Here is a 72,089-nt window from a genome sequence, read left to right as displayed (position 1 = left end):
AGTCAAAGATCAAGGTGTTGGCAGGTTTGGTTTCTTCTGAGGTTTCTTTCCTTGGCCTGCAGGTGGTCATCTTCTCGCTGTGTCCTCACATGATCTTCCCTCTGAGTGTGCGCATCCCTGGTGTCTCTTAGCGTGTCCAAATTTCCTCTTCTTATAAGGATACTGGTCAGATTGGATTAGGGCTCATCCATTTGACCTCATTAAACCTTAATTACCTCTTTAAAGGCCCTATCTCCGAATATAGTCACATTTTCAGGTCTTGGAAGTTAGGGCTTCAACATATGAATTTTGTGGGGAACACAATTCAGCCCCAAACGTCCAACTTTCCCTTACTTACTGCTTAGCCCTCCTTATTCTATAAAAGAAAAGCTTTTTACTGTTTGATGTTGAGGCACTTACAGATTCCTGAGATGAGAGCGTCCTCCCTATTACAAGTCTTTTTGAATACAGTTTCTCCTTACCTAAGTCCAGATTTGTTTTTATTTGACACACTGTTGATGTCGACTTCAACCACCTGGCTGAGACAGTATGTGTCAGGTTTCTCCACTATAAAATTCCTCTCCCCGCCACCCCTTTCCATACTGTACTCTATGCCACAAAGTCACTAGGAGCATCCAACACCTAAGCAATGGAAAGTTATGCTCCCCCTCCTTGAGGGCTGAGTACTTACATAAATTATTTAGAATTCTTCTGTACAGGAGATTTGTCTATTCTCCCATTTATTTATTTTTTCAATAACTTATTTATATCAGAATGGAATCATGGATATTTATTTATACTTTGGGTTATAACCCCAAACGGCTTTATTTTATTGTTTTATCATTGATTTTTAAACCAACATTTGAAGCTAACATTCAGCTGATTCACGTACACACATGAATCTTAGCCAAAGGCTGTTACTGTATTCCTGATCTGCATATTCGATGAATCTGGGTAGGACCTGCAGCCCCAGCTGCTCGCTTCCATGCTTGTCTTGAAACCACAGTTACGGTGGGAAATCTATCGATAAGCAATTGGTTCCTAGTTCTTAACATGATGAGAGCTGAGAACTGTGGCTACTGTCATCTTGTCAAAACAGCATCGAGGGCTAAGAGGTAGTAATGTTTCATCTAGTTTTGTCAAGACAAGTACAGGTGCTAAGTAGTCATTTACTCAACCAGCCTACATAGCCTTCAAACATTCTCACAGTCAAAGAATTCTGAGAGTAATGATCAATAAGAGCAGGATTAGAATAAGCTTTCTCACCAAAAAAAAGAGGAAAGAAAGCCATATAGGCACAATCGAAGACTAACTAAATCTTGACAATCCCTGAAACATACAGGTAACTGCTGCACGCTAGGATTAAAAACAATTTAGCGCAAGAGCGTCTCATATTGCTCTAGGGTATTGATTTACTCTACATGTAGTTTCAGCAAATTTAAGAGAGTTAGATATTACTTTTAAACCATAACTCTTCCTTATGACCTTTTCTAATTCTTCCTCTTAATATTTTGAATTTTGCTAGATGTAGACAAACCTGAATTTTGCCAAATGAAGATATTTATGAGAGAATTTGAACTTCATTCTGAGCAAGCAAATTAGCAAATCTTAGTGTTTCTATGTGGAGATGTTTATCTGTTTCTCTACCTACCTATCTCTTCAAACTAAAAAAAAACCCACACAAATACACAAAACAAGTGTTTCTAGACTAAAGACTGGGGAAAAGTTATGGGAAATAAAAGCTAGTAAGGTTTAACCTCCACTATTTTAAGTAGTGAGCTATAAATTGTCAGATTTAAATCGGGACTACTTAGGCAAGTGTTTGGATACTCTCCCATAAAAAACATCATAAAGTTTTGCTGACTTACAATTGCGATGATTTACAATTACAATGCAGATGTACACTGTAGTTTTAATGTGTGAACTATCTGTAAATTCTGTATCATCTATCATTTTTTAAAATGACTTCATAAAATGAATTGGGATCACTCAGCTAATAATTTGTAATGATCAGCATCCTTGATTTCTAAAGGGATTCAGGTGGGAATATCTGAAGTGAAGATTGGTATTGACTAAGTTACTTTGACCCCTACTGAAGAAATGTAACAAATAAATTGTAACAAATAAATTCACATTGCACAGATGGTACCAGTTTCAAAATCTTATGAACGTTTGAGGGAACAGTAACTCTTTGGCCAATGAACCAGCCTGACTTAAAGGTAGCAAGCAGATCCATTGTTTTTGGCGAGAGGCAATAAGCCACAATAAGGAGAACCTTTTTGCATTTTTATGATAGGACAGAACATTGATGTTTTGACACGTCCATAATTTAGACAATTTGGTTGAAAATAACTACTTTATAAATTCTGGGAATGGAAAAGAAAATTACACTCAGTTCAGTTTCAGCATTTTTAGGAAGCATATATTGCAGATTTGTTAAAAAACAGACTAAAGGTGGGCCGGCCCTGTGGCTTAGCAGTTAAGTGCGTGCACTCCGCTACTGGCGGCCCGGGGTTCGGATCCCGGGCACGCACCGATGCACCGCTTCTCCGGCCATGCTGAGGCCGCGTCCCACATACAGCAACTAGCAGGATGTGCAACTACTACATACAACTATCTACTGGGGCTTTGGGGGGGAAAAAAAAAACAGACTAAAGGGGCCGGCCCCGTGGCACAAGCAGTTAAGTGCACACGATTCGCTTCGGCGGCCCGGGTTCGCAGGTTTGGATGCCGGGCGCTCACCGAGGCACCACTTATTAGGCCATGTTGTGGCAGCGTCCCATATAAAAAGTAAAGGAAGATGGGCACGGATGTTAGCCCAGGGCCAATCTTCCTCAAGAAAAAAGGGGAGGATTGGTATGGGATGTTAGCTTGAGGCTAGTCCTCCTCACAAAAAAAAATTAAAATAAAAACAAAAAAAAGACTGAAAAAGATAAAAAACAAATCAGGATAGTTGCTAGCAACAACTGATTACCAAAGTTGATTAACTAATTGTAAATTTTTAAAACTCTTTAAACTTCGTATTTTTATGATTGCTTCCTTTCTGTTTTTATACTAGCTATTGTGTATCTTAACTGCTACTAAATAGTATGCAGATTCCTAGACGAAAATAGGAAATATCAAATACTAGTGGTTATAGGTTTTGGGAGACACATAGAGCTCTCTTTCAATTCTGACTAAGTCCTTGAGCAAGATATTTAACCTAAACAAGTGTATTTGTCTTTTATTTTATTTTTTGGGGGGAGGAAGATTGGCCCTGAGCTAACAACTGTTGCAAATCCTCCTCTTTTTGCCTGAGGAAGATTTTCCCTGAGCTAACATCCATGCCCATCTTCCTCTACTTTGCATATGGGAGGCCGCCACAGCATGGCTTGACCAGTGGCATGTAGGTCCACACCCAGGATCTGCTAACCCCAGGCTGCTGAAGTGGAGCACAGGGACCAACCACAACGCCACTAGCCAGCCCCTATTTTGTCATTTTTAAACAGGGATAGTAATTTTGATTTCATACAATTTTTCTAATTGGATAATGCATACAAAGTGTCTAGAATGGCATATGGTAGAATAATCAGTATTAGTAGCAGCAGTAACAGAAGCAGTAGTAACAGTTATCAGTTATTATAGAAGTTCCCTTCGCTCAGGCAATATTTCTCTAATTACAACTTGACCAAAGGCCTATTCACTCTGATGGTTAGCAAGTGTGAGCAGTTTATTAAATTTGTTTGGCTTCTTCCTTCTCCTAGCCCTAGTCTATTAGAAATAAGGAAGACTATTTTGTATCTATTACACTAGCCACATGCTTCTAACCTTTGCGTGGAATTTTGCAGTATTCATTTTTCCCCATTTTTGTAAGACTTGCCTTCCATAATTTAGGTAGAGTAGGTCAAAGATTGACCTAAGATGGATTTAAATTAAGGGATTAATTAAATTGTAAGACTTTGCTTCTTATAACATGACCCTCATCCAGAGAGAGTCTATTTCCTTTCCCATACAGGTGGAAACTAATACCATGCACCAAGCATTGATAGTGGAGTTTTTCTTGGTAATTCCAACCTTACAGTTTTGGCTTGGTGACAGTGCTTTGACTAGAGGGAAAGTTATTGAGTGGTTTGGGAGATCTGATTACAACATGCATAATAAATTTTGAACTAAGAAAATGCTGAAGATGAGTTTTCTTATCCTTGTTCAGACTCTTAGAAATATGACTAAAAAGAGGATTGAAAGAAAAAGGGAAATATAAAGCAAGGAAATGCATAATTTTTAAAAACTCAATTATGGGGGAGTCCCAGGAGAGTCACCCTGTGGTTCATAAATCTGTCTGCTGTTTTCACTGTTGTTCCATCATGTACCACTTGCTTTTGTTTTACATGTCTGGATAAATTAGCCAGCAAAGCATCATAAATATCCTTAGCTAGCAAGTGCTAGCTTTCCTTAGGGAAAGAAGTTCTCTTTCTGATTTTCTTCTTGTTAGCTTGAGGTTCGATTAAACTGTTAGGAAATCAAAACAATTAAGTTATTATTCCTATAATCAACTTCTTTCTTTATGCCTTAATCACTATAAATTAGCTGAGGAATGAATCATTTTAAACTCTTTGAACCCTGGAATTTCCCAACTGGACCAATGATGCCATTGAAAATTTATTTAAAATAGGGTTACTGAGTCAATCACATCTCTCACTCAGATAATACTGTCATATTATCTATCCCTTTACATATATATTAACACTTTTGTAAGAATTTATTGACTCTATCAGATGTGCTACATTGATGAGGCAGAAATCACATTTTTCACTTAAGGAATTTACACAGCCAACTGTGGTCTCTTATCATTTGTATGCACTTCACAGCCTGTGTTCTAATTTTAAATTAGGGATCTGATGTGTATATTTATACACAGCCATACTTGAATCAACCTGTAACTGTAAGCCTTTGGGGAGTGATTGTGTTTGAACATCTGGACTTACCACATGTTTTCAGTGGAAATGAAACATCATTTAGAAGACCTAGGTGTTAAAAAAGGAAGATATGGTGATGACATTCTATAGGTGTTCGAGATGATGAGAAATGTATTCTGCAAAGATGATTTGAGATTTATTGTAGCAAACAAGGGTGTAAAATGATATTTTAAACTGAAGTAGTTTTAGTAAAATGCTTGTCATATGTCTTTCCTTCATTTCACACAATTAAATGTTCTGATTACTATTTGGACAAAATAATAACAAATTGAATTACATGACAATTAATCTATTTTTATAATATTTTCTGTGAAAAAAATCAATGATTATTTGCATTTAAAAAAAGTAAAAGAACCTTTGGAATAATATCAATTTTCAAGGACCCCAAGTCATATTTCATGTTCATTAAACACAGTTTAAACATTACATACTCTCTTTTGAAGTGCTAAAATACTCTTTTAATCACGACTAGAAGTTTGCCTTCATTAAATAATTGCCTAATGGTTAGTATGTTTTCCTAAAATACTTAAAAGAGAATATTGATCCCAGTTGTCTCTTGTAGAAATTGAATTAATCTATTGGAACCCAATGGTTTATATTTACAATGTATGTATCTATCAGCAGAAACTAATTGGCATCTGTAACCTTCTAAGAGCAACCTTAAAGCATTTAATATTTGCCTGTGCAGATTAAAGAAAACACTGGGAGGTAATTTGAACAGAACTTTCCTGAAATGTCAGAAACCCTTTAATCTGATAAAGAAAGTTCATGTAAGGAAAACTCTTTAATCTCCGACTTTCATACACTACAAAACTAACAACTTAACCTTTCTACATGTATGCAAGTTCATTTACCTTGTTATGTATACTGCTATTGTATAACATACAAACTATTGTATAAACTAAGACAGTTCTGTCATTTTGCATGTACATAGTTTTAGGAAAGTAAATAATGGCCACTTTGTTTTAAAATTAGGATCGTTTCCATTTATGAGTTCACATATATACACATGTAACTGTGGTTGCAAATTTACCTCACTTTGCCTGGTGGTTAGGTTTCTAAAAACGTGTGAACAAAACAATTTTTTAAGTAAAATTAATGGTCTTGAACGTATTTAAATAAGCTTGTTCTTTAAAAAGTATTTTAACTAGCTTATTGGAAAAATACTTTTAAAGCTAATAAAAAACTTCGTAATTTAGCATTTTATTGAATGACCAGGTTTTCCTGTACCAGCACTCTTTGAAGCAGAGCACACCTGTTACTATATTTTTAAAGATGGTTGTGTAACATGTGCATAGAAGTATTATTAATTATCTGGTAAAAAGAATACAGAGATCAGATTTTTTGACATAGGATGTTAACGACTATTTCAGACTTCTACAATATGACCTTTAAAATGTAGACTGCAACTGACTTCAAAACGGTCAATCGGTATTTTTACAATGATGATTATTCTTAACTTATTTGGACAGACTCTTATACTGTACATTTAGATAACTTAAATTACAACAATTATTTCAGTCCAAAAAATTCTTCTTAAAAGTCAGCATTAACTTGTGCCAGTGGGTAGCATGAGGAAGCTGCTACTTGCTGCTTCTACTATGTCAACAAGATCAGCAAGGAGCTTTGATTTCTAGGATCCATACCACAGTCTAAGAATATTTTTAAGTGAAGTAACTGAACCAGAAAACTAGCTGGAGGTCTCTCATTACTTATTCTTGCTTGTTATTTCAGAATTTTTTAGTTGTAGCTTTTTCTATTCATGCTTCAATACTAACTAAAGTCATCATGAAAAGGGCTTGGAATTTTGGTGGGTTGTAATTTCAGAGACACTGTCCACAATTCCAAATGAAAGACTCATGTGATACTCCAGAACTATTAAAACAAAATTCCTGTAGAAAATCAAGAAGGAACATTTCAGTAGACCAATGCCACATCAATGAAAACAGAATCTATTTCAACAAGTTATAAATAGCTGATGTAATATACATGCAGATAACAGTTTAAACTCCTCTCAGATAACAAGGAAATAAATTCTTTTGTTTTTGACTATTGTTGCTTCAGTCAAAGCCTCAAAACTAGAGTAACCAAGCTCCATCTTAGCTAATACGCTCTGTGCCACATTGAAACTCAACAAATGTCACAGAGAGTGTAATAATGACTATATCATCTAATCTCATATTATTAAAGATCCAGATAAAACCTCCAACTTGTGATCTAGCTCAGTATAAAATGATACTTGAAAGGAAACTTTTTCAAACTTTCTCAATTAGAAAGTTGAAACTATAAAGAAATTGCTAGCAGGTACATATTCCCGACAATATGTTTCAGGCAACTTTGGGATAATTATCTAAAAGTATTATTAATAGGATGAATATTCCCTATGATTAAAAAAAGTTTCTCTCTGAATAGTTTAAAATTCCAAGGCCCTGAAAATCATGTTACTTATGAATTTACTCTTATCAAACTTTTTTTTTTTATTGGTTTATAACATTGTAAAAATTTCAGGTGAAACTATGAAACTTCTAGAAGAAAACATAGGCAGTACGCTCTTCCACATTGGTCTTAGCAACATCTTTTCAAACACCACATCTGACCGGGCAAGAGAAACAATAGAAAAAATAAACAAATGGGACTACATCAAATTATCAAACATTTTTAAAGTTCTTACACAGTTGGAAAAACTAGAGAGTTTAGGGAAAGGAGGACAAAATGAGCAGGATACTGAATGTTTATAAATCACATAATGTGCATATTGCTCTGATGTATGTAAATATAAAGACGGTGCTTTTGTAGTATATCGAAGAAGAAAACCTAGAACGTCTCTTTCTAAAGGAAAAGAGACGACTGGACTATACAATTTTGGGTAATTTTAAAACTAATATTGAAAAGTTTCAAAACAAAAGCATATATACCATTTTGTTGAGTATATATATTCCTTAGAAAAAAAGGAAAACTCATGTGTCATGTGAATTTTAAAAAATATGAACATTAATAAACTCTTAAAAATCTAAATCGTTTGTAAGTAACTTTTCTAACTCTATAATTCCAAGAAATCTTTCAGGCAAGACACAACTTTGGTAATGGAATATTCAAATATCGTACCTAATTACAAAGAACAGTTATTTTTCAATCTGATATTTGTCCATTAGGATTTCATCCATACCTGAGAAATGGTATTCTTCATACCTCTTTTTTCCTGCCAGTCATTAAAGAAAGAATATAGAGTTTATGTATACTGAAAATATTCTGCCCTTGATAAGACTGTAAACCTCCTCTCTACTCTTTCATCATTCACTTTTTTCTTCTGAACAATTTTGCATATTAACATATATTTCACATCAACTTTTCTTGATTTTTCAGTGCACCCTAGGAGAACTCTAAAATGAATTCTTTACATTCATGCCAGTTACCAACTTCCCAACAGTCCTAAAAAAGTCACTGCAGCAATAATTCTTTCCTCCTTTAATTTTCTCATCCTCAGTCAACTGAATATTTTACATACAATCCCCCTGGATTTAAACCTTTTGTAAGTGAAATTGGAAAATGAAATAAGTCATGCACAGGAATCACAAGTCATCCAATGAATTATGTATTTTTGCATGCAAATGCTTCTGTTTTCACAATACTTTGTTAAACATGTGCTCCTCTAAGATTTGCTTTAATCTTATGCTACATATTTTATTGTATGGAAGAGCTAATAGCTTTAACTACCAAGTGTCACTCTAATGATTCCAGATTACTAGCATTTAAATACTTTATGTGAAGGAATCAGATTAGGGGCAACTCTTATATAAAATACGGTAAATAGAAAGAACATTATAGAAACAAAAGGATAGAAAACATATATATTAATTGGGATTAATTTAAGTTAAAATGTCAAATAAAAACTGGCTTTATTATTAAAATTATCTAGTGCTTTTAGCTCTGATCATATACAGCAATGTAATTAGACTTCCAAGTTACTGGGAACCTGAATATGACAGCAGAATGTAATCCAAGTTACAAGTGACTAACACCACAAGATGCTCTTGTCAAAACTCAGCAGATCAAAATTTTACAAACCTGTTGACAATATCACTCCTATATTCTCTATGGAATCATAACACATTCTTAGTATGTTTCTGTGATTACAGTTTTCTCAGCAACATCAGCAATATTGAGCAACCTCACCTAAGAGCTAATCTTATAAAAAAAAATAGTGACAGGTAAAGATGGAGCAGAGTTATAAAAACAAAGGTAAATTTTAATAAAAAAACAAACGAGACTCAATGATATCATACAGTATATGAATTATCAATGCCCTTGAATTTTCTTTTAATATCACAAACATTTCACGTCTGTGCTACCTGTTAATTATATACATATATGCTTATGATAATACTTCCACAGTAAACTGTCACAGCACATGTTTCTGAATGAGTAAATTATCCCACATTGTAATAATTCAATCAAACTCTGCAGGTTATATGCCTCATCACTGGTTCCCCCAAACTATAAAAGTTAAAAAAAAAAAAAAATTTACTACAAAGCATATATACACAGCACAACACTGTAGCCAAGGAAGGATTATGACTTATACAAATGATAGTGAATAATCTGGTACATTTAGAAATAATATCTATTATCATTGCATCTCAGATCACAGTTTGAGATTAAGTTCCCAACTATGAACTCAGAGCTCATGAAACGCAATCAAGTTGATACCTCTTAGGAAATATTTAGTAGTTGTTCCTTCATTTAATTGCAGTTTTTCTTATAAAATTATTTACTTGAAGGGAGACTAATAATTAAGAAAAAGAAAAAGCAGATCAACATAAACCAGGCATTATATTAAAAAGTAGCCATGATTACAATGTGCTAAACAATTATGTCACAAATAGATAAATCTTAACTGCGTCTTACCTGTAGTAGCGGAGTGTCTTGATAGTACAGAGTGTCGAAAAGATGCAAGTCTCTAAATTAGAAAAAAAGGGAGTGCTGGTACTCCCAGTTTTAGCAGAGCTAGAGCGTTCTATGCGTAAGTAATAAATTGCCTCATCAAAGTCGTCCTGTCCACGGTGTCCATGGGCAATAGTTACAATCACTGCCCGAGAGCTTGCCGATGCTGCTCCTGCAGCCTTCCGCCTTTGCACAGAGACCTAACATATGAGCGTGCCAGAGAGCATCCTTATTCCCCCTCTCTCTCGCCCTTCTTTTTGCGTGGTTTTTCTTCCTCTGAATCTCAGTGTGCCTCTCTCTGTCTCCCTCTCCCTCTCCCTCTCCCTCTCTCTCTATCTCTCTCTCACTCACTCAAGGAGAGTTACCATTCAGCTTATTCCGAGATAGTCAAAGAGGACAGGCTGGCAGGCAACTGTGCAGTCCCCCCTGCTGAGACACATGAATGTGTTGTGAATAAAGACAAAGCTCCGAACCAGCGCAGCGCATTACTCCCTAAAAAAGCGCTGCAATGATACTCTGCACTGCCACTCCGCAGGCAGCAAGGCAGCCAGGCCGAGCGGTGGACCGCATTCCCCTTGCCCTCCCTCCTAGGAATGTGCATCGTCAAGTTTGGCTCAGGACTTTGCTTCCCCTCTAGGGGACCTTGTTTTCTGTGGATAGAAGTTCTGTTATTAACTGTCTGAACATCTTGAACAAAAGTGTTTTTGATAGTTTTCTATTATGTTAAACTTGGAGAACCTAGCTAATCCCCGAGCTGTTGCCAAAGTAACTGATTTTTCTAACTTTCAAGATCAAGATAAAGATCAGCTATGTTAGGCCCCAAATAAATGTTTTCATGGTAGTGGAAGATGGATTTCTCAAGTCTGAGTATTCCCAGAGAGACTGAGTGGGAAGGGATCTGGGGGGGGAGGTGAGCAGACAAACAAACAAAAGCATCAGTATCTCACCGGTGCCAATAGAAACTGAGATAAACTAAAATGAAATTGATGAAGGACTGTGGAAGAACATAAGTGCAAAGGAATAAACAGAGTAAATAAATGAGACTCACTGATTTCCTATAGCTCTCACTCAGGTTTGATAACAGAAAGAGATCCTACTTACATAGTTCATGTTTTGTGGGTTTTGCAAGTATTAATATATAAATAAACGTAGTCTAACATATATCCTGCACTCAGGAAAGATTTAGTAGATAATAGCCTGCAGGTGTTTGCCTAAGGAAAGTTAGAGATTTTTTTTCATATTAAAAAAGCTACAGGAAGTTACTGAACTATGAATATAGAGCTTTGGGTTGTATACCTCCAAATGTTGGTTCTAATCAATTAATACTATTAAGATGAGTCTTCTAAAAGTACAATAATATAATCCAGGCATTAGTTTGGGGAATATTAATTAAGTATAAGTTAAGATTAGATTTATCTATAAATGCGTAAACACTTGAAATAAATAATGGCTGAAATAAAATATAAATTTATTTCTAGCCCTCATGAAAATGAAGTCTGGAGCTAAATAATCCAGGGCTGGATTCAAGCTGCTTGATCATCGGGGATGGCTCCTTGTTACTCAGCTATCCTCAACATGGTCCAGGTGGTTATTCAAGCTGTGGCCATCAGATTGATACCCAAACTTCAGGAAGAGGGAAGAATGAGGAGAATACCCTCCCTATTTAAGCACATATGCTGGAAGTTGCACATGACATTTCTTTGACCAGAAATTAACCATATGGACAGAGTCACCTGCACCTTAGCCTGCAAGATAGAGTATCTATGTGAAATTGCCATGTACATGGCTAAAGATCTGAGTATTCTCTTACTAAGAAAGAAGGTAACAGGGCCGCCCCAGTGGCGTAGTGGTTAAGTGCGTGCGCGCTGCTGCAGCAGCCCGGGATTCCCTGGTTCGGATCCCAGGCGCGCACTGACGCACTGCTTATCAAGCCATGCTATGGCAGCATCCCATATAAAGAAGAGGAAGATGGGCACGAATGTTAGCCCAGGGCCAATCTTCCTCAGCAAAAAGAGGAAGATTGGCATCGGATGTTAGCTCAGAGCTAATCTTCCTCACACACACACACATACAAAAAGGTAACAGCGGAATATGGGGGGAAATAGCAGTGTCTGCCATAGTAGGATACAGGATAATGGATATTGTAAATGATACACACAACATCTATTTCACCTTTATCCCATTATATAACCGAAATGTAATTTAGGGGATTGATTCCATCTCCAACAGGGGACCCTGTTTAGTCTAAGCCAATCATAGTAACAGCATTGTGCTTGCAAGAGATTGTTAAGGAACCCAGGCCTGAGCTATTCAAGACACTGTGTTCACTTGGTGGCAGTTATTAGCTCAATATTCTTTAACACTGACTTAATCAAACTGAAGGAAAGAATTGTTCAATGTGGAAGAAAGGATTTAGGATCCAGTTTTAAGATGAATATGACAATTAGGAGAAAGAGAAAGAAATTGGGTACCTGAAGAAATCAATGAACTTTTGGATTAATCAACCCTGAAGCCAACACTAACTCTAAACTTCTAGTTATATACACTAATATGCTGCATTTTTTAAAGCCACTTTGATATGCTTTTCTGTTAGTAACCAAGAGTATTCTCAATTCTATATGAATCAAGCACTGTTATTAAGCATTTGTTATATAATTCTTTGTCTTCAGTCTTAACATCATGTGTGAAACTCCATGGCTCAGTGATATCTCTTTTTTTAAATTAAGAAGAGGAAATATAAAGGACATATTAAATTTCTTACACCAGACTTTCAAATTTTCACTTTATTTGTTTGGAATGGTTTCTAACAATTTAATTTAATTCTTATAAAAATTTAATTTGGCATTCCATTGGGATTATTAGAAATTCAATTTGTTGATGAGTTGGTGACATGTCACAAGCTCAATAGATTTAAATAACTGTTGTTTTTTGTTACAATTATTACTTCTCAGGATTTAAGTAGAATAATAGACTATCTTATGTGCTTTTGATCTCACTTCAGTGCATAATAATAATTATTGTATTTTAATAGCTAACAGTTGTCCACAGGTATATTTACCCTATATTAGACCCTGCTTTAAGTATTTATAATATATGAACTCAGGTAATCCTCACAGTAGCTTCATGAGAGTAAACTATTATTATCCTCACTTTATGAATTAAGAAATGGAATCACGCACATAACCAAAACTGGCACAAGAAAAAATAGAAAACTCAGAATAGTCATATGTCAATTAAGGAAATTGATTTTACAATAAAAAACCTTCCCACAAATAAAACAAAACACTGTGGGCCCAGACGACTGTACCTGTCAACTCAACATTCAAAGAAAAAATGATGTCAATTGACGCCAAAACTTCACAAGCCCTTTCAGCAAATAAAGTAAGAGGAAACACTGCTTAACTAATTTTATAGAGCCAGAATTATCTTGTAACCAAAACCAGAAAAAGACATCATAAGAAAAGAAGAGGACAAACATCTCTCATGAACTAAGATATTTCTTAGCAGAATATTGCAAAGATTATCCAGCAATATATGAAAAGGATAATATATTATGACCAAGTGGGTTTTATCCCAGGAATTCAAGTTTGAGTTAATATATAAAAAACAAACAATAGAATTTACCATATTAACATAATTAAAGGGAAAAGTTATATTATCATCTTAATAAATATAGAAAAAAGTCTGAAAAATTCAACATCCTTTCATAATAATTAACATTGTCTACTCTTTCCTCTTTTATTCACCTTTGTATTGGATGTCCAGCCACTGCAATAAGATAAGAAAAAGAAATAAAAGGCAACCACATTGGAAAGAAAGAAGTAAATTGTCTTTATCATCAGTCAATATGGTTATTAATGTAGAATATCCTTAGAAGTTTCAAAAATAAAAAGATACCAGAACTAATAAGTGAATTTAGTAATACCAAAGAATACAAGTAAATATACTAAAGTAAACTGTATTTCTAAATACTACCAATGAAAAATTGTAAAACAAAGGTATATATACAAATACACATGTACATGCATATGTACACATACACCCATATATATATAATTTATATATTTTAAAATAGCATCAAAAACTTGAAATACTTAAGACTAAATTTAACAAAACGTGCTATATCTGTACACTGAAAACTAAAAAACATTGCTGAGAAAAAGCAAAGACTAAATTCACGTTCATTGCTTGGAAGACTCAATATCATTAAAATGCCAATTCTCCCTAAATTTACATATAGAGTGAACATAGTTCCTATTAGAACTGCAGCGGGATTTTTGAGAAATTAATAAGCTTATTTTATTTTATTTTATTTTATTATTTTTCATTTTTTTGCTGAGGAAGATTCACCCTGAGCTAACATCTGTGCCAATCCTCCTCTTTTTTTTTTTTGCTTGAGGAAGATTAGCCCTGAGCTAACATCTGTACCAATCTTCCTCTATTGTTTTGTATGTGGAAACACCACCACAGCCTCAGTGGTGAGTGGAGTAGGTCCATGCCTGGAATCTGAACCCGTGAACATGGGCCACCGAAGCAGAGTGTGTGGAACTTGAACCACTCGGCCACAGGGCTGGGCCTGACAAGCTTATTTTAAAATGTATATGAAATACAAAGGATCTAGAATAACCAAAATCATCTTGCAAAGGAAAAAAAGAGTTAAAAGACTTACACTACCTATTTTGGAGACTTATAATAAAGCTACATTAATCAAGCCAGTGTGGTATTGATGTAAGTATAGATATAAAGATTAATAGAACTGAATAGGGTTGAGAAATAGTCTCACACATACATGGTCAATTGATCTTAAAAACAGATTCCAAGATAATTCAATGGTGTAAGAGTAGTACCAATACAACTTAGGAGAAGATCTTCACAATCTTGGAGTTAGACAAGGAATTTTTATACAGCATCAAAGAGCAGAAACTATAAAGTAAAAATTTTATAAATTAGACAATCAAAGTTAAAAACTCTGCTATTAAAATGATACCATTAAGAAAATAAAAAAGCAAGTCAGTGTTTGAGAAAATACTTGTAATACTTATAACTATAAAGTCTTATATCCAGAATATATACAGATATTATACAACTCTACAATTACAAGAATAATAATTCAATTTAAAAATGGGCAGAGTTAAATAAATACTTCACAAAAGGAGACATACAAATGGCCAATATGCACTTGAAAAATGCTTAAAGTTGTTGTCAGGGAAATGCAAAATAAAAGCATAATGAGATGAGTAGATCTCGACTGGAATGGTTAAAATTAAACGGACTGATGCTTCTAAGTATTGGTGAGGATGTGGATAAACTGGAACTCTCATACATTGCCATTTTGGAGAATTGTTTAGTAGCTTCTTATAAGTTAAACATGCATGATTCAGGAATTCCATCCCTCAACATAACACCGAAGAGAAATGAAAAAAATATGTTCACAAAAAGACTTGTACACAAACGTTCATAGCAGCTTTTTATTAATAACCAAAAAATAAACAGGAAAAAAGGAAATTTCTAACACATGACTAAATAGACAAATTTGGTATGTCTATACAGTGGAATACCGCTCAGCAATAAAAAGGAACATACTACTGATACATACAACACGCATGAATTTGTAAGATTCTGTAAGACTGCACCTATGTATAATGCTGGAAAAAAGAAAATTAATGTAACTGACAGAAAAAAGATCAATGTTTGTCTGAGGCTAGGGTTTCTGTGTGCATGGGGGAGACAGAGGAGATAGTGGCTACAAAATGGAATGAGGATGCTTTCTTGGAGGAAGGAACTATTCTAAGTTTTGATTGTGGTGGTGGTTACAATGGAGATGTATATATATACATATACACACATTTCTTCAAACTCATCTAACTGTACACTTAAAATGAGTGTATTTTATTTTACATAAATTACAGCTCAATAAAGTTGACTTAAAAAGAAATGAGAGAAACCGAGCCACTGACAATTAAGTAACTTGCCTGAGATCACGTAGTTAGTAAATAGCAGAACTGCAATTTGAACCCCAATTTAATTTTTTCCCTCTTAACCACTTATTTATGCTGACTCTTGATAAGTTTAGAAATATTTTTGAGTTACAAGAATGAGGAATTTAAAGTAAACCATACAATAAGGAAAGAGGAAAAGAGAGAATAGTTGGCATTCACCTGAACTAGAACTAGAATGTTATTTGAATTTGAGATAATTCCAGGGATGAGCTCCCCAATCTATCTTTCTCCATGGTATCTTTCTGAATATTTCAACTCTCTCTACAGATGATTGATTATTTCTCTCTTATCTATAAACTTATTTTGAGTTTCTGCTTATTTGTCTTAGTCATTGTCTTAGTCAGCTCAGGCTGCTGTAACAGAATACCATAGATTGGGTGGCTTGAACATCAGACATTTATTTCTGACAGTTCTGGAGGCTGGGAAGTCCAAGATCAAGGTGCTGGCAGATCCAGATGTCTGGTGAGAGCCCACTTCCTGGTTTGCACACAGCAGTCTTGTCCTTACATCTTCACATGGCAGAGAGCAGAGGGAGAGAGCTCTTATATCCTTTTCTTTTTATAAGGGCATTAATCCCATCATGGAGGCTCCACCTCATGACCTGATCTAGCCTTAATTATATCCCAAAGACTGCCACCTCTTAATGCCATTTCATTGGGGGTTAGAGTTTCAACATTTGAATTGTGGGGGGACATAAATGTGCAGTCCACAACAGTCAATCTTTCTGCTTAATAATAACTTCATTTTGCCATAATCTGCCATGAAGTACCCCTTTACAGATCTCTTTCTGCTTAACTTTTTCCACTCTCTCTAGTTCTAATTTCCAAGAGAGGAAATCTGATTGGCCCAATAAATTTAGGCTAATTCACAATAGCCTTATCACAGGTCACAGGCAAGCTATAGATTGGCTTTCCTTGGGTGTGGTGCCTAATCTTAGATCCATGAGGTGTGGCATGTGAGAACAAGGTTTATGTGGTAAAAACATGGCTGCTTGGATGGGATTATAAGTGTGGTAAATGCCATTATTAGCATATCTAGTATGGTATATAAATTTCAGTTTCCTCCAAAATCATTTCCCATATTTGTGAAAGGAATATATATAGTAACATATTTATAAATTTATGTATGCAAACATATAGACACGTATACCTAAACATACACACATAAAGAAATATAGTCCCCTTGGAGAAGATAGACCCTGATGATTTTATAGTTCTAGTCCAGGTAAAGCCTCATATTCTGTCTTTCCCCTATTCCTCATCCTATTTATTTTTATTAAATTACTCTTTTTTTGCAACTTTCAAGAATATGTGTATATGTGTCTGTGTATGTGTGTGTTTATGTATGTGTACTCAGACATAAAGAGAAATAATTTATTCCTCTTAGATGTCACAGAAAAATAATGTAAAATGTTCTACCTATAGATTTTTAAAATATTGAGTAGGATTCTTGACATGCAAATAAACAAGATTGTTTTTAATTTTTAAGACACTTAAAGAATACTGAATTTGAATTTGCAAACCCATTCTAAGCCTCCTACACTCAAAACTCCTCCACAAGTCAAATTAGTGAATGATGACCCATAAATAGATAATTAGAACAGGAGAAGAGGCTAATAAGTAAACATTAGTCATGCCTACTGAATGGGGTGAGCATAGTTCATCCCACTCAAAATTCTGCTTAGCAAATTAATTTCTAACATCATAAGGAAAACTCATTATTTCATTTGCCTTCTTGAATTTTTGTTTGTTTTCTGAATAAATGAAGAAAAACAATACAACAATAAAATTGTGAAATAAAGAAAATTCAGCCACACTAAACCTAAGTCTGAATTAGCAATTTTCTTGTTATAGGGCATAAAATGTTAAAAGCTAGAACAATGTATAAAATTTTAGTGCAAAAATAATGTTTGTGAGAAAATATGTACTCCTGTAGTTGAAAGTAGCCTTATTACTGTCCTTACACGTAGCTAGGAGAGACAAAGCTGGGCAGGCAGGGTGGTCCAGTTCGTTTTCATGCTCTGCCATTTTGAATAGTAAAGGTGAGTTTGTTACTGCAACTTTGGCCTCATGCTTCTTGAAGTAAATACTTGAAGTATTACATTGAGTACTACTAATGACAGGAAATATATTGCCTATGAGAGATCTTATTTTCAACTGGTTGACATCACTGTACATTTCTGTAAAATTAGTTAATATAAAAATAAATTTCCCTATAAGTTCCAACCCTTGGTCTAAATTTTGCCTTCTAGAGACAGACTAATCTCCATTTTATATACGGGTTTATATAATATTTGAAATGCTATATCATGTTTGAAAACAACTCTCATTTACTGCCTCACCCTTTGCCCCACCCTTCTCTTGCTCAAGCAAAATATGACTAATTTTCACTAATTTCTCATACGACATGGTTTACAAATCTTTTGTAATTCTAGCCGTAGTTCGCTGAACTCGCATCAGTTTGTCAAATTCTTTAAAAAATTGTGTCCAGATGTAGTAGATAGCTTGATTTCTGCCTACCTAACATCCATTCTCCCTTTTCTGGTAACAACATCTAGAATTCCTTTTGGATACTACCCATCCCTGCTCTCCCTTAAGTCATTCTTGTGTTCAAATGACTGAGGTGGAGTTGAATTCAACCAATGGCCACAGCAATTAGTTCAGATGGACACATGGGCTCAATATGAGCCTTTCTGAGCTAACCTGAAACTGAAATTGGAACTATTGAGGAAAGAAATCTCTCTTCCTATCAGCATTGCTAAAACACAAATATAATGCTGGAGTAACAGGTGGCCATCTTGCTATTATATGCATTTTATTTGAGAAATAAAGTACTACAGCGGAAAGAAGAGGTGAGCAGTAGGGAGAAACAGATCCCTCACATCACCTAAATCCAGTTGAGAATGAAGCCTATCCTTGGACTTTTCAGCTATTACAGACAAATTCCCTTTCTTAAGCAATTTGAGTAAGATTTCTTTGAATTGTAACTGGAAAAGTCTAACACAAGAGATAATCCCAAAGTAGCCTGTCAAATGTAGACACTATGTTTTGATGGAGCTACCTGGGATTCAGCCATCTTGAATCACTGCCACCAAACAGCTTCCCTCTTCTATCACCTCTGGGAAAGTGGTTTATTGTACTTAAACTATACACCTATTTTAATTAAAATTTATCTCATCAGTTTCAGAAATTAGGTATCCTATGCGACTTTGTTTGACATCTAAAGCTTTAATAAACAAGCTTTTACTATCTTCACCCATAGTATTTATTTCAAATATTGAATGGGATAGCTACCCATCACAGGCCATCAGAGACTACCAGATGGAAATGGATCCACTAATTAGTGCTCTGTGTGTGGTGGTATAGTTACAGAACTACGTACTCTACCAGGATTTTAAATTGGAGATTTCAACTGAGACACAAAGACAGAGCAGATATAAAATTACACAGTCTAGCCTTTTCAAAGGCTTTAACTCTTAAAAATCTTTCAATCACACTGAGGTTACAAAAAGGGGCAAAAATGAAGACAGAAGAAGATTTCTGTGAGGATGATTTTTTTGGAAAATGGTGCTGTATATTCCACCCCCAAGGGAATTGAGGGGTATACGATGTGAAACAAATCAAAAGAAAGTTATTGTCATATTATGAGTTATAATAAGACATACATACTCGCTCTTCATCCTAGTTTTTGGCACAGAGCTTCTAAAACCCTTGGAATTTCCTAAGTGACGAGAGTGATAAAGTTGTATTTTGTTATGTTAATGAGGTGACTTTTGGGATGAATCTAAGGATAGGGGCTTAGGTTCCATGTGACTAGAGGGTTGGAACTTTCAGTTCCACCCGTGATCCGTGGGGAGTAGAGAGGAGATGGAGGCTGAATCCATTGCCAATGGCCAATGATTTAATCAATCATGACTGTAATAAAGCCTCCATAAAAACCCAAAAGAACAGGGTTTGAAGAGTTTCTGGGTTGGTGAACATATCCGGGTGCTGGGAGAGTGGTGTGCCTAGAAAGGGCATGGAAGCCCCACATCCTCTTCCCATGCTTTGCTCCATGCATCTCTTCCATCTGGCTGTTCCTGAGTTACAGCCGTTTATAATAAACCAGTAATCTAGTAAGCAAAATGTTTCTCTGAGTTCTATGAGCCACTCTAGCAAATTAATTGAACCCAAGGAGGGGGTCTTGGGAACCCCTGATTTATAGCCAGTTAGTTAGAAGTACGTACAGGTAATGACCTGGGCTTTCAAACGGCATCTGAAGTGGGGTGGGGCAGTCTTATAGGACTGAACCCTTAACCTGTGGAATATGATGCTATCTCCAGGTAAATAGTGTCAGGATTGAGCTGAATAGTAGCACACCCAACAGGTGTCCCAAGAATTGCTTGTTGGTGTGAGGACCCTCCCACACACTGGAATTGGTACTAGAACCTACTTGTTTATACAGGACTAAGCCTGATGGGAGCCACTGCAGTTAAGGGGTCTTCTCTCTGAGGAATCTAGAGGGTTGGAAATGGGCTGCCTAGCTGGTGGTAAAACAAAGGAGGAGTTTCTATTGCTCTGGAATTTGCCAATTTGCCTGCATCCCTATAGTTTATCACAGCAAAGAATGTGAATGTGTTTTCCATGCCCAAATGTGCAATAGGAAAGAGTGAGAGGGAGGGAGAGAGAGAGAGAGAGAGACAGAAAATGAATGCGATGGAGATGGAGTCAGGGGCAGAGGCAGATAGAAGGCCTGGAGCCATTTAAAAACATTTCTAGGAAGAATGCCTGAAGGGGCATTAATTCTCCAATAGTGAGATTCTGGGTAGAGTGCATTACCTAAAACAAACCAAGAAACCAGAGAGTGAGGGGGGATTGGCCTAACCAGAGCAACATGCATTATCTAGGAAATGCAGATTAAAGTCTACATTGTGGGCCTACAAAGAACCCACAAAAGCATTCATGAAAGTCCCATCTTTCAACACTTGCCAGGTTTGAAGAATGTGAAACCATCTTAAGACACATTAGACAAGTAAGAATTTCCCTGCCCTCTGATATATCATTTCTTTCTCTTCTTTGACTTCAACAGTGCCAAAAAAACTGCAGTAAGCAAGATGAGGTGGAAGAGAGAAGGATTGTATCCCCTTCCTCAACTTCCCACCTAGAATGTCCTGTTCAGATGAGGGAAGATTATTTTAACTACTTTGAATCAAATATAAAAGTTTTATTATTATGTGAACTTATATTTAATTTCTGAATTGAGTCTATATTTGCAGCTTAAAGTGGCTGCAAAATTATTTGGCCTAGAGGGTTCAGAAAAGTCAAGGAGCTGCCCAAGTTTTCATCTAGGAAAGAGGAAGTACCTTCTCTGAGTAAGTTTAAAGGACCAGTGAGAAAGAAAAATGAAGATGCTTTCTGATTATGTCACATAGGTCCTGTTCGTTCAGTGCACTAGTACCTTCTATGACTAAAGCCTCATTCCTCCATCTCATATACATGGATAGAGTGGAAAACATTGACAAGAACCTTACTGAAATCCAGATGTTCTCTATGCTTTCTCTTAATCACTCTCAAGTAGACAATTTAGGGAAAGAAACAAAGTCTATATTGACTAGTTTTAGTGGAACCACGTTGCTGCCAAAGAAGCATCACTTTCTTTTCTGAATATTTACAAATGTTTTGATTAATATTTCATTATAAAGTTATTAAAGTGAGTGATGTCCAGTTTATCAGCTGTAATTGCTGTGAGTCATCTTACTTTCAATATTAGGATAACTTGAATATGTTTCCTAAGTGATATTATCAGCATATAAAGGCTTCTGAATGACTGTCTCAAGGAACTCTGAAGTTAAAGATCAATGATTTAAGTTGATAAAATTTTCTGAAACCACAGAGATCAATTTAGACAACTTTTTGTATATTTTGCTGTTGTTGTATCATTTCATTGGTGAGAGTGATTAGGCTGGACAGTAAGTTTTCAAATATGATTAGCTCTCCTGATAATACTTTAAAATATTAATGATTTGCTTAATTACATTATACCTCAAGTCACCTAAATTGTAAATATTTTTGTTAAGCCAGAGAACAAAATGATTTGCTTTGATTCCTTTCTCTTTAGTTGCCTATGGCATTTCACAAATATTGTCTTAAGTGGCTGTACTGTCATAGAAGTACACTTTTTCAAAATCTGTATGGTAGTTTTGTTAAGAACATTGAGGATATTGACAGAGTAGAAGAATAAAACTGATCTGTACAAGGCTACTATTTTAATCCTTCTATTAATTCTAAATTTCTTAGATTGGCCATTTTACAATTAACCAGAATGCTAAATTAATTGGATTGATTTTTCTGTACTAAGCTTTTAAAAGGAAGTCCTACATGGAGAAAAAAATTAAAAACAATGCAAAAAACTTGCATGGTAGAATTCCTGAGACACAGTATACACTCAGTAATATATGTGGACCAATTCAATGAATTAATAGGAATTTAATAACAAAGTAATTTCAAAGCAATATCCTAAATATAGATCCTGTCTGGGTTCCTTCAAAAAATATATCTGAGTAAATAGAATGAAGTGTTTATAGGGATTGAACGTACGAAATTGCCAAAATTCCAACTTTTTTAACACCTTGGTTGAGGTATAATTGACATAAAATAAACCACTCCTGTTGAAGAGTTCAATTTGATAAGTTTTGATGGATGAAACCATGATCCGAATCTGGATTGTGAGCATATACATTTCCCCCAAAAGTTTCCTCCGTCACTTTGTAATGCCTCCCTCTGGCCCCAGCCTCTCTTGCATCCCCAGGCAACGATTGGTCTGCTTTCTGTCAACATAGATGAATATGTATTCTTGAGAGTTTTTTACAAATGGAATCACATAATATTTAGCTTTTTTATTTTCTCTGGCTTCTATCACTCAGCATAATTATTTTGATATTAAGACATGTTGCTGAGTGAATAGATAGTTTGTTCCTTTTTATTCTTGAGTAATAATCCACTATATAGATATACTACAATTTGTTTATCCATTTACCTATTGATGGACACTTGGTTGTTTCTAGTTTTTGGCTATTACAAAAAAAGATACCAAGGGGCTGGCCCGGTGGCATAGTGGTTCAAGTTCGTGTGCTCCGCTTCATCCGGTTTGCAGTTTTGGATCCCCTGTGTGGGCCTGCACACCACTTATCAAGCCATGCTGTGGCGGGCTTCCCACATATAAAGTGGAGGAAGAGGATGTTAGCCCAGGGCCAGTCTTCCTCAGCAAAAAGAGGAGGATTGGCAACAGTGCTAGCTCAGGGCTAATCTTCCTCACCAAAAAAAAAAAAAAGATACTAGAATTATTCTTGTCCAAGTGTTGATACGGACTATGCTTTCTTTTCTTGTGATAAATCCCTGGGATTGGAATGGCTAGATTATAGACTAGGTGTATGTTTAACTTTTTAAGAAACTGCCAAATTGTTTCCAAAGTAGTTGTATCATTTACATTCAGACCAGAAGTGTATGAAAATCCCACCTCTTCCACACAGTGCCAACACTTGGTATGTTCAGTGTTTTTAATTTTAGCTGTTCTAAAGGCATGTAATAGTCTGTCTTTGTGGTTTTAAATTGCATTTCTCTAATGACTAATGATGTCGAGCATTTTTTCATGTGCTTATTTGTCATTCATATATCATTTTTGGTTTAGTGTCTGCTCAAATAATTTACCCATTTTTTGTATTTGTATTATTTTCTTATTATTGAGTTTTGAGAGTTTGTAATATATTCTTGCTGCAAGTCTTTTAGCAGATATATGCTTTGCAAATATTTTCTACCAGTCTATGGTTTGTCTTTATTCTCCTATGAATGTCTTTTGAATACCAAGAAATCTTAAACAATCCAATTTATTTTTTTTAATGCATAGTGCCTCTGGTGTCATACATATCTAACATATCTTTGCCTAGGTCACATGGATTTTCACCTATGTTTTATTTTAGAAGTTTTATAGTTTTAGAACTAAAATTTAGGTCTATGATTCGTTTTCGATTAATTTTTATATATGATGTGCAGTATGGATCAAAGTCCATACTTTGTGGGTGTGTATGAATATCCAATTGTTCTGGCACCATTTGGTGAAAATACTGTCCTTTCTCTACTGAATTGCCTTTGTCCTTTATAAAAAATAAAAAAATCAGTTGTCCATACATGTTTAGGTCCATTTCTGGACTCTTTTCTGTTCCATTGACTTATATGCCTCTCTTTATGCCTGGGCTACATTGTCTCGACTATTATAGCTTTACAATAAGCCTTGAAATCAAGTAGTGTTAGCTTAATCCTCCAACTTTATTCTTTTTCAATGTCATTTGGCTACTCTAGATTCTTTGCATTTCCATATAAATTTTAGAACCAGCTTGTTGGTTTCTACCAAAAAAACTGCTGCTATTTTCACTGGGTTTTCATTGAATCCATAGGACCATTTGGGGACAAATGACATATTAACAATATTGAGTCTCTCAATTCATGAACAAGATATCTCTCTCTCTTCATTTGCCTTCTTTAATTCATCTCCCCAATGTTTTGTAGTTTTCACTGAATAAATCTTTCTTTGTCATATTCTTGTCATATTTAACCTGGAATATTTAATAATTTTGATGCTACCTTAGAGAGTATTGTTTTTCTAATTTTAATCTCCAGTTGCTCTTATATAGAAATACAGTTGCTTTTTGTGTATTGATATGTAGCCTGAAATCTTGCCAAACTCATTTCTTAGTTCTAGTAATTTTTTGTAGATACCTCAGATACCTTAGAATATTGTTCATAGATGATAATGTCATCTGTTTACAAAGACAGTATTATTACTTGCTTACCAAGCTGAAGTTCTTTTATTTCTTTTTCTTGTTTTATTGCTCTGGCTTAGCACCTCCAGTACATTCCAAAAATCCCTGTCTTGTTCTTGATCTTAGGGAGAAAACATACAGTCTTTCACCTAATATTAAGTATGATGTTAGCTGTAGGTTTTACATAGGTAGTCTTTATTAGGTTGAGGAAGTTTCTTTATATTTATAGTTTGCTGTGCATTTTCACGAGGGATGCATACTGGATTTCTTTTTCTTTTTCCTTTTTTTGTATGAATTGAGATGATCATAAGGCTTTTCTTTTTTTAATTTGCTAATTTGGTGAATTATATTGACATTTTCAAATGTTGAATGAACCTTGTGTCATGATGTGTTATGTTTTGTGTACTATTGGATTTGATTTGTTAAGCAATCTGTTTAAAAATCTTTGCATCTGAAACTGGTACAGCCTCTATGGAAAACAGTACGGAGATTCCTCAAAGAATTAAAAATAGAGATGCCCTATGATCCAGCTATCCCACTACTGGGAATCTATCCAACGAACCTGAAATCAATAATCCAAAGAGGATTATGCACCCCTATGTTCATTGCAGCATTATTCATTATAGCCAAGAAGTGGAAGCAACCTAAGTGTCCCTTGACTGATGATTGGATCAAGAAGATGTGGTATATATATATACAATGGAACACTATTCAGCCATAAAAAAAGACAAAATCATCCCATTTGCAACAACGTGGATGGGCCTAGAGGGTATTATGTTAAGTGAAGTAAGCCAGAAAGACAAAGACAAACACTGTATGATCTCACTCATATGTGGAATATAAACCAACACATGGACAGAGAAAACTGTATTGTGGTTACCAGGGGCAATGGGGGTGGGGGGTGGGCACAAGGGGTGAAGGGAGACATATATATGGTGATGGACAAACAAAAATGTACAACCCAAAATTTCACAATGTTATAAACTATTAAAACATCAATGAAAAAATAAATAAATAAATAAATAAAATAAATAAAAAATAAATCTTTGCATCTGGAGCCAGCCCTGGTTGTCTAGTGGTTAAAGTTCAGTATGCTCTGCTTTGGTGGCCCGGGTTTGGTTCTAGGTGTGGGACCACACCACTTGTTTGTCAGTAGCTATGCTGTGGCAGTGGCTCACAAACAGAACTAGAAGAACTTACAGCTATACACAATTACATAACTGGGGCTTTATGGTGGAAAAAGAAGAAAAAAAGGAGGAAGATAGGCAACAGATGTTAGCGTAGGGCGAATTTCCTTCTGCAAAAAAAAAAAAATCTTTGCTTTTGTATATATGAGGAATATTAGTCCATAGTTTTCTTTTTTGTAAGATAATTCACTCCTTGGGAAGAACTTGGGAAGTACTTCCTCCTCCTCAATATTCTGGAAAAGTTTGTGTTAAAAAGAGTTTGGTAGAATTTACCAGTGAAACCAATGGCCCTGGAGTGTTCCTTGTAGAAAGACTTTTAAGTACAAATCCAATTTCTTTAAAAGACATAAATCTATTCAGGTTTCTTCTTTTTTTTATTGAGGTATAATTGACACACAACATTATATTAGTTTCAGGTGTACAACATAATGATTCAATATTTGTGTATACAGTCATTTCTCAGTATCTGCAGGGAATTGGTTCCAGGACCCCCTGCAGTTACCAAATTCCATGGATGCTCAAGTCTCTTAGTCTGCTCTCTGTATCTGTTGGTTCTGCATCCACAGATTCAACCAACTGTGGATCATAAACACAGTACACGATCTGTGGTTTGTTGAATCCATGGATATGGAACCCGCAGATACTAAGGGCTGACTATATTTTGAAATGATCACCACCATAAGCCTAGTTAACATCTGTCACCATACATACAGAATTTTTTTTTCTTGTGATGAGAAAAACTTTTAAGATCTACTCTCAGCAACTTTCAATTTTTCAATACAGTATTATTAACTGTAGTCCCCATGCCATACATTACATCACCATGAGTTATTTATTTTCAGGTTTCTTCTTAAGCAGGCTTTTATAGTTTGTATCTTTCAAAGAATATGTCCATTTCATCTAAGTTGTCAATTTATAGGCATAAAATTATTCATAATATTTGCTTATTTGCCATTTAATATCTGTAGAATCTGTCATGATGTCACTTCTCTCATTCCTGAAATTGATAAGTATCTTCTCTCCTTTATCCTGATCACTCTCACTAGAAACCTCTCATTTTTGAGAAACCTCTTCAATGTTTTTGATCTAGAAGAAACAGCTTTGGTTTCATTGATTTTTCTATATTGTTTTTCTGTTTCTATTTTATTTTTCTTTTTTTTTGCTCTGATTTTTGTTATTTTCTTTCCTTTTTGGGTTTTATTTGTTCTTCTTTTTCTAGTTTCTTAATATAGAAAACAAGACCATTTGAGACTTTTCTTCTTTTCTAATATAGGTAGTTAGTCCTATAAACTGCCTTCTAAAAACTGTTTTAGTGGTACTCCACATATTTTAATAGGTTGTATTTTTATTTTCATTCAATTCAAATTATGCTCTAGTTTCCTTTTTGATTTCTTCTTTGATTCATGGATTATATATAAGTATGTTATTTAGCTTCCAAATGTTTGGGGATTTTTCCAAAGTTTTTTTATTATTAATTTCTAATTTATTCCATTGTGGTCATAGAACACACTTTGTACGACTTGGATCCTTTTAAATTTATTGAGACTTGTTTTATGGCTGGTAATCTTTGCTCACAAAGAAAATCATAAGAAATTGTGAATTTTACTTTGTTGGGTGCTGGGTATTTTTATATTCCTATATACACTTTTGAGCTTTGTTCGAGAATGCAATTAAATTACTTTGAAATAGTTTGATCCTTTTCATTCTTGCTTGTAAGATATGTTTAGTTTAATTAGTCTCTACTAGTGAGTCAGATCCTTCTATGTACTCTACCCAGCGCCCCCTGAATTATATTGTTCTCCAGTCTGGCTGGTAGGAACAGCCTCTATTCCCAGCCCTGGGTGAGCACCAGCCTCTGTTCTCACTAACCCTTTCTAATGGTTCTTTCTCCAGCATTGGGTAGTTTCCTCCCGTAACACTCAGCTGAATACTTGGAGGAAATCCTCTAGAGATCTCCAGAGTTCACTGTGTAACTCTCTCCACTTTGGTCCTCTGTCCTATGAACTTTAGCTACCTTGGTCTCTCTAGATTTTCATCTCCATTTTCTCAATTCAGAGAGTCCACGAGGCTTTGTGGGGTTTGTCCTCCCTGCACCACAGCCTAGAAACTCTCAAGGCTGTAAGAGGGGGTAAACACAGGGCTGATCTAACCGTTCACCAGCTCTCATGGATCACAGTCCTTGGTTATATGATGGTCAGTCTTGAAAAGTGCTATTTTAATATTTTTTTCTTTCTTTTCCATTTTTTTATTGATTCAAGTAGGAGAGTAAATTTGGTCCCTGTTATTCATCTTGACCAGAAGTGGAAGTGCTTTATTCCATTTTAAACTCACAAAATTTGTAGTTTAGTATTTCTCAATCTAATACATCTTATACTTAAAATAAAAATTGCTCCATCTCACATTACCTATATGATTCTAGAGACGTTCTAATAAATCAGAGATGTATATTCTATATTCTAAATATTGATTCCTTTTCCCCCATGCTCCTTGATTTACTGGAGACATTTTTGAACACTGGCAACATATATTTTATGTTAAAATTTAGCAGTTAGAGAGAGTAAAACCTAGAATGAACTTTTACCTTTATATTAAAAACATTTTAATAGTTACCAAAAGATGCTGCTGAAGCTGCTAAATGACAAAATTTGTGTGAAGAGCTTGATCCAGATGAAATCTTTTTATTTGAGATTGACATTACTACTACTAACATCCATGTACTGGGCTAAGATTGCTAACTTCTTTCACTGTATGTAATATCATGAATCCCTTCAGCATATCTGTAATTGTAAGTGAAACTTGTCAAATTACAAAAGCAGTGCTGTAAAACCATGGATACTATATATCATCAATTCCAATTTTAGAAAAGTCTTTTCTCTTTTCTTTGCCATAGTTACCAAATATGAGAACAAACTTAGCTAAAGTAAACTACAGGCATACCATGTTTTATTGCACTTCACAGATAATGTGCTTTTTGCAAATTGAAGGTTTGCGGCAACCATGCGATGAGCAAGTCTGTCAGCGCCATATTTTCAACAGCATTTTCTCACTTCCTGTCTCTGTGTTACATTTTGGTAATTCTCTCAGTATTTCAAACTTTTTCATTATTATATTTGTTATGGTGATCTGTGATCAGTGATCTTTGATATTACTATTGTAATTGTTTTGGGGCACTGTGAACCATGCCCATATAAGGCAGCAAACTTAATTGATAAATGCTGTGTGTGTTCTGACTGCTCCACCGACTGGCCATTCCCCTATCTCTTTCCCTCTCCTGGAGCCTCCCTATTCCCTGAGACACAACAATATTGAAATTAGGAAGGTTAATAACCCTACAATGGCCTCTAAGTGTTCAAGTGAAAGGAAGAGTCGCATGTCTCTTGTTTTAAATTAAAAGCTAGAAATGATTAAGGTTAGCGAGGAAGGCCTGTCGATAACTGAGATAGGCCGAAAGCTAGGTCTCATGCACCAAACAGTTAGCCAAGTTGTGAAAGTAAAGGAGAAGTTCTTGAAGGAAATTAAAAGTGCTACTCCAGTGAACACGTGAATAATAAGAAAGAGAAACAGCCTCATTGCTGATATGGAGAAAGTGGTAGTGGTCTGGACAGAAGATCAAACCCACCACAACATTCCCTTAAGCCAAAGCCTAATCCAGAGCAAGGCCCTGACTCTCTTCAATTCTACGAAGGCTGAGAGAGGTGAGGAAGCCCACCCCAACATTCAGCAACCACCACCCTGATCAGTCAGCAGCCATCAACATCAAGGCAAGACCTTCCACCAGCAAAAACAGCATGACTCACTGAAGGCTCAGATGATGTTTAGCATTTTTTAGCAATAAAGTATTTTTTCATTAAGGTATGTACATTGTTTTTTTGATATAATGCTATTGCACACTTAATAGACTATAGTATAACGTAAACATAACTTTTATATGCACTGGGAAACCAAAAAATTCACGTGACTCACTTTATTGCAATATTTACTTCATCACAGTGTTCTGGAATGGAACCCGCAGTATCTCCGAGGTATGCCTGTATGCTGTTCCCAATGTTTGCATTTATTTACTAATACATTTTAAAAATTAAATCTGTATATACGTACGAAGAACATACGAAGATTGTATGTTCTTCAGATGAAGCTTAACCTGCGTCTACTTCAGATCCTTACCAGCTTTTAAACTCTTTTTTCATAACCATATAATAATTTTTCTATTCTTTGCTTTTCCTATAGTATGATTCACCAGCATCCAAATCCTACAAAAGAATACGAAATAAAGGGAAAGAAAGAAAGAAGAGGGGAGGGGGGAGGAAGAAAGAAAGAAAGGGAGAGAAAGAAAGGGAAAGAGAAAGAGAAAGGATTGAGGGGTTCAAGAGCTCTACAAACTTAGAGCAAAGAAGAAAAGAGTGACCAAGTCTATTATCTTCTATAAGGTATGTCCAGCTGTTCTTCTGTCCTCTGTATTTCTATTTTATTTCTGAGGAAAATTAAGTGACTTTTTTTATATAATACTGACTTAGCTACTGACAGACAGTAGAATCTCTATGGCAGATTTTTGCATCTTCATGGTGGATGAAATTTAAAAAAAAAATTATATGAAATAAGATATGCTCTTACCTAAAAGAGAAGCAATTTTGCTTTCTCACCGTTCAGTGCTAATATTGTGAATTTATTCACTGAAGCTAAGAATTTTCCTAGACTGGCATTCTTTAATTCATTTTACAGATTAGTTTTTAAAAAGTCAGTGGTCTATGAAAAATGAAATTTAAATCACAAAATGTGTATTGTCCCTACTTCCCAATTTATATTCTCTTCTTTCTTAGCTATCTGCATTTCCCTCTGCAGACTATTTCAGCCAGCACACAGCATATAGTATTTCCTTTTATGAAAGTTTCTTTAATCTATTTCAAATTTATCTCTTTAGTTTTTTGTTTCTTTCTATAAAATGGAGATAATAGTGCTTACCTCATGATGTTATTCTGAGAATTTGTAAAGTGTCTGGTGTATAGCAATGCTCAATAAGTGCTCGGTGCTTCTTTTCCTCTTATCATCTTTCACACTTCCTAATACAACTCATCCCGTAATATTAGCCAAATACATAATGTTCCCACAACACTATTCCTGCCTCCATGCCATTGCTTATGCTGGACTTCCTACCCAGAAAATTCTCCACTAATCATAAATCTAATTCTCAACCACATTTTACAAGATCTTGTTCCAATCTTGTTAAGTCTTCTCTTCTAATCTACGCTTATTGCTCTCTCCTCTAATCTCCTTTAGTGCTCACTTTCTAGTATTTGTTTTGGCACTTAGTCTACTGTCTTCCACATGGTTTCAATACATAGTGAGTTATATGCGTTTAGTGTCTTATCTTTCCAACAGCAATTCCTTTTCATTTCTCATCCCCACTACTCACTTGCTTCAAAGTTTTTAGATATTTAATAGATATTGAATGAACACTTGAATGAAAATGTATTTAGACTCTCGCTATGTACAATTTTAAAGAATAAGGTAATGATAAACAAAAAAGGAGGTTCAATGTCTGGTTCACATGGTTCAATGTCTCTTCTCCACCAGCACGTCTTGGTTTTCCTCTGGTGTTAGGTACTTACTTTTGTATTTATTTTCAAGTTTGCCTTCTAATGGCAGAGCCTTCTAATCTGATGTTTCTGCCCTAGTTAAGGCTCTTTGTGTTGCACAATAAACTATCTTTGTAAAAAATATGATTGTTTTTCTTCCTCTAATACCTCAGCTTTATTCCCTATCGCCTGAATAAAATCCATAACCTGAGTTATCTGAAAACAGGCGACAGTTGCAGCTAACGTTAAAAAATATTTTTAAAAAATATTGCTTAGTTACAACTTAGTTTTGTGACACTACCACAGCAATAGACACAATAGGAGCAAGCTGCAAACTATAGTGACAAAAAATAATGAAATTTTGTCCAAAATATAAACAAGTAAAGAGGACATATTATCCCAGAGGTAGTATGTGTGTATGAGTGTATGTGTGGGGGTTTAATATGACCATCCAGCAGGTCATATTATTTCTATATGATGTTAACAACATAACATCCATGCTTGCTTTATATTCTTTGGGGAGATAGTCAGAGACATTTATAAAACAAAAGTTTGTCTCTTTTCCATCACCAAGTTTCACCCAAAGAAAGACACAGATGTTCAATTTAGCTTTTATAGTATTGCCTGTAATCTGAATATTTACATTTGCATAGGTGTTGAACTCCTAACACTAAAGCTATGGAAATTTCAAAATTTTTATTGCATGGTCATATTTATCACAAGCCAGGTGATACTAAACTATTCTTCTAGCATGATGATTTTTCAATCAATTCAATTATAAATATCACCTAAATTTCACTATGTACCAATTTTTATTATGTTTTTAAGTTGAATGAAAATTAGTATTAAGCAATTGTTTAAAACGTCTTAATAAAGAGGAAAAAAAGACAGCAAACAAAAATACTTCTGAGTATCTTTATAAAACAGATGAAATACATTATAAATGAATATAGACATCATATTTTTTTCCACTTACTGGTGTGTTTACTTTTCATTACAAACCTGTATAAATGTATTAGGTTTGAACTCATAACACTGAACGCATATTTTTGTTTGTTTGTTTTGTTTTTTATGTGAAAGCAATTGGATCTTGGGATGTAGTCCTGATTCTCAAACTTATTCAAGAGTGTCTATAAGTTGTACCAATAACCACCTCCCCCCACATTATACTTAGTCACTGATTATTAAAATGTCCAAACCATTTGGTTTTCAATACTGATAAAACAATATTTCTGTGGTTTTCTTTTTTTTCTTCTCATCTACTAACATTTTCCCTTTTTTTTTTTCTGGTCTTTAATTTCCTTTTGTTTAGTACTTTGTAATTCAGTTCCAGATTGTTTAGTCTTGCTACCATTTTGATTCAGTGATCCAACAACCTCAAAACCTAACATGGATCCCACATTTTACAAACAGCTGTAGTGCCTCATACACTTTATCTTTACTGAAATAGGTTGTTTTTAATAATTCTCTCATGAGAACTGAAAATTTCCAATCTTTTCTTAATTACACTTGCTAATTGCATAGTTAATCCTTGCTGGTTAGTCCTTTTATTTGGATTTCCTATAGCGTTTAAAATACAATGTTAAGTTAAAAATAATTTAACACCATTATGGCTCATTTGACCCAGGGAGTTCTTTTCCCACTATTTGTATTAATTTCTATGCATTATCACTATATTTCAATATAATTTTAATATCATATGAAGTTGTCAAGTATGATATGTTTATGTGTATGTGTAACATAAGGTAGGTTTTTATTCTTTTTTATTATAAAATTTTTTTAAATAATTAAAAAATTAAAGTAAAATTTTAAATTATTATGCTTTCAAAATCTTGTGAAGTGTCATTAACATAGCCCTCTTAGATATACAAATGCAGAGCAATGGGGCTTTATTTGCCTCCATGGATTACAAAACGTTGCCTCATGCCCTCTGTATACAGGGCTGCTTTTTTGAGAGAAGGCAGAATATTTTTTCATGTAATAGAGAAGACTTTTCAGAAATGTGGAGGAGTTCATGCTGGAAACCTTGGCTGAGAGAAGAGTCGCAGGATTCCTAGTCAAGGTCAGGTTCCAGACACTTGATACTCAGAAACCACGCAAAGTATCAGTGCTTTGGGAGACAATGGCTGAGTTTGTGATGATGAAACAAGAGACCTATAATCGTGCTTCTCAAGCACTGTACATAACTTTGGTGAGGGCAAGAAACAGACCAGAAAGGACATCATCATATATTTGGAAAGTGTGTGTTAGTCTTCTCCTATTGATAGGTAGATAATCCATATTGGATTATCTCTGTGGGTCCATGTACGAGAGTGTCTATGCGTAGTCATCTAATTGTAACAATCAAATTTCTTCTTAAAACCATAGGACAGATTAGCTTTGATTCAGATTGTCTCCTCCCCTCAATGAAGAAATCCTCTGAACTGGACCATACTACTCATACAGTGACTACTGTGTGGTACAATATCATGTACCACTTTAGACATATGTCCCGTCCCCCAGTCAGCTTACAAATTCAAAGAGTATTTTAAGATTCATGTATACTCTTCAAGTCCACAGCACCAAGCATAGTACCCCCTTTATGGGAGACAGAGCAACAGCTTGGAGGAATGGTAAGGCATGACAATACATGGCATGAAGTTAAAAAGCTGAGTTCAAATGGTGGCCCCTCTCTGACTTGAGCAAATTATCTAATATACCTCCCACCACATCCTTCCACCCACAGTTACATGGGTTTATCATAATACATCATTTAAAATGTGAATTATGTCCTGTAACTCTCTTCTACTGAACATGATTTACAGGGTCCTACCTCACTAACCTCTCCTTTCTTATTCACACTGTGCTCTATTATGGTGGCTTGCTTTCAGTTTTTCATATGCATGAAGATTTCTGCTTTTTGCAGATACTCTGCTCTCTGCTAGGAACATGTACCTTCCCTATTCATACTAGGGACTCAGCAAATACTTGCAAAATTACTTTATGAACATTTTATAGCTGGTATGCTTGTATTTTTGGCTAGATAATCAGGGAACTATTAATGAGATGGTCTTCAAAATCTCTTTTCAGCATTTTTATCTACTCTATACTAACAATATTTGTCTTGTAATAATAAAACTAGATCATTATTTCTATAAAAGTGGTTAAACTTATTCGTAAATAGTGTAGATGTTTAGGTGACATATATCAAAATAGTTTTATTATGATTTAGATATTCCTCCCCTGGCTCACAAAGCATACTTAGTGACATTTGCCAGTGGGTTTTTGTGTTGCTGCAGCTTCTTCCAAAACACCATAGTAGCCCAGTGGGGCCTTGGGCTATGATCGTTTTAGTAACTTTCTGTTCAGATAACACGGTAAGAGATATTTCTTTGGTCTTATCTCTGTCATTTTTTTCATCACTCCCTTGTTTTAATATTTATGATATTTTGAAACTTTCTACATCTTGGTCAAATTCCTAATACTCTTTAGTCAGTGATAAAATTTACTTGGCTCTCACTCCCATCATGTTTGGTTGTGATCCTTAAAAAATGAATTCATAAACTTCTTTTGGTTTTCCTAGGATATTTACCTTTGATTTTATTAGGAAATATGTAATTATTTTTAATATGCTGCTCTTTTAAAAATAAACTTTCTGGGCCGGCCCGGTGGCTTAGCGGTTAAGTGCGCGTGCTCCGCTGCTGGCGGCCCGGTCGGATCCCGGGCGCGCACGGACATACCGCTTCTCCGGCCATGCTGAGGCCGCGTCCCACATACAGCAACTAGAAGGATGTGCAACTATGACATACAACTATCTACTGGGGCTTTGGGGGAAAAAATAAATAAATAAATAAAATTATTAAAAAAAATAAAAATAAACTTTCTATTGTCCATTCAAGTGTAAAATATATTTTAAAAAATTTAAAAACACACACAGGCAGAAAGTAGAAAAAAAAAATCACCCGTTATCCCACAAGTGCTTACACTTCAGTACCATATCCTGTCAGTCTTTTGTTGTGCATATTTTATATATAATTAGGATAATAAAATAGATGTGAAATTGTATTTCCAATTCTTTTTTTTTTTTAATAATTCTTATTTATTTATTTATTTTTCCCCCAAAGCCCCAGTAGATAGTTGTATGTCATAGTTGCACATCCTTCTAGTTGCTGTATGTGGGACGCGGCCTCAGCATGGCCAGAGAAGCGGTGCGTCGGTGCGCACCCGGGATCCAGGGATCCAAACCCGGGCCACCAGCAGCGGAGTGCAAGAACTTAACCGCTAAGCCATGAGGCCGGCCCTGTATTTCCAATTCTTAAAGTAATTTTTTATGCTTGTAAAAATAATACATGCCTTAGGCTATATTGATGCATCTAATATCCACATGAGATAATTTTAATTTGGAAGGGCTAATTTTGGCAGTTAAATAATCTCATTCATAATGTTTTCATTCACTAATTTGGAATCATGGAGATTTTATCATGTGAGACATGATATTTATCTTTACACCATACTTAAATAATGGGTATTCTAAGAAAATTAATAATATGAAGATGAAGGATCATTTTTGACTTAAAAGAAAGATATAATCTCAGAGAAAATAGAAAATTAATGCTGCAAATATCAAATAAACTTGATCTTGTAAAAGTATTCTATTATGTAAATTTCAGTAAATAATTTAAAGTCAGCAAAATTTACAGGACAATTTTTGTGTGAAAGACACATAAAATTCCTGCCTTCAGGGAACATGCAGTAGACTAGAGAAGCCTAAGGAAGTATATAATTTTAACACAAAGGAGCATCCTGTACAGAATGAGAACGAACGAGAGAGGGGGAATGTTTTAGTGGAAGACACTTGAACATCAAATAGATTCGGATTTTACTCACCATTCTGCCATTTTTAGACATGGTTCTTAATTTCTCGGTGCTTCAGTTCCACGCTATAATATGGGAAAGAAAATAAAATATATATCTGAAGGGTTTTGTCAATCTAGATAACATAATATATCTAGCACTATGCCTGGTGTATTAGAAATCTTCAGTTAACAGTAATTATTACTAATTTCAGATATGGACCTAGTGTCATGAGAAAACTTAGAGAGAATATTTAGGAGGCTGTTATTATGATAATTCTAATAAACACCATCATCATCATCACCATCACCATCATTATTATCACTTTCATCATAAACATGATCATCATCACCATCATCTTCATCACCATCATCATCATCATGTTAATGAGAGTCTGAATTAGCATGGTGGTAGGCAATACAGAAAGAAAAAGTGGATATTGTTCCACAAAAGCATATACAGGAATTAGTTACATAGAAAATGAAGGTGCAAGAGGAATCCAAGATTACTTGAGATTCCAACGTTCATGAATGGAAGAATACAGAGCTTGAGACTCTCTCAAGCTTGAGAACTTCTCAAGGAAACTGAATCAGAATCTATGTGTTTAGAGCCCTGGCATCAGCATTTTTTGAAACTGCTCCAGATTATTCTAATGCATCACAAGAATTGAGAACCATGTTTGAGATTTTTCATATGCATATACTAGTATATACATAAATGCTTTAAAATGAATTTAAATGCAATTTTATTGTAACAGTTTTAACTTTATAAAAATTTATTACATACTAACCAGGAAAATAAATGCTATAAAATTGGTTGCCAAGCTTCCACTCTCTTAAAGCTTATGTACTGGTGGATGTCTTGTTTAAGAAAGAGTCCCACTGAGCATTACATTGACAAAGGCAAGGCTCTCTGAACACGGCACCAAAGAGCTTTAGGCATCAGATTCATTGCTTTGCATAAATATATGATAATTTGGAATCATTGAGGGACAACTTTCATGAATAGAAGAGAAGCCTGAAGACTAGAAGAAGAGGTGGAGGGATGCCCAGTGAGGAACACTTTTTCAAATACTGAAAGGAGAACTGTGAAGCACAAATTCTATATCCTGTAAAAAATATCCTTCAAGGAACGATGGGGAAATAAAGACATTCTCAGATGAAGGAAAACTAAGACAATTAGTTGCCAGCAAATCCACCCTTAAAATGGCTAAAGGAAGTTCACTAAACAGGAGGAAGTGATAATAAAAGAAGTCTCAGAACTTCAGGAAACAAAGAAAAACATTGGCATGATTAAAAAAAGGTAAATATAAGAAATTAACCCACTTCTTTTGAGTTTATTAAATCAAATTTGATGGTTTAAGAAAAATTATAACATCACCTGATGTGGTGCTCAATGTACACAGAGGAAATACTTAAGACAATTATAATTTAAAAGTTGGGCAGATAAAAGAACCTAAATGAAGTAAGGTTTGTATACCTCACTCAAAGTTATAAAATGTCAATACTGGTAGATTGTGATAAGTTATGTGTGTATATTGTAATACCCAGAGTATCCCCTAACAAAATTATATAAAATGCTACACTCCAAAACACTATAAATAAATCAAGATGAATCCTAAATAATGAAAAAATAACCCACAGTACAGTAACATAAGAAAAACAGATGAAACAAACATAAAACAAATAATAAAATGGCAGACAAGCCATAACATACCAATAATTACCTTAAATGTAAATGATCTAAATTTGCTGATTAAAAGACAGAGATTGACAGAGTGTATAGAAAAACATTATCTAAGAATATACTGTCTACAAGAAATTCTCTTCAAATACAATGACAAAGGTAAGTTGAAAGTTAAAGGATAAAAAAAACTATATGTTCATGTAGTTTTTGACATTTTAAGAGCATGAATATATTAACAATTCAAAAATTAAATAAATACATTGTAAAAAACTGCAGTATAAACTGATTCAGAAGCAAAGTTGAGACCAACTTCCTGCTTTTCAAAATACTTGAGTAGGGAAAGATGGCCTTTGTAAAGACAAGTGGTGAAGTTTCAGATTTTCCAGTTTACCACATTACTGGAAACAGGGTAATTGGTTTTTAGAAGAAAACAACACCACAGAATGGTGAAAAACTTTGGGTGATTTGCATTACAGATATGTCATAAACATCTTTGCAAATCAGTATATATACACACAAAGATACATAAATGCTTCTGTGAGTCTATATGTATTATCAATATAATTACATACACGTATTTACACAAATAACTGTTATTGCTTACAAAGTATTTCTAGCATGCATTACTATAGCTATTTTAATCAGTTTTCACTTGTTGAAAAATTATATCTTTTCCACTTTTTTGTTGTTGTTAGGATTGTAATTGTATTCTAAGGAACATCCTTGTTCACCTCTTTCTTATTCTTTAGGATAAATTCTAGAATCAGAAATCATCCAGATGTTTCCCTTGCTACATGTTGCTAACACTGCTCCAGAAAGGTTGTAATATGTATAGCATCGTATGGCAAACAAAAACCCTCATTTTTTTAACCTTTTAACTCAGATAAATATCATATCAGAGAACGGGCCCTATTTTTCAGGAACACTACAATAAGCTCCCATCATTGTTATCAATGTCAAATTACGAAAGCAGTTGATCCTAAAGTCTATATACTACAGTTTCTGTTCTGTTCTACATTTGAGACCTGAGTATGCTTGTCATTCATGGAATGCTAAATTGCTAATGCATTCTTCATTCTCTTTGTAACAGAAGTACTGGTTACTTGTTACAGATATTCATGCCCAAGGGAATGACGCAGTTTCTTGGGTGAGCCTTTGATTTTTAAATAGAAGGAGATGTGTCAGACAGCACTTGGTAAAGAAAAAAGAAAATATAATGTGCTATTTGCTAGTTCCTGAAAAATGCATAAATAGATTTTAGAATCAGGTAAATAATTCCCTCTTGGACGTTGTATGTATTGACTGCTTGCAAATGATTTATGGAGAAAGATAATGAGAAAGAAATAATTCATATGTATATATATATATTTTTTCTCATCAACATCTCAGTGGTTTCCCATAAAATATTGCTTTGAACTTGCTATTACTTCAGTTTTCAGAAGACAGAATGACTCAGAGCACATGATCTTTGTTTTTGGAATATGATACAAGTGGTTCAAGTATTGTAAGGTAGTCCATGCCCTTGGAACAGCTGCCACCAAGGGAACTTTTTAAGGTGGTTCATCCCAATCTAACGCTTTTTTAAGGAATGAAAAACTGACAACTATAAGCACACAGTTCCTATGCAACTTCTTTAAAATGCAAGTTCCATTTCATTATACCGTTTGAGAACACTGGGGTTAAAATAAATAAAAGTCAAAATATATTATCTCTTATATATACATAAGATGTGTTAATGTTGGTCTTAAAAGGTAGCTAGAATATTTCAATGATAACAGTTAATATTTATTGAGTGCTATTAGCAAGTCATAAAATTTACATGCATTAACTTATCAACCTTCACAATAACCCACATTGGTTGATAATATTATTATTATTATTTCCAGTTTGCAGATGAGGACACCGTTAAAAGGTTGCCCAAGATCCCATAGACAGGAAGAGATGGAGCTGTAATTTTAACCTAACAGTGATTTCAGATCTCAACCTCTTAACTGCAGAGCCCCATTTTAAGTCTCTTAAACTATTTGTAGCTAGGTAAATGCAATTACCTTCTCATTTCCGAGCCTGCTTCAGATTTATTTCATAGGTTCCCAAGGCCGCTTATTACCCACTGTCTAAAGCCTTCGTGTGCCCTACCTCTATCCTATTTCTTAGGATTACTCCTTTCAAAAAGAATCATGTGATTTCCATGCTTGGAGCTCTTTCATGGAGCTGCCTTCTTTTGAATATGCTCTTTCTTTTAAAATATGCCTTACTAAAGAAGCCAGACCATTTCTCTTATGAAAACAGAACAGCTTTGAAATAAGCTCATTGCCTAGCAGAAGGTAGGTTGATCACACAGAATTTGAGTATATTTGCTTCAGTGTTATCATAAATGAATGATTTCAGACTAAAACCCATAAATCCTAACTCTAAATCCATCATACTTTTGATAGCAGAAAAACATAATAAAATATATTCTTTTAATAAATATTTATTCAGCATCGCCTGTATACCAAACAGTGTTATAAGCACTGGAGATGCAGAAGTGAATGAGATTGTGAGATTTCTGTTTATCATATATAGCTATATTATCATCAGTGAAGAAAAGATATATTATTCTTATAAAATATTGATATTTAAAAGTGGTAATTTTCTGGTCAATAATCAATTCTATCCATCTAAAAATTAGGCATATAAGTATATTAACGATGAAATAATTTGATATATTTACCCATGAATTATACTGATAATTTAGAACTCTAATTATATCAATTAAATTTTTAAGGAAGAAATTATGTGAAAAAATGGATTCCCAGTTCAGCACTTTTATTATTTGTCAAAAAAATATTTTTCAGAACTGCTATTAATGGATAATATTTGGGCAGATTTGAAAGGTAAAAATTCTTCAAACTTACTGATACATGTTTGCCCCTCTTTCAGTAGGTAATTTTACAGTAGTTAATATATGTTTTTAATTAATAGAATTTACGGATAATTTTCTTGTAAATCCTAACGCAAGCTGAATTTTCTGTCCTATTTTATACAAGTCTGTCAGGGAGTGGCTTCCTTCCTCCACACATTGTTCTTTTTTATTACATTTAAAGAACCGTGATTCACTCTCCTATGTAATTAGAAGTAAGCTGAATATTATCTGTTCTTTTAAAAGGTAGCAGTACAGGGAACAAATGCTGGTGTAGTCACATAGCCATGTTTGACCCCCTCATTAGCTGTAAAACAGCCTATTTCTGATAAAACAGTCAGTGCACAACAGAATGCTTTTTCATCTGGATTTCTAAGTTATGTAAAGTACGCCCTGTGTTTCCTGTAAAAAAAATGATGTCAAAGACCTTGTTTTATCCTAAAAGAGAATATCTTTCAGAGGGAGGAAAAAAACAATGTGATGTCACTTTATATTCTTGTTGTTATCAAAAATTGGAAAGTTGGACATGAGGTTATAATAAGCCTCCTGTACTAGTTGGAGTGTAATGTGACATCATTCTTGAGAGCAATACAGCACTGATTTTGTTCAATTAAATATTCTTATATATGCCGTTATCACCTATAAATCCCACTCCTATGTCCCAAAGAAGTTCTCCCATGGGTCTATAAGGGGACACAAACGAGGTCCATACATAAAACTGTACATATTTAATGTATACAACTTGATGAGTCTGGAGTTAAGTATATATCCATGAGACCATCACCACAATCTATGCTTTAAACCTATCCATTACCTCCAGAAGTTTCCTCCCATCATTTTTATTTATTATTATTATTATTGTGTGTGTGATGAGAACATTTAACATAAGATCTACCCTCTTAGCACGTTTTAAAGTATATAATACTGTTAACTATAGGTACTATGCTGTACAGTAGTTCTCTAGGACTTGTTTATCTTGCATAATTGAAGCTTTGTAGCCTTTAACTAATACTTCTCCTTTTCCCCCACCCCTCAGGTGCTGGCAATCTCCATTCTACTCTTTGCTTCCACGGGTTTGACGTTTTAGATTTCTCATATAAGCTGTACCATGTGGTATTTGTCCTCCTGTGTCTGGTTTATTTTACTTAGTATAATGTCGTCCAAGTTGTCACAAATGGCAGGATTTACTTCTTTTTTAAGGCTGACAATATTCCATTGTGTATATATACCACCTATCACATAGGGCTTTGTGATGATTCAGTGAGATAACACAGTAAAGGAATACATATACCTGGAACATAAGAAAGGCATAACATGTGCTATTATTAATAAGAAGTGAGAATCAAGATGAGTTCTGGAAGAATGGGAAGGTTTGGATAGAATTAGGTAGGGCAATCTAGATCAAAAGCTTCTTTAGGAGAAAGCTTTTTTCCTTAAAAATTCAAAATATTTTCTAAACTTAATATCTTACTGGAAATTTTCAATATGTATTCAGCATTATAGTCTTCAGGAATTTCAGTATCATTACTGGTTTTTGTCTAATTTCCTATGTATCTTCTATAATATCTGTTTTATGGAATGTTGATTCTATGTTACTTAGAGAATAGATATTCATACTTACAATATCTTCATCATGGATTACAACTTTTAGCATTATAAAGTTTTGCTATTTTTATCGGTTAATATTTTTTGGCCTTAATTCCAATTTATCTGATATTAAGGTCATCATTCTGCTTTGGTTGCATTTGATTTGAACACATCCATCATTTTGTTTTCACTTCATCTGAATTACATTCTTTGGATGTATCTATTATATAGAAAGTAGTGTCTGGATTTCCTTTCTGATCCAAGCTGAACATCATTTTCCTGCATAATAATTAGATAAAGGCCAATATAATTTATAATACGAAAGTTGTTTACTCTTCTGTCATAGAAGGTCATGCCTTTTTATATTTTTATTTTTATATATTTTTAAGGTCTCACACTATGTCTTCTTTTTCTTTAATATTTTTGTTCACGTTCCTTCTGACATCTAGGGAGTTATAATTTTCTCTTCTTTTGTTTTTGTAACTATAACTTGACATAAGACCCTTAGTCTTTTATTTCTCTCAACAATTTCTATTCCATTCTAAATGCAATAATAAAATTTGGAGTGTTTCCTCTTCCTTTCCCTTCTCTTCCTTCTCCTTTACCACCTGATATTAGTCAATAATTTATCCTTCCTTGTGTTTATTTTTATTTTAAATAGGCTTATAATCCCATTTCTTGATTGATCAGCTTTAAAATAATTAACATCCAGCTAAGAAAGATCAAGTAATCAAAGAACTTACTATCCCTCCCTACTTTTTCCCCTTTATGCTTCTTTTTTTGAGTTGTTTTACCATTTCTACATTTTTCAGGAAATATACCACTTACATGCTGTTCTGTCAACCTAGCATTTATACTAGCCTAGTTCTATTATTAAACTAATTCAACTCTCATCACCAGTCATCTCGTGGAATAGAACATGGAAACTACATCCCTCGAGAAGTGTGTTCAAGAATGTTTGTTTATTTAATTATATTTGAAGGAAAATTTCCCTAGCTATAAAATTCACAAAGAAAACAGTTTTCTTATCCATCAAGTTTTTAAATTGGATATTTGAAGTAGCTTTTGATTGGTGCTTTGTGAGATTTCCCACCACTGGATGCTCTTGTTAGTCTACATATTTCATCAGTTCTGTTCTTCCCACATACCTTCTGCTAGATCTCAGTTGCTATGTGCAACCCCTTTTCCTAAGTAGGTTTTTGTTTTTTTGGGTTTTTTTTTGGTGAGGAAGATTAGCCATGAGCTAACATCCATTGCCAATCCTCCCCTTTTTGCTGAGGAAGATTGGCCCTGGGCTAATATCTGTGTCCACCTTCCTCTACTTTATATGTGGGACGCCTGCCACAGCATGGCTTGATAAGCAGTGCGTAGGTCTGCACCCAGCATCTGAACCTGTGAACCCCTGGCCACCGAAGCAGAGCACGTGAACTTAACTATTATGCCACCAGGCCGGCCCCCTAAGTAGAGAATTCATTAGTAAACTCGCTCAATGACTGGACTTACAAAAAATTATTTTCTTAAAACTTATTATATAAAGTTAAACTCACCTCATCCGTAATTTATTACATTTTCCTATGAACAAAACTTTCAGAAAAATAAAATAGTTTATGTTACTAGCTAACTGTTTTCTAAGAAATGGAGACATTAAGAATAAGAGTTACAATGTGAAAATTTACTGAAGCTAGTTCAAAAGTCTGTCGAAAGTGTGTGACATCATTTACCTTCCTTATATCTAATATAATATTTTATATAACGCAAATATACTAATAGAATTCTCCTTACAGCCATGTTGAAGTACCTAATACTAGATGTGCCTTTTCACTGTAAACACAAGAAAACTGGAAAACAGATGAAAAACTTTTCTTAGACATTAGCCAAGTGTGTAATACCCAAAAGAAACAAAATGGATGAGATGAGCCCTACAATTGCCCTACCTTTCAGCCTGACAAAACTTTCCAGATGGTGGCTCAGAGATGGTAACCCAAGCAGAGGACAGTGATCCCACTGGTTGAGGAGACAGTGTTTGGACTTCAGGGAAAAAGAGGCAGGTGTTATTAGTGAGGCAGAGTACTGGAGAGCCCAGGGAGCTACACAGAAAAAGAGCTCAGAGTAGGATTCCCTTGAATCTGTTGCTGAACACTAAACCGTGAATGTGTAGGGTGAATCTCCATGAGGCTGGGCAAAGAACTACCTGGGAGCTGGAAGACGAACAATCTCTAGAGCTCACACTAAGCCAGGAGATACTAAATTTCTAACAAAGAGTTGAGAGACCTCATTGGAAAACTGGGGTATTGATAGAAATCCCAGAAAGATGATGACTCAGTAGTAGTTAAAAAAAAAAAAAAAAAATCTCTAGAGTAATGGCTAGAGCTTCCATAAGAATGTGTAAAAAGAAAGAGAGAAAGAAAGGAAGGAAGGAAGGGTGGAGGGAAGGAAGGAAAGAGGAAAAAAGCTTAAATTGGAAAAAGCAGATCTTCGGGTTACTTCATTGTTGCTAAACCAAACCTCAACTCTCTTTAAAGTAAGACAACAAAATTCAGACACTCAATAGTGTAATATTCAAAATGTCCAGTGTCCATTCAAAAATGGTCACTATGAAGCTAGAATCATCATGTTACCAAAACCAGACAAAAAAATTATAAGAAAATAAAATTAAGATAAATATTCCTCATGAGCACAAAGGAGCCTTAAGAAAATATAAACAAATTGAATCCAGCAATATAAAAATAATAATACATCACGTCCAATTGAGATTCATCTCGGGAATGCAAGGCTGGCTTATCAATTGAAAATCAATAATAATGCTTTCCCTCTAAGACTGGAAAGAAGGACAAGATTTACTCTCACCACTTCTATTCAACATTACACGTACTGGAGTTCTCCGCATGTGCAATGAGGCAATTTTTAAAAAAAGGTATACAACTTTGAAAGGGAGTAGTGCATTTGTCTTTATTCCCAAATAGCATGATTAAGCAACTAGATAGTCATGAGGATTCTGGAACAAAACTATATATCTACTAAAAGTCTTTTACATGAATGTACAAGCAGCTTTATTCATAATGTCAAAAACTGGAAACAACTACAATATACATCAACAGAGTAGTAGATAAATAATCTGTGGTGCATTTAGAGAAACTGAATTACTTCTCAGTTTCTCAGGAAAGAAACAGATTACTGATATACTTAACAACATGGATGAGTCTCAAAAACATGCTGAGTGAAAGAAGTCAGATACAAAGAGTCCACAGTGTATGGTTCTCTTTATATGGAATCTCATAGCAGTCAAAACTAATTTATAGTGGCATAAAGCAGACCATTGGTTGTCTGGGTCTGAGGGTGGTGGGGAGATTGATGGTAAAGAGGGAGAATATTTTGAGGTAACGGAAATGTTCTATACCTTTATTTTGGTTGTGTTTGCTTGAGTGTATATATTCATCAAAACTCACTGAACTATTCAATGAAAAATGGGTATATTTTATTGTATTTATACATTAACAAATCCTATTAAATTACATAGAAAGAACAAACGCATGGATAGCAAAGAACATGTAAAATAATAAACAGGTAATTTATTTTATTTGGGTTACATTTAATTTAATTATTATTAAAATAATAATTTAATTATTTATATGGTTATGTTTAATTTTATTCTCCTTTTTTGTGCAGTTGGATTTAATTATAAGGCTAAGTTTTTTTATCCTATGAAAAGCCTTGCTTATTGGAAATGACTGCAGCAAAGTTTACATAAGATCCTATAAGAATATACTTTCTAAAAATGAAAAATATACTTTCTTTTAGACTTGGACACTTTCTAACAGAGGATTATTAAACTTTAGTAACATTCCTCTTGAAAACACACTTGATTCATCCCTTTCCCTCGCCTTCCATCTTATCTCTATCATCTAAATATTTTGAACACTGTCAGCTTCTTTCCATGCCTACCTTCAATAATCCTTAGAGCCTCTTGATTCTTTCCAGTCTCCAGCCTTATCAGATCTCTACCCCTTTCTCCACAATGGAGTCACAATGGCCTCTCTGAATCATAGATCTGAGGAGCTTTAAACTTATTCATAGGTCACCATTCTATGGGTCAAGTTCAAATCTCATATCAAAGTTTTATAAGATCCTTCATGATCTTGGCCAAACTTGCTTCCTACTTACCAGTCTATTGAACCTTTTCTCTCTCTATTCTTTGTCTAACTTCCTGCACATTCTGCTGCCATCCTAATTCCACCTTTGCACACACCTCAACTTACATTTTTATATATACTTTCGTTAGATTCAACTTCTTTTTTTTGTGTGTGTGAGGAAGATCGGCCCTGAGCTAACATCTGCCAATCCTCCTCTTTTTGCTGAGGAAGACTGGCCCTAGGCTAACATCCATGCCCATCTTTCCCTACTTTATATAGGACGCCGCCACGGCATGGCTTGACAAGCGGTGCACCGGTGCGCGCCTGGGATCCGAACCAGCGAACCCCTGGCCGCCGGAGCTGAGCGCGCGCACTTAACTGCTTACGCCACCGGGCAGGCCCCAGATTCAACTTCCTTTAGTGCCCATTGTGGCACTCTTTCTTCCCTCTGAGTTAGGTTTTAATGCTATTTATTATTTCTTGGTATGTCTGTTTCTCCTTCTGAATCACTATCCTTTTTTTCAATCTCCTTCTCCTGGCTAATTCCTATTCTGCATGAAAGATTCATCCTAGCAATGACCTTCTTTTGGAAGACTGCCCTGAGGAGATGGGACTTGAAGCTCCTTTCATGGGACTATGAATCATATCAATCATAGCACTGAGTTCACTGGATTTTGATTTTTTTTTTTTGCTCACTTGCCATTTTGGAGAAATTGCTGAAATCAGAAGTGACTCTCTTCCTTGGGATAGGCCTAATTCTAGTTCTTTTTTTAAAATTTTAATTGAGGTGTAATTGACATATAACATTATATTAGTTTCAGGTATACCACATAATGATTTGATATTTGTATGTATTATGACATGATCACCACAGTAAGTCTGGCCAACATTTATCACCATACATAGTTACAAAATTCTTTTTCTTGTGATGAGAACTTTTAAGATTTACTCTCTTATTTAAGATTTACCCTCTTAGCAACTTTCAAATATGCAATATAGAATTATTAACTATAGTCACCATGCTGTACATTATAACCCCACGACTTCTTTATAACTGGAAACTTGTACCTTTTGACCTCCTTCACCCATTTTACCCACCAACCACCCTCGCTTCTGGCAACCATCAATTTGTTCTTTGTACCTATGTGTTTTTTTTGTTTTGTTTTGTTTGTTTTTTGATTCAGGCAGAAGCTTCTGGACAAGCAAACAGGCCTCTTTAACAGGAAAACTGGGGGTTTGTTTCAGTCAGCTGTCTGTGCAGTGCCCTGGGGTAGTAGCCTTCCAAGAACTCTCTCTCCCTTGTTACAGTCCCTTGGGAGCCAGGAACGCACGCCCCTCTGCCAGCAGAGCCCGCCATCCCCTGGGCGGCAGCGCAAAGCCCAGGACGCCAGAAGTAAACACCAGGGCAGCAGTCACGTGTAAAAGCTCCCCTCTGGGAGATCCTGGCGCTCTGGAGTGCGACAAAGGGAGAATGGAGAGATGGCACCCACCGTGAAAGAAAAGGAAAAAAAAGCAGCCTAGAGTTAAAAGAAAAAAAGGGCACGCTCCAGCTGGAGTAAGGGAAAGATGGCGCCCGCCAGTCTCCGGCCCTGAGGAGCACCTCAGCAGGCCTCAGAGGTGTGTCAGTCAGATGCCTGCCCCTCAGGCCCAGGCTCCAAGACAAGTAAATAAGCCTCCAAGCAAAGCTGAGGAGCCACTCCATGGCCGCTTCCACCTGTGTCCCGGGGCAGGTGAGTCCGAGTGCCCCAGTGCACGAATTCTGTTCTTGGATCGCTACAGCTTTGTGGGTCTCATGGAAGACAGCCCCGTTGGTTTTCAAAACTAGATGTTTTGGGGGCTCGTCTCTCAGGTCCGGGTCCTAAAAGTTAGGGGTGCCTGACGTGGGGTCAAACCCTTCACTCCTCGGGGAGAAGCTCGGGGTTTATGAGTTGCCTCGTGACTGTCGGGCACCACGCCGAGGTGGCGTTTATGGCTAGATTGTGTCCCAGCCTCTCCTACCTGCTTTGATGTAGGCCTTCTCTCCTTCACCCGTGAGTTTCTCAGCAACTTTTTAAGTTTTTTTCCAGAGGAAGTTGTTTCATATATAGCTGTGTGCTTGGGGAGCAGGTGAGTTCAGGATCCTCTTACGTCACCATCTTGAACCCAACTCTATAGTTCTTTATAATGAGGAATGAGATGAAATTCTGCGTCGTAAAGAAATGGAAACTTGTCAAAGCTTTTTCCTACTGTTGATTGATTTATTATATACTATGAGTGATGATAAACAGTATTTAAAGTCAAATATCATTAATTTTTGAGCTTTACCAGTTAGGAATTTTTATGTAAGCAATTTTAGGCTCTCTACCTTTTTTTTTTTGAAGGCTTGGGTGACACAGGTGAGTAATTCAAAAAAAGGTGGAGAAATTCTCACCTGCCTGAATACCTTCGCTGGGGCAGAATGACTAGCAGTGGTAAAATCTAGGCATCTCATTTGAAGCAGGTTTAACCAATAGAAGACAATTATTTAGTGGCAACATTAAAACAGAGCAAAGGAATAGTTTTTGGATAAAGGGAGTTCTAATAGGAACTTTGGTTATTATATGTTATATTTCTTGCAGTACTTATTTACTTATGTTGTTTTGTAATGTTTGAGCACACAGAAATTACTGTGACTAACTTAATACTTGATAATCACACTTTGTAATTTTCATCTTTATTTTTGGGTAGCGAGAAAGACAGTCATTTTTTGTCTGCCAATTTTTGGCAGGCATTTTCTGTTCCATGAAGAGGAATTCGACCAAGCATCTCCACTCTCAGACTGTGAGCTCCTTGAAGGCAGGAACTGTGTATGCAGTTCTTTAGCCAACATCACAGCACGGAGATTACATAAGGTATATGCTCGAAAAATATTTGTTGAAATGAATGAATGAAGGGTATACATTTTCCCTGTGAAGGGCTCCTGTTGGTGTAACTGGTAGATGGCAGAATGTCGTTTCAGCACTTCTGACTGTCTTGTTCTTGTCTATACTAAGATAATCTACCCATGGGACGGGTGACAGTATCTTTGGAAAGCAGGAGAATCTATTCTTGACCTTGAACTCTTTCTCTTAGCATACTGACAGGCTATTTTCTACAAAAGACAATAGCACAAAAGAACTGCATCCAGGTGGTACCTGCAACTCAAATTTGACTCCCCATTCGTACTCTCGTCTCAGAGAGTGTAAAAGGAAGCCCTTGTAATAAAAGAACGTGTAACATAAGATTGAATAAGATAGTGAAGAAGAAAAGGGCAAGGGTTTGAGCTGAAATTGTGTTTTTAGCAACTTGCAAAACTTGCTGTGAATTAAACAAGCTCTACTTGGATTTTCTAAAACAATCAAGTTGGAAATGTGACTAATAGAAGCCAGTATGGAACTGGATGTGCCCAGGGTGTTTTCTATTTCTGGGCGAGTCTGGATCATCTGAGCTCTAAACAATATCTGGGAGATGGCCCAGTATTCTGAATAGATTTGCATATTCATTAGTTCAGCAAATAATCATAAGCCAGCTCTATACATACTAGGAAGTCTTCTGGGTGCTGACAGTAAGGCAGCGAAAACACATGGAGTTTATATTCCAAAGCTTATACATTTCAGATTTCCTCTTTTTAATGCTTATGCTAGGTAATGAATTAATTGGAATTTTAAACTAGTAGTAAGATGATATATTTATTTTTATGCTTTGATTTTCTTGTCTTTGGAAAGTGCTATTTTGGGTAAAACTGCTTTCTAGAGTCCTGGATATAGTGATTTGTAATACTTGCATACTTACTCTGCTTTTGTTTCCCTGGATGAGAAGACAGCCCTGTTGCTACTGAATATATATTCCCTGAAACATATATTGAGCAAAATTTTCCAGATAATGTTACAAATATAAATGAACTATGTAAGGCAACACAAAATCAAGCTCCTGAGGTCTGGCCAGATCTGGCCTGGTGTGTGAAGACTCGCCTGACCAGGGTGAAGCAGTGTGCCCTGAGAGGTGCTGCATCTCGCTCTTCTCCAGTGGCCATCTCTGTTCCACTCAGGGTCTTCATTTCTGTCACCTAGTGTGTGCTTTTGTGTGTGGCCTCTTTCAGGTCATCTAGAGTTTACTTAAAATAATGCAAATAGGCAACTTACTTTACTGTTTTTGTTTTTGAGGCAGAGTGTATTTTCTGTTTTTCACTCTCTTTCTTTTACTCAACTTGTATTTACTCCTTAATTATGGTGTTCGTAGAGTCAAGGATTGGGGATACTATATTTCATGGGGAAGTTCTAGGCGATGAAAAATACAGAGTAGAGGTCTTTGTATTTTTACTTTTAATCCTTAATTTTGTGTTAAGTGAATGGATAAAAGGAAGAAGAAAAATATATTCAGTGAACTCTGTCTTTATTTTGGTTGGGGCTTCTCTGTTGTGCCATCTGACTTTGACAGTGGCTGTTAAAGTTATCTATTTTCCCATGAACTCTCATCATCTATTCTTCATCATCACTGGTGTCCCAATTAGAAAAAAGAAAATCGAGAGCTAATGTCTGCCGATCCAGTTTTCAAGTTCATCTCTGTTGTAGCAGTGAGCAGTCCTTCTCTTCCTGTCAATCACCTTTTGTAACCTAAAGAAAAGAGAAAGTTACTGACTGACACCAAGGAGAATTTCTTTACATTCTGTTCCCAGTATCCAAGGGGCTCTGGGATTTGAGACTATCAAATTAGTGTCAATTTGAGGCATTTCTGAGAGAAGGAGGAAAAAAAATTGGAGATTACCTGAATTCATCTTCCATGTGGCCCATTGCTAACATGCAATCATAGCGGCTGTCAGTCACAGAGAAGGGCATTATATTTCAATGACTGGGTATCTCTTTAATTATAGAAATGAATAATCCAGCTCCCCCAGCTCTCTCTTCTTAACAGCTGCAGCCCATGAAATGAAAGGTTTGAATTCGAAGGATCAACACAAATAGAATTTGCAGCAATTTCTATTACTAGTTTCTTTTCCTATTGTTTGAACACAATATTTCCTTACTGACAGAGGAAATGAATGAGGTCTGGAAACACTTTTTCTAAGCTTCAGTGGCATTTAACAGCAATCCCTTCACCTTCTCAGGCTTTATGGTTGTGAACAGCATCAGAAATTGATGATCTTTTCTTTAAAACGTTTATCATTTAGAAAATCTTCCCAACTGTAAAAAAGTAGGGGACATTTAGGGTTTTGAGCTATCATTGAAGTAGCACACATTGTTATAGTACTCACTTTGAATCAAAGAAACAGCTTTTATCTTTTTGTGGATCATTCCTAAAATTATTTAGTGGTAATTTTGGACAGACATATACCCAAAATATTTACATTCAAAGAAATTGATTTTTATATACTTTAGTTTCTCCCCAGTGAGTGTAAAGTTCTTAACCCAGTGTTTTACACTTAAAAATTTATTAATGTTAGTAATCATTACTGTTATTGTTATAGTAACTTTTCTGCTATTATAGCTTTACATCAGTTAGAAATACATTGAGCACCTACTATGCACAGCATTGTGAAGACTGCAAAGGTCAGTCATGCTCAGATACTGACTTTGCTTAAAGAAGGTAATGGCTAATAATGGAAACAAGTACAATAAAAAATAATGAGTTTAGTGAGAGAGGGAGAAATAAAGTCCTTTGGTAGTTCAGAAGCATGAGAAATTAATGCCTCTAGATAAAATCAGGAAAAGCTTCCTGGTCAAAATGGCATTTATGCTAGCCCTTGGAGATTAGGTACAATTTAGACATGTAAAAAGCCAGAGATGGCCATTTTGAGAAGGGATAACGGAGTGAGAAAATTTACTATGATGAAACAAGACGTTCCTGTTGTGTAAGAAGGACAGAGTGAGAAGTGTTTGCCAGCAGAGGTTAGATATGTACCATGGAGGGCTTTGAATGTCTGGGTAAGGAGCTGGTGGGACTTTTGTGTTTTTTTAACTAAATGGAATCCACAAATGGTTTGGGGACAGGGAAGGAATGTGATTAGAAATATTTTAAGAAGATTAATTTGATTGTTATCTTTATGCTTTTGGAGGATTGCAATCTGCCGTCAGCTTTCAGGCGTGAGTATTTTTACCAAGACGTATATATATCTTAGTAAATAATAAGTAAATAAATATATCTAATAAATATATTAGTAAATTATATATATAATAAATTATATACTTATATATTAATTTATATAATTAGTAAATTCGTATATATATATATATATATATATTTTTTTTTTCCTGTCTTCAAGGAAGGAGAAGGTTAAAGAAATACTCAAAAAACACCTTCCAATGATAGCACAATAATGGCTTCCTATAAAGCTCAAATTGAGGTAGATATAGATATATATATATATATACACACACACACACACTGAATATATATATGTGTATACATATTTATTTTTTTCTGCTTTCTCACTTTGTCAGCTCTAATATTCTTTGACTATGAGGGCCAAAGAATATTGGCACTTTGGCTATGAGGGATCAGGAAACACTTAAGTAGTATACATACGGGAGAAACATCTTCAGAATATACACCAATAAAAATATTTCTGTTTAGCTACCTTAATCTGAAAATCTCATGAACTTTTCTCTAAGCTTTGAAAAATCCAATAGAAATTTAGAAAATAGGATTGTGAGGATTTGTAGATTTTATTGAAGCACAAAGAAACCAAATCAAGTACTAGACTGAAGGAAATCCTTGTGTTTCACTGCAGAGCTGAAATCTCGTTCACACCTTATTAAATTATCTAAGTCATGTCCTGTAAGGATGAGTACCCTCATTTTGAATGTAGACAAATGCAGTTGAGGAGTGGAAAGGATGCTAATTCTATGAGGCACAGAACACTTTACTCCGCACCCTTTCCTAAAATCCAGAATATTCTAAGTCCAATCAATATTATTATTACATAATAATGACTCTGATCTTTTTGGTTAGCAGAGCCATTTCACACTGACAAACCCCCACTTCCCTGATGAATCAAGCACTTTTTGGCTTGAAATGATGCATTAATAATCTATGGATAATTTTAGGCTGGTTGACTGCTACTAATAGAGTCAGGTGAATTTTAAAAAGTCGCTCTTCTAAATGTATTGACCTAAGAGAATGAGGAAGGTTTATTTAGCTCCTATACACTTTATTTTATTACACGTAATATCTTTTCCCTTAGTTAAATAAATGATTGCAAGGAAGGTAAATATTTCATATGCAAATACCCCTCAAACTGCACACCTTAGGTAATTGAGAAAAACGTGGAGGAAATGTATCACAAACAGTATTTTATTACACTTTAGGAAATTCCTCAACTAATTTGGATGATCTTGGGTGTGAATGCACATCCCTAAAAAATGAGTTTATTTTCTTTAATTATAGGCATTTTGGATTTATGTCCACACTGTGTGTAGTTGTATTCCATTAAATGCTAAGATGATAATGAGTAGAGCTCCCAGAATTTGGAGGGATTAGGGAGGGATTGTCAATTCAAGCAGAGAATTTGATCTAAATTCTGAAAGATTAAAAAGTGGAAAACTGACAGGAAGGCTAATGTTTTCATTATGATATGAGTATTCTCTAGCATGGAAGATATATCTTTTACAGATTATAAAAATTTTCCAAAGACATTCCATTAAGGTAGTTAGAACAAAATAGCTCTGCCACCATTTACTTTACATAAAAGAAAACAAACAAAAAAGAAATCATGTATTGATAAATATTTTCTACACTTTCTCTGACATTATTTTATGGAATTTAGACCTAAAAGATAAAAATTTCCAATAAAATTTTAAAACTCTGCTAACAAGTTTAATCATATGTAAGTAATTATAGCACATAAATTACTACCTGTATATTACTTTTTGACAACTGGTGAAAGTTCTTAAAACAGGCAAAAATACAGCACTAATTCTTCCCGTATTATAAATATGAGTAGAAAAATCATTCAGTACAATTCCTGTTTTCAATTTGGCTGAAGGAAAGAGTATCAAAATGATCCAATTAATAGAAGAAATTAACCTAACAGACAAAGGTCAGCAGTGAGACTGTGGGCATTTCTGGGCTCTACTTTATACAGAAATGGACACCAACAAATTAGGATTTGAGGAGCTCACTGAAAGCCCCATGTCTACCAATACTTTGCCTTAACCAGACAGTCTGAAGTTCCGTTCTGTGAGATTGGTTTTATCTGCCTCTCTTTTCTTAACACAACTTTTCTATTAAAATCACAATGTAATTTACAAAAGAGTCACATTAAACGAATGTGTGTTATGACCATATTAACGAAATTTGAGGTAAAGGGGATTTTTATTAAAAATGGAAAAGGTGGGATGATTATGGGCCCTGCCAATGAAATCAGGACTATGTCAGAGACTAAACTGAATATAAGAGGGGAACCAAGGAGACCACATGGGTGAAAATGCTATTGTGTCAAGAGATATAATAAACTCAGATGTCTTCAGAGGCTATTAAAATAAAAATATATACCTTGCAGAGGTATATGACAATAGGGAGTGGTTGTGTGGGAATGGTGCATGAATGCCTTCCCAACTTCAAAGCATTAAAAATCTTTTTTTTAAACACTGTGCTAATCAAACACAATAGGTCAAGGCCAGACTTTGTCAAAAAAGCCAAGAGTTCATTGCCAGGGTATTATCCCTACACTTAATATTTTGAAGTAGCAGAGATTTAAATGATGTGGAAATTAAAACCTTTGTTCAATTCTGAGATATCATCTGAGTCATCTGGAAATATCATGGGGACTGGCAGAATGGTGTAGTATTAAAGGGTTCCAGAACATATGACCTTACACAGTTTATTTATGCTTTCTGAGCCTTCCTCTCTTTATCTGTAAGGTAAGGATAAAAATAGTACCAAAATGAGGATTTAATGAGATAGGGTATACAGAGCCTGGTTACAGAATAACTGCTCAAAAAGTTAGCTATAGACTGCTATTTTATTGTTCTTGAAAAAAATATATGAATATATTTTTCAGATGAACTGCTAATTCTGGGCAATCAGAACTTAACTCAGGCTTTTAAAAACTCATTTCATTCTGAAGGTTATACATTCATCTAATCATCTAATCCACGGTGAAATTTACTAGGAAAACAGTACGTGGCAGGTCACGCACACCTCTGGCCTAGAATTCGTTCATGGTAAGTATTGGCCATGGGAGTTCGTGATTCTCAAAGACTCATTCCTGCTGGTCACTAGCTAGTTAGGTTGGGCTCACTTGGCGTTTGTTTCATCCATGTTTCCTTTATTTTTTGTTTATTTATTTATTTATTTTTTTGTGAGGAGGACCAGCCCTGAGCTAACATCCAATACCAATCCTCCTCTTTTTTGCTGAGGAAGACTGGCCCTGGGCTAACATCCATGCCCATTCTTCCTCTACTTTATATGGGACACCGCCACAACCTGTGGCTTAACAAGCGGTGCGTAGGTGCGCGCCCGAGATCCAAACTGGCGAACCCCAGGCCGCCACAGCAGAGTGTGCACACTTAACCGACCGCTTGCGCCACTGGGCTGGCCCCTCATCCATGTTTCCTTTGAACAAGAGGAAAGCATTATTTTGTTTTAAAGAGTAAGACCCAGTAGAATACATGGTATGCGTGTGCAATTTGATAGGAAAATATACCCCCAAAATTATGAATCAGTAATTGTGTGTGTTTTGTATGTGTTTAATAATGGATTTATTTTATTTATTTATTGCCATACTCCTTTAATCATTGCCATTCAGTGATGTAAACAAAAATAATTCCTTAGGTCCTGATCTATTTTTCCAGTGACAAATTGCCTAGACAAAATCTTTCATTTTTATTTATAGCATAATTGGTTTCACAATCTTCTACAAGGCTTAGAGTTCATAGAATGAGTTTTCCTTTGTGTTACCGTTATGGGATGGAGTGAGCTACATAGGCTTCAGAGGAAATCATATCTGAGGAGGGTTGCAAGAATATGCACAGCTTTAATCTTTTTTCAGATATAAGATGTGATATATTAGAATTAGCCTTAGGTTCAATTTGGGTCACCTTATCTTTGGATAAAGTGGAGCACCCTTCTGAAAGGGGGTCCTGATGGGGCAGTCTTCCTCGCAGAATTGGATCTCCAGAAACTGGTTAAAATTCATTCATTCACTCATTCATTCACTCAACAAATATTTATATAACTGCTCTGTGCTGGACATCACACAGTGGAGGAACTGGGAGTACATAAAATATAGTCTCTATCCTCATAGACCTCAGTCAGTTGAGGATGACAAAAAAAAATAGTCTACAATTGCAATTGTTTGATACATGCTCTGAGAAAGATGTGCAGAAAAAACCAAATAGACAAAGAAGGCTCCTCATTAAGTTGATGCCTGATCTAAATCTTAAAGGATGAGTATAGTGCAAAGGTGAAATTTCAGTAGTATTGTTTAAAACACTAAAAAAATAAAAAGCCCAGCTCTGTGCCTTTCAGACAAATGGAAGGATTGCAATTCTGTGCCCACTTGGAAGTCAGGCGTGGCCGTGGACCTGCACTGGTCAATGAAATATAAATGGGGTTGATGTGTGTGTATCACTTCCAGGCAATGGATTTAAGAACCAGTGAGTGATTTGTTGTGTTCTCTTACACCACTGGTGAGACTACAGACACAGAGATTTGTACATAGCCTCCATCTGCCTGGGTACCTGAGAGGCTGCAGTGAGTAGAGCTGAGCTGGCTAACTGAGTTAGACATGTACCTTTTGTTATGTTAAGCTACTATGATTGATACAGAGACTAGGATGGAGAAGGGAGGTAAGATATTGGTATTTGAGACAGAGGTTAAAAGACGTGGAAAAGAACTAACTTGGTAATGAGGAACATGTTGAAGAGTAGCAGAAGATGCTGAAGAGGTAGGTGAGGCAAAATTATAAAGGACGTTGTATGTCTTGCTAAGGAGTCTTGGACTCTTGACATATTTTAAGCAGGGGGGTAGCGCAATTAGTTTTGCATTTCAGCAGAGTGATTCTAGCAAAAGAGCAAGAGGTGAATTGAAAGGACAGGCTGTGAGTCAAGGATGCGCCACAACCCATGTGAAAATGATGATCTTCTGAACTAACGTAGTTGTGATGGCAATAATTAAGACGTGATAGATGAAATAAACAAGATATGCAGGGAGAGAGTGTAGGAAATGAAGTTACCCAGGATCACTTTCAGGTTTCTGAATTAGGTGATTAGGAAGAAGATAATGCTACTTCACAGATGTTTCAAACAATTGGGGAGAACCAGTTCATAGAGAAAATAAGTTTAAATGAGCACATGCTGTGTTTGAGAAGACTGTGGGCATCCAGAATGGATAAACAGGATGGACATACAGATCTGCAACTCAGAATGTGGGCTAGTGGTAAATATTTGAGAATCTACCCATTGAAGGCAGTCGTTGGAACTGTGGACAAAGATGAAATCTCCTAGCAAAGAAAAGTGGGTCAAGGGTGGAAACCTGGGATAAGTATATTAGCATTTTTAGGGCAAAAAAAAAACCACCCCAAAACCCAGAAATTGGGTAGGACAATCAACCAATACATCCACTTTTGAGTTTTCTTAGCAAAATAAGCTCTTTATTGAAAGATCGATAAAATAATAAAATTCCAGTCTTGAAAGTATGGGAATGAAATATAATGGAAAATAGAAATATGAGACAAATAAATTCTAGGCATATTTGGATTACATAATTATTCTCTATTATTTTCTCTTCTATTAAGTATTGATTAATTATATAAAAGTTTATTTTGAACTTATGTATTAGACAATGTGCTCCATTCTAGATATAGACTAATGAGATGAATAAAATAAACATGGTTGTAGCCTCTATTAAGCATATATCTAGGTGGATGCATGGTGGTTGAGGGTAGAAAAGAGATGATAAAAGCACTGTGATCATACAAATAAACAAAATATTGTAGCTATGAAATTCTAGGTAAGGTCATCTTAAGGACACTCAGAAGTTTTATATCTGTGATTGAAGTGGCTCTCTGTTCTGTCCTAGGTGGACCCTTTACCCTTGATGGTAGCTTGGAACAGGAAGAGCTATCCAAGAAGTAGGCTGCTATACTATTTGGGATGTTTCAGTCTCAAATTCACTCATACAGGTTGTTAGGAAAATACACTTTTTCCATTTGTATGTCCACTGTGCTTTTTAGTCATAACAGTGGATTGAACAGCTACAAAAATATGTGTGTGTACAACTAGATTATTTATTATCAATATGGAGTTTGACAAAATCATTAAGAGAAACACATTTTTTCTGTGACAAGATGTGTTTTTGCCCCGAACACTTTTTATTATTTTATGCACACTACTCAAATTCTTTTCTTTGTGAATTTATTTTATTCATGAGATAAAATTCCCTCCCAGACTCTTCCCCATATTTTTTTCCAAAGTAGAGCTAACTAGGATGACCCTAATTACTGTGGACTTCATTGAAGCAGGTGACATTACTTAAACTTGGGCCTCCTAACACCAAGACAACTGAGAGTGACATATGCACTGACAAACTTTTGCTTAAACAGCACTGTTTGGTACAACTTCCGCTGTGTTCTTGGTGCCCCTCAGTCCGGGCGATGCAAGAATGCAAAATATTCCATTGGTATTACATGTTCCAATAGAATATACAATTCTATTGCCTTCTCCCTACATTGTCTATATTTTCAAAAGATCTTAGTGATTTGAATGCTCTTTTTACAATTAATTAATAACTCATTTTTCTTCTACAATTTTGAGGACTTCTACTCCTCCAATTAAAAAATTTTCCTCTGCTCCTGATTGATCATGCACAGTCACAACTGAGTTTGGGGTTAGAAATATGATTGATAAACATGAACATACATAGCTACTTTTTTTTTTTTTTTTTGAGGAAGATCAGCCCTGAGCTAACATCTGTGCTAATCCTCCTCTTTTTTGCTGAGGAAGACCGGCTCTGAGCTAACATCTATTGCCAATCCTCCTCCTTTTTTTTCTTCCCCAAAGCCCCAGTAGATAGTTGTATGTCATAGTTGCACATCCTTCTAGTTGCTGTATGTGGGACGCGGCCTCAGCATGGCCAGAGAAGCGGTGCATCAGTGCGCGCCCGGGATCCGAACCCGGGCCACCAGTAGCGGAGCGCGAGCACTTAACTGCTAAGCTACTGGGCCGACCCCTAGCTACTTTTTTTTTAACCGAGTGACTCTGTAGATTATTTATTTAGAGGAGGTTGTTCATAATTGTGGTGGACGTATTTTGGGTTTTTGTCGCTCATCATCACTATTTTGGATCACAGCCCTGATTTTAGTGGGGCTAAAATTTGGTTGTACCTCTCCACATAGTATAGGGTACTGCACCTCAGGATAATATAGCAAAGTGCCTTCGTTAAGTGCCTGATGCCAATTGAAATACCTTCTTTCAGTGGCTGCCAGTTGTAAAAGGGCATGTCCCACTCATATCCCACAACTACATTTTTAAAAATAGTAGCCTTATTTATATATGATTCACTCACCATAAAATACACCCTTACGTGTAAAATGCAGTGGTTTTTAATGTATTCACAAAGTTTTGCAACCATCATCACTAAGTTTAGAACATTCACATCCCCCCTAAATAAAATCCTCAGACCCATTAGCAGTCACTTTCCATTCCTCCTCCCCCCAGCCCCTGGCAACAATGAATCTACTTTCTGCCTCTATAGAGTTGCCTCTTATGGGCATTTCACGCTGTGTGTGATCTTTTGTGACTGAATTCTTTCACTTAGCATAATGTTTTCAAGGTTCATCTAAGTTATAACGTGTCATTACTTTATTCCTTTCTGTTGGTGAATATTACATTGTATGGACATACCACTTTTGTTTATCCATTCAGCAGTTGATGGATATGTGGGTCATTTCTTTTTTTGGGATATTATGAATAATGCTGCTTTGAACATTTCTGTATAAGTTTTTGTGTGTACATATGTTTTCATTTCTCTTGGGTATATACCTAAGAGTAGAATTGCTGGATCATGTGATAAGTCTTGTTAACCATTTGAGGAACTGCCAGACTGTTTTCCCAAGTGGGTGTACCATCTTACGTTCCAACCAGCAATGTATGAAGGTTTTCTCCACAACATTGCCAGTGCTTGTTATCTTTTTGATAATAGCCATTCTACTGGTGTGAAGTGGAATCTCCTTGTGGTTTTGATTTGCATTTCCTTATTGGCTAGTGAGGTTGAGCCTTTTCATATGCTCATTTGCCATTTGTGTATCTTCTTTGGAGAAATGTCCCTTCAAATCATTTGCCCATTTTTTAATTGGGTTATCTTTTAATCGTTTAGTTGGAAGTGTTCTTTGTGTATTCTGGATATAAGTCCTTTGTCATATATATGATTTCCTCCAATTGTATGGATTATCCATTTTACTTTCTTGAAGTTGTCCTTTGAAACTCAAAAGATTTTAATTTTGGAGTCGGCAGGGTGGCACAAGTGGTTAAGTGCGCGTGCTCCGCTGCGGCAGCCCCGGGGTTCACCGGTTCGGATCCCGGTGCGCACCAAGGCACCGCTTGTCAAGCCATGCTGTGGCGGCATCCCATATAAGTGGAGGAAGATGGGCACGGATGGCCCAGGGCCAGTCTTCCTCAGCAAAAAGAGGAGGATTGGGAGATGTTAGTTCAGGGCTGATCTTCCTCACACACACACACAAAAATTTAATTTTGATAAATCCAAGTTATCTATTTTTTTTTTTTGCTTGTATTTTCGGCATTGTATCTAAGAAGCCATTGCCTAACCTAAGATTACAGAGATTTATTCCTATGTTTTCTCTTAAGAGTTTTATCATTTGCTCTTTTAAATTCAGGTCTTGGAACCATTTTGAGATAATTTGCGTGTATGGCCTGTAGTAGGGGTTCAGCTTTATTATTTTGCATGTGAATATCGAGTTGTCCCAACACTATTTGTTAAAACAAAACAAAACAAAAAACTGTTCTTTCCCCGTTGATTTTTTGGCATCCTTGTCAAAAATCAATTGACTATAAATGTGTTTATTTCTGGACTCTTGATGCTGTTCCATTGACCTATATGTCTCTCTACATGTACCAGTAATAAACTGTCTTGATTACTGTAGCTTTGTAGTAAATTTTGAAATTGAGAAATGTGAGTCCTCCACCTTTGTTATTCTTCTGCAAGACTGTTTTGTCTGTTTGGGCTCCCTTGAATTTCCATATGAATTTTAGAATCAGCTGAACATTATCTGCAAAAAAAGCAGCTGGGATTTTGACAGTGAATGCATTGAATCTGAAAATTAATTTGGGGAGTATTGCCAGCTTAACAATATTAAACCTGATCCATGATGATGGGATGTCTTTCCATATATTTAGGTCCTCATGAAACTTTTTCACAAAGTTTTGTGGTTTTTTTACTGTACAATTCTTGCACTTCTTTTTTTTAATTCCTAAGTATTTTACTCTTTTGATGCTATTGTAAATGAAATTGTTTTTTAAAATTTATTGTCGGATTGTCTATTGCTGGTATATGGAAATACAATTGAATTTTATGTTGGTTCTTTATCTTGCAACCTTGCTGAACTTGTTTTTTAGTTCTAGTAGCAATTTAGTGGATGCCTTAGAATTTTCTAAAAATGAGATCATGTCATCTGCAAATAGGGATAGTTTTACTTCTTCCTTTCTGATCTGGATGCCTTTTATTTCTTTTTCTTTCTTATTTCTTTCTTTCTTAGTGCCTTACTGGAATCTTCTGTACAATGTAGAACAGAAGTGATGAGAACCGACATGTTCGTTTTGTTCTTAATCTTTGTTGGGAAGTATCTAATCTGTCACCGCTGAGTCTAATGTTAGCTAGGGTTTTTTTTTTTTTTTTTTTTGTAGATGGCTTTTATTAGGTTCAAAGCTCCCTCTAATCTTAGTTTGTTGAGAGTTTTTGTCATGAAAGGGTGGTCAGATTCTCCAGTGCTTTTTCTGAATCTATTAAGACAATTATGTGGCTTATGTCCTTTATTCTGTTAACATAGTATATTACATTGATTGATTTAGCAGATGTTAAACCAACTTTGCGTTCATGGAATAAATTATAATTGGTCATAGTGTATAAACATTTTTAGATTTGCTGAATTCAGTTTGCTAGTATTTTCTTGAGGACTTTTGCATCTATATTCCAAAGGGATATTAGTCCAAGTTTTTTTTCTTATAATGTCTCTGTCTGGTTTTGGTATCAGAGTCTCATAGAAGGAGTTGGAAAGATTTTTCTCTTTTTCTATTTTATGGAAGTTTTTGTGGAGAATAGGTACTGTGTCTTCTTTAATTATCTAGTAGAATTCACCAGTGAAGCCGTTTGGGCCTGAGATTTTCTTTCTGAGAAGTTTTTTGGTGACTAATTCAACTTCTTTACATTTATAGGCCCATTTATTCATATCTTCTCTTTCTTCTTGAGTTAGTTTCAGTAGTTTGTGTCTTCCTCAGAATTTGTCATTTTTTTCTAGGCTATCTAATTTGTTGGGAAACTCTTTTTCATAGTATTCCCTTACAGTAATTTTTATTGGTAGTTGTGTCCCCTTTTTATTCACAATTTTAGTAATTTGATTCTTACTTTTCTTGCTCAGTCTAGCTAAAGATTTGACAATTTTGTTCATCTATTTAAAGAATGTCTTTTGGTTTTGTTGATTTTTCTGTTATTATTTTATTCTCTATTTCATTTATTTCTTCTCTAATCTGACATTGTTCATTTTTTCAGTGACTTTCATTAAGTAATTTTGTAAAGGTTATATTCTTTGTGATATGTGGCCCCTGAAGTCACTGATCAGGTAGCTTTGTGGTCAGCTAGTGATTGGACAGAAGTTTCTTTAAATGCTTTAAATCAGTATGTCTCTCACCCTTTGCCAAGGAGGTCTGTGATCACACAGTCAATGCTCCAGTAGTTTACAACTCTGCTTTAGCCTTTACCTTCTACCTGTGTGGAAATCAAGGCCAGCCAGAGTAAGATGTTATGGCCTTGATTGGTCTTTTCTTAGGCACACACTCATCTGTGCACATATGCATGGCCTTCTAAATCCCCAGGAAGGTGTTGGAGATTTTCAAAATCTCTCATGGGCATCTCATTCCTCAGATTTTCATTTTATGAATTTGGCCAACCTCTTGTTTGCCCGAACTGGTATCACAACTTTAGGCAGCTGCAGTGTTAAATAACTGCTACTGATTGTTTTGCAGTGATGCCCTGGGGATGGGGCTTTGCCCACTGGATCAGATTAAATAAAGACAAGCCCTTATGAGAAAATGAGACTTTTCAAGGGAGCTTCCAGAAAGGTCAAAATTTTGACAGTTATTTGGGGATGAGACTTTTTGGGAAACTCCAAAGCCATTCTGTTTCCTCCAGTAGATATTAAACTATGTTTCACAGCTACCTTGGTTGCAAGGCTTTGGTTTTCAAGGCTACCACAGAGCTAGGCAAAGGAGTAAGTGAATAGAGGAAATTAAAACACCACAGAGGTCATTATTCTTACTATTGTCAGCTATTTTTCTTGAATAAATGCTCCTCAGATTGTTCCAAGTCTTTGGTTAATTTCCAGAGCTCTGAAAAAGTTAATTTTGACAGATTTTGCCAGTGTTCTCATTGGTTTTAAGGAAGAGCTGGTTTTTGGAGGTCTACTATTACAGAAGTGCTCTGTTCCCTATGACGACTCCTGATGAGAAATGGAGAACTGGTATTCCATCATCTGCAAAATAACAGAATGCTGGGCTCTTTGTTTATCCTCAGTCTGGATCTTTTTGTTTCTATGGGGATCTACCTCTTGCTACTTTTCCTTGTGCGCCAACCCAGATTTTTTATTTTATTTTTTAATAAAAATTGTATATATTCAAGGTGTACAACATGATGATTTGATATACATATACATAGTGAAATGATTATTACAGTTTTTTTCTTTCTGTGGGTGGCTTATTCCAGGTTTTAAAATATGTAGGGGGGCCGCCCCATGGCTTAGTGGTTAAGTGCCCACGCTCCGCTACTGGCGGCCCAGGTTTGGATCCTGGGCACACACCGACGCACCGCTTGTCCAGCCATGCTGAGGCGGCGTCCCACATACAGCAACTAGAGGGATGTGCAACTATGACATACAACTATCTACTGGGGCTTTGGGGAGAAAAGGGGAAAAAAAAAAGAGGAGGATTGGCAATAGATGTTAGCTCAGGGCCAGTCTTCCTCAGCAAAAAGAGGAGGATTGGCATGGATGTTAGCTCAGGGCTGATCTTCCTCACAAAAAACAAAACAACAAAAAAATATGTAGGAAAGAAGCTACATTTGTCATAGGTTTGCTTTCTATCTTAATGTGTTTGTAACAGTGGTTTATTTAGAAAAGCCACCTTAAAAAAAGTTATTACAAAACTTAAACCTTTGTGACATAGTGAAACAAGTTTTTACTGATAGGGAATTTTAGTCTCTCCTCTGGGGAAATTCTCTTATTCTCACTTATGATAACATAAGACATTAAATGATAAACAAATGTTATTGTTCATTATTATGACAAATAAAACTAAGAATAATATAGATTTGATAATTGGATAGATGGTTGCAATAAATAAAACATCCCCTGATATTGTGATATATTCCCTTAGCATTGAATTAATCTTTTCTGATCATTAGAGCACAATTTAGTAAGCTAAGCTTGTATAGTTCATTTTTCTGGAAACATTTATTTTCAGCTCTGTTTACTTGATGTAATAACAAGCTAATTAAAAAATTCAAAAACTTATGCTGAAGGATACTATAGAGTACCCAATGGCTTTATTTCTCACGATTTATTTGACTATACTTATCAGTGTCATGGCATGACTTTTTTTTTTTTTTGGGAAGATTGGCGCTGCGCTAACATCTGCTGCCAATCTTCCTTTTTTTTTTTTCCCTTCCCAAAGCCCCAGTACATAGTTGTGTTTCATACTTGTAGAGTTGTGGCTCTTCTGTATGGAATGCCACCTCAGCATGGCTTGATGAGCAGTGAGCAGGTCCATGCCCAGGATCTGAACTTGAACCCCGGGCTGCCAAAGCGAACGCACTTAACTGCTATGCCACTGGGCCAGCCCCATGCCTTTCTTTTTTATCCACATAGCAAGAAGTTTTTAAGTTGATTTAAGTCTTTGCCCAGATTCTGCCTGATGTTATTTATCCTTGGCAATAAAAGTAGCCAAGACATAAGGTAAAATCAACCCAAGGAGTTAAATTCACTTTCATTTGAATTTAAGCTTTGTAATGATAAATTAGTAGTAGATGAATTATTAGTAGAAGCATCTATATATTTAACACATCTTGAATTCTGTGTCCCTATCTATAGCATGCCTCCATAAAGGGTGGTTGAGATGGTTGAATTAAAGAGTATACATATAACAATTAATGTATAGGTGTTCAACATAATACATTTTCCCTTCCTTAATTAGGGTATATAAATTCTAGGAATAATAAATATAAATGGGAAATACTGACTTTATTTGATAGACCAGCCCGTGGTTGAAAGTGGGATTTGTAATAAATTTAATTTAAAAAATTTATGATTGTTATGAATTATATCCAAAGACTACTGCTCCCTATTTCCCATTAAGTCATTCAGCCAGTCAGCTATTTGTTCATGTATTTATTCAACAAAACAAGTATCCACTGAGTTGCCACTAGGGGCCAGGGATTGAGGATATAACAGGAAAGAAAAGAGGGATGGTTGCTGCCCTTATGAAGCTTCATTCTGGTGGGAACACCTGAAAAGTAACAAGAAAACCTCTCCAAAATTGTTAAAAGTAAATAATTATGGATTATTATAAACACATAAGAAAATATAAAGAAGGATGGCAAATAATTGCAGGAGGGTGCTTCAGGGAGTGTGGTCACAGAAAGTGTCCCTGAGGTGGTAACATCTGAGTCCAGATCTGAAGAATGGGAAGTAGCAGCTGTACCAAAAACTAGGGAAACAATTTCCAGGCATAGGGAAGAGAGAATGCAAAGCCTCAAAAGTGGGGAAAATCTTGGCTTATTCAAGAAACAGAAAGGAGGTCAGAGGCATTGGAGCCTAACAAACCATTGGGAAAGTGATGTGAAAAGAAATTGATATTGGGCAGAAACCAGATTAGGCAGGGTCTTATAATCAAAGGAGCTTGGATTTTGTCCTAAGTGCAGTGGGAAAGCAGTGGTGTGACTTGATCTGATTTATGTCCTATAAAGATGATTCTGGCTGCTCTGTTGAGATTGGATTGCAAAAGGCCAAATATGCACATACAGGGACATACCCACGTACCCCACTTGCTGCCTCAAGAGGGCTGTGAGAAATGGAAAAAGAGTGTTTGGCCAGGTTCCTGTCATATGGTGGCAAAGAAGCTTGTGACCTAATATGAGCCCCCCAAGGGTCTTTGATCACCAGATGGTGGAGAGACCACCTTTCTTCTCCATGCTGCCTGCTTGGTCTCTGCACAGCAGCTGCCCAGAGCCTATAACAGCATGTGGGTCTGCATAAAGGATGGGACCTAGGTAGCAATGCCAGTTTGCCATACCCCAGGGACAGCTATCTAAATGTAATCACTTTCATACACAACCTATAGTTTCATATTCAGGATGTGATGTAGTCCAAGTGTAAGAATACTCGCTGTGTGAAATATCCAGTGTAAAAGAACAATTCATTTTTACTACTATGAATGTATAATTTGTGTAAGTATTATCTAATTGCTAGGTCAGATTTCTTTTTCTCATTTATATTTGGTACATTACATTAGTGCTGGGTTTCTTGTGTACATAGGTATTGTCTGTGAAGGATTAGAACCCTTGAATTTCTGTTGATCACTAAAAATTGAATCAATTGATTCTTAACAATAACCTCCTTGCAGCATTCTTTAATTAACACACTGTGGGGTTTCAGAGGTAGAGTTTTGTTGTCACGTTATGCTTCCATATGAACTGTAACAAATTAGGAAGCAAAGAATGGAATGAATTTAGCCTTTAAGATGCAAATTATTGACATGTTGAGTTAATGTGAGTGAAATACACTATGAAAAACTATGGTACAGTAATTAGTGCAAGCCTTCTGTTTTCCATTTATCATCTTGAAGGAGAGCAATAGCAAATAACAAGGACAACATTAAGGAAAATAAATGGAAAAAATGGCAATTCGATTATAGGAAAGGATACTTTTTATTATATGGATTGAGACTGTTTAAAGAAGTTATTGGACTTTTTGTTTTGTTTTTTTGACTATAAAGAGAGCATAGAATTGTTGATCCTGCCAAAACCTACTCATTTATTTAATGGTTGCCAAATATAGCCCTTGATATTCTGCTAGAGATTTGACAGTTATGATTTTGCCAAGGTTGTTTGGGAACACTTCATGTCTTCCCCATATGTTGTTAAAAGGCAACCCTAGAACACATGATATAAGAGCCAGGCTGGAAATGGAGCTCTTTGTCGAATCTGCTTTTTTGTTAAATTTTCACATAATGACCATTAATCTCTGTCCCTTTGCTGGTCTGAGAGTGTTGGAGGGAGTGGTGCAAACTTAAGAGGCCAGGGTAACATTTGTAGCCCAACTTAGAATCTACCTTTGTTTCTAAAAACAAACAAACAACAATCATTAAAATATAGCACTTTGAGAGATCTAATGTTACATGGTCTCAATTCGTTTCCTGGAGGATTTTTAGTGCTTGTTGTTGATTCACCACAAAACTGGCATAATGCAGTTTAGGTAACTCCAAAGGGAGTGAGTGGGTCTGAACAGGAATGAGGAATTCTACCTTCTTCTCTTGTAGATGATCTTTTCTGATCAGGGTGAAGTTGTTAGTGTTGGAATGAGTGATTGCTCATATTCCCCTGTGCTTCATCTGGCTTTGCTTACGGAAGCTTTTATTGTTATTAATATTTAACACTGACTGAAGGCCAACCATGCTCTAGGTGATGAATACAACGTTGAGCTAGCTCTGGTCTTTGTCCAACTGGATGATTTCCAATTATACAACTAGGAAATAGAACTTGCTTCATATAAATATAGGGATAAATAGGACAATGTGGGGGGAAAACAAGTAGTCGTTAATATTCATTGACCTATGACAAATTCTAGATGAACTGTCATTGTACCTTAAGAAAAACTGGTTAGTTTTCTAAGGAAAAGATTTAATATTTTTCAATTTTGGTTGGTCTTCTCAGCTGCTTGCACTTAAATATTTATTTTGGAGTTACTAAGCATAATATATCCTGAAGGTGGTATAGCAAAATTACTATGTTTGATATATTATTCTAGTTTAATCTATATGAAAAATTATTGTTAGTTTCATGGATAAGCATTCAGAAATGACCATTATATTCTCAAAAATTTTATTTGTCATTAAAATTATACTAATCAAATACATCAGACTATTTTATCAAAAACAAACAAAAACTAAAAGACACAGAAGTTAGTGTTAAAATGAAGCTATGCTGGTTTTTTTCAAATATCCTTCCTAGAGTTAGAAATTATTTTGCTGCTAAGACTTTAGGGGATGTATATTGGTTCATCTACTTGCCCCCTGTGTTTGCAAAAGAATTGATTTACATCCTGTCTTTTTCCAATTTGCTGCTCTAATTGATCTAGCAGTGGATGAGTATAATCCATTAATAGCTATGAGTGTGGTTTTAAGGGAAGTGGAACTGCGGAAAGCATTATACTAACAAACAGAATGCGATGTGTTTTATTTATTTGTAATTATCCTGAAAGAAATAGTTGGAGGTGTCATTATAATATAATCTTTTATAGTATTAGGCTCCTGATGCTTTGTGATTTTCCTTGATGTGTTTTGCATTTTAGGATTTTCTTGGCAAACATTAGAAATTCTTTATGTCACATCTAAAACCATATCTTTCTGATGACTCTTGTTTTTCTGGCAAACATTTATGTGTACTTGTCTTATTCAGTCTTAATTGTGAGTCTTTAAGGAAAGAGGCTGTGCCTTACTCATCTGATTGTCTTTTTGTCTAGAGCATATTGGGCACAAAATAAAATATTTTGTTGAACTTATTTGGTTTTCAGGTTGAAGTTTACATTGTTTTTGAGAAGAACTCAACTTTAGAAATTCTGATATCTAGCTTCAAATTTAGTTTGGTTTAGAGGTGATAAAGGATAGAATAAGCAAGAAAATTAAAAAGTAATTTTTCCCAAAATTATGTGGAAATTGTGTACAGAATACTTGCTGGTGAATTATGTAATCACATGAAATAAACCTTTTTCATTATACCAGTGATCATTTTTCTCAATTTAAAAAGTAACACTTAAAAAGTGCAACACGTTTTTTTTTTTTCAGAAATGAAATCAGTGCATTTATTTAAAAATATGTAATAGATGTAACTAATCACTAATTTTGAACATTTTGAAAGTATAATTAAAATCCTATAATTTAATAAAATTATTTAGGTTATGGGTATTAGAGTCTGACTCTGGGTTTAAAAACGAGCAGTTTTACTTATTGGCTTTTAAGTTGTTTACATCTCTACATCTCAACTACAAAATGAACATGATAATAGTACTAGCATGCCCATGATTATATGAGATAATGCCTGTAAATCATTTTTGCACAGTTCCTGAAACCTAGAAATTGCTCAATAAATGTTATTCTTGTTACTGCTATCATTATTCTTAAGTACAAACTGAAAAAATTAGCCTCCACTATATAATTTGAACTTTTTAACCAAATGTTACATTTACTTTTGTTTCAAAATTTTTCAAATACTGGGAAGTAATTACTTTATTTTTTAATTTTTGAGGAAATAATTGACAGATTTGATTCAGATGTCTTCTTACTGAGTGGGAGTCTAAAAGCATACAGTTTTAGCTGGATGTTTTGCAAACCTGAGGACATGTTCTAAGTGAAGAATCTTCCTTTTAATTGTTTTTTCCTATTTGATTCGTGATTTTATTTTATCTATTTATTTATTTTTTATTATGGTAACACTGGTTTATAACCTTATATAAATTTCGGGTATACATGACTATATTTCGATTTCCGTGTAGATTACCTCATGTTCACCACCTAAGGACTAATTACAATCTATCACCATAAACATGTGCCTAATTACCTCTTTCACCCTTCTCTCTCCCCTCTTTCCCTCTGGTAACCACCAATCCAGTCTGTGTGTGTGTGTGTGTGTGTGTGTGTGTGTGTGTGTGTTTGTTGTTACAACACATTTATTATAGGATTATTATAGAAAATGCTAAAGAGCAAAAGGTTAAAAATAAAAATAATATGCAATTTTGTTACCCATAGAAAACTTCCATTTACCATTGAGTTTCTGTTTTTCTATCCTATTTGACATATATCTACATTTTATTTTTATAAATAAGGGGTCATATTATGTGTACAATCTTGTCATACCTTTCTTATCTAATATGGTATTCATTTTTCATGCCATTAAATATTGTTTATGTCAATATTTTTGTGTCTTAATATTTAAGCATCATTTTATCAAACCTCTTTTCCATGTTGGAATTTATATTTTTTTGGAATTGTCCTCTATCATAAACAATTTAGTCATGAACATCTTTGTAGTTAGATCTTTGTGCATACCCTTCACTAACAAAATATTTTAATAAGTATACTCAACCACATGTTTGTCATAATCACTAATAATTCATAAAATCATTAAAAATATGTGTCTAAAGTAATTATGGGATTTTTATTTTTGGAACAGAAGTTTATAGTTATAAATGGGAAAACTTTTACTTAAAAAACCACAGTGGACTGATTAATTTTGTAAGTTAATTGTCCCACCACAATTTCTTGATTGCCAACTTTTATTTCAGATTTCTAGCATACACATTTGATCCTTTTTAAAACATTAACCTATTGCCTGCCACGTGCTGTTTTAGGAATAGAAAGAAGAGTATCACAAAGTTCCTGTGCTTCAACTGCTTACAGTTTCTGGGAACAGATTTATTTTATAGAAATGAGGTAAGCTTGCAGACACAGAGCAAAGGTAAGGCTTAACTTTACAGCAGTCTCTGCAAGTAAACATCAAAATGAATTGACAGTAAGTGAAGAAATGAAGTCATCATTAATGATAAGTAATACAATAATAATAGATGAAGAAAGGACTAAGCTCATGATATGTACTAAAAATTATTTAGGTATTTGATGATATCTGTATTACCTATCATTGATTATCACTATGGCTAGACATTAATGTCTTTATGAAGTTTACTAACTAACATCTTAAGTTAAATAGCAGTAAATGCATAGTGGTGTATATTGGGATTTTCTGGAAAGAGGCAATGAAAAGATTATGAATGAATAGAGATTTGATTTACCAAAAGTTATGTTACAAAGTAAAAACATAATTTACTATTATTGAACTATCAAATAACAATTGATGATTCTCTAATATATAACCCAATTCATATGTTTTTAAAATTTTTTCTTTCTATTTGAATTTCCTTATATATTTTGGTATGTGGTGTATCCAAAAGACCATAATGATGCATTCATAGCCAGTGACATAAATATTGATGTCACCATTGCACGTTCATTTTGGATCATGCTTAATTTTTTCTTTGC

Source organism: Diceros bicornis, chromosome 1 (assembly GCF_020826845.1).
Source record: "Diceros bicornis minor isolate mBicDic1 chromosome 1, mDicBic1.mat.cur, whole genome shotgun sequence".
Taxonomy (NCBI): domain Eukaryota; kingdom Metazoa; phylum Chordata; class Mammalia; order Perissodactyla; family Rhinocerotidae; genus Diceros; species Diceros bicornis.
Note: the sequence above shows the minus strand (reverse complement) of the source record.